Source organism: Netta rufina (genome assembly GCF_964035555.1).
Source record: "Netta rufina genome assembly, chromosome: 14".
Lineage (NCBI taxonomy): Eukaryota > Metazoa > Chordata > Aves > Anseriformes > Anatidae > Netta > Netta rufina.
In genome coordinates, this window is record NC_140137.1 from 15862291 (window position 1) to 15923238 (window position 60948).

Below are 60948 nucleotides of genomic sequence, written 5' to 3' on the forward strand. Positions count from 1 at the left end.
GACGTTGGTCGGGAGGCTAGCTAAGCCCTAAGATACCACCACGTGGTGTACAGGGTTGTAAGAGTGTCAGCTTGTCATTTTCAGTCTTATTTCTTAATGTGGTGTCGTAAATTATAAATGTACACAAACACCTACGGAGCATTTCATTCATAAGCTGCCAGGCTGCGGTGTGCATGTTGAAATGCTGTTTTGGGGGGTTGTTTGTGTTTTCTAGGATAACTTCATTAACTGGTGCTAGACGTTTCTCAAATCCACACAGAGCACACGAGAAGCACGCATCTCGTAGTGATCCTGCTCATAAAAAGCACTTGGGCTTTTTTTCATTCCATAAAAGACCTTTTGTGCAACAAAGCCTTTTGTTCTTTATGGCATAGCTATTAGCTGTTACTAGGTCATGTCAGGAAGGTCATTATTTACAAATTGGTGTGCTGTGGGACTTGGCAACGCATGCTACAGCATCACAGAGGCTAGCAGAAATATTTGAGGAAAATGTGCGAGAGGGCTGTATGAACGGGGATGGCTACAGTAAAATCCCTCTCTTGGAGTTCCTCTTGTGCTTTTTCTCTTCTGGGATACAGCAATGTTAACAGCTGTACAGCTTGTGTATTAAAGCCAGTATCTTCCAAAGTGGAACCACAAATGACAGCAGTATTATGATTAAAGGGCAGTCGGTCCTGATGGTTAGCCCGACATAAAATACAAATCTGGCTGCGGTTAGGAGAATGTGCCCATCTAATAAGCAGCTTAACTTGGTGTATTACTGTGAAATAGAAAGAAGCATGAAATATGTGATGTGAATAGTAGGCTGGATTTCCTTGTCACTTCATATTTATGTTCCTGGAGCTGCCCTGGCTTCACCAGGGTTGCTTCTGAATAACACCCAACTGAATGAGAGGTGGATTTCTACTTCTCAACACTTTAATTTTTTTAATTTGAATACATCAGTGTAGTTGAAATTCTGTTGTAGCCTTAGATTTGGAGTTTTCGTATCAGATAAAATGCACTCAGTAAAAAGTATTTGGTCCAAAAATTATGTATTTTTTCCCTGATCCTGATTTTTTTTTTTGCCCGCTCAGGGAAAAAAATTCCTAATATTTTTCCCAACTGCTACAACTTCATGTACAACTCCATTAAAGAAAATAGGACTCAATCCTTTCTGGTTAATGGGAGTTGGATTGGACCATTGAAGTCCAATTTCAGGAGGGATATTAGCAGATACTAAGGCTTGATCCTCAGCATTTTGCTGTCAATAAATGAGCAATCACTATCTACACAGCAACGGGTCTCGTACAGGGCTGAGTTTCTAAGAGATTGAGAGTACTTGGCTCGAGTATTGCTTTAAGTTTTTTGAAATCAGTTAAAGTGAGATAAATCCAGTGACTTGTTCATGTCCATTGGAGTTGCCGAAACTCTTTTTTCCCAGTGAGAACAGATCCTGGTCCTCTGTGCCTGGCGGGGTGAAATCAGCAGCTTTTCCCCAGGGACTATAAATAGCCTGATGAGTGTTTGTGCTCTAAAGGAGGTGTTCAAACAGCCACTCAAATCCTACTTCCAAACTACTTTAAATCACTTCCTAATGGCTTCTGTTACAGGTAGACAGGCTTTCCTTTTTGTAGAGTTATGCGCCTGAATTTATTTCAAGGTGGTCGCGTCCCTCTCTGCTACCCTCCTGGCATAACTCTTCCCCTTTACGAGCCATGTCCAAATATCCCAGTGGCACCTTACAAAAAGAACAGCCTCGTGTGTAAGGCGTGAGGCCGTTTGGGTAAGCAGCACAAGAAATCAGAGGTTTTGTCCTGAACACGTTCTCTTTGGATGCTTTGACAAGGCCCGTTTAAAACTCTTCTGGCAAGTGATGTTCGCGAGCATGTGCGGAGAGGAATGCGGAGCGCTCGAAATGGTCGGGACTGGGAAGACGCACGACAACTGCTTTGTGTAAGATGATCGGTGTTCCCAGGAACAAATGGGGCATTGAGATGACAAATGGAGCGGTGGAGCTGCAGCTGGGCTGCGAGGGCTGTGGCGGTGCTGCGGAGCGGCTGGATGGCAGCTTCTGCAGTGCTAAGAATAATAAAAATGGATTTGCTCTCAGCGCATGGAAGGACTTTGTCTGTTGATCGATACAAACTATTTCATGTTAGGTTTGAGTTTTCTTATAAATTAATTCTGTTATTCCCATTGATTTAATTAATCAGGTTCCAGGGTCTTGATTTGCACAATTTTCTAGCACTGATTTCATAACTGGAAGTTTTTTAGGCAAATAAATGGCCTCTGTGCTTACTTGCTGGGTGGGGTGTCTGGTGATAATTAGTACATTTATCAAGGCGTCCTTCCCTGCTAGAGACAGGCTGTTATCCACTTCTGGTAGTCGGAAACAGAGGGACAGGGAGATTGTGGGACTCATCTAAGGGCCGCTTTGTGATGTAGCAGGCAACAGGGGTTCAAAGCTGGCTCCTGAAAACCTTCCTGGTCCCCCGAGTCTTGGACTGCTCTTCCTTAGGGCGATCTGGTGCCCCTTCAAGCTTCCTCTGTAGCTTGAAGACAATTCTTAGTCCTCTGGAAAAGATTGAGAAACTCAGTAAGTATTTGAATGAAGAGCACAGTTTGGAAGCTGGTGTTGGTTCCCCTCAAGGTGTGGTTTGTGTGCAGCCTGGGGACCCGGGGAGCTTGCACTGATCTCATTTGGAAAGAGCATCAGGGCTGAAAGCAGGAGCAGCCAGGGGCCTCCTGGAGGGATGGGGAGGGGATCTAAAAGCTGTAAGAAAGCAGTGAATACTGCTGTTTCGGATTGAATCTTGCTCTTAAGCTGCCTCCCAAGGGAAAGGTGTTTGGGAGAGCATCACTTGGGGCTTTCAAATGGCCTTGACCAATTTCACCAAGATGATTTATTGCTGAAAAGGGGAATGAGTTTGCCCAATTTCTGTCCCAATTACTTCAGATAATTCCTGGCTTCTACAGTGAAACCATGAAAGCTAATGCTGCACCTGTCTTGTCATGGGTCCAAGGCATGGGTCAGCCTGAAGTTCCCCGTATTTGTGACAGCAGGGAGTGAGGCTGACGTGCCCTTTTACCAATGGGCCAGCTCTAGAAAAGCCAAGAACCATCAGCTTTTACCTTGGCTTACCTCCCTGCTGTGAAAAAGCAGTATTGGATTCACAAAGACTTTATGCAGGTCTTTCTTGTAAGTGCTTAAAATATTGAAAAGTTTGTTCCTGGCAGAGTAGCAGGGGGCTGAATCCAGTACCAGCAGTGGAAGAGATCTTTTTTGCAAAGACCTGTGCTAACGGGAAATACCTGTAGAAATGCAAACAGGCTTTTGTCTGAAATGCTAAAAAGTAGAATAGCAGAAAACACTGAAGGAAAGAAGAAGAAAAGTAACTTGGTGAAGAGTCACCTTGGCATAGCCTTCAAAGGTTGTTGCTGTCAGTGAGCAAGGTGCAAGTGCAAGGACTTGAGGTTGTGGCATCCGACCTGCTTGGGCTGGGAGCGCTGTGGGGATCTCCTGCCGCTGGCTTGGTGGGGAGTGGTGCTGGTTTCTTGGCTTCCCACCTCGTGTGCTAATAACCACGGCGCTCTGATTAGGTTTGGTTTCTTTCACTGGAGTCTGAGCATGCGTTGGCCTTCCTCGGTAGTTAAAGGAGGAATTAATGCTGCATTCTACTTAATTGTTCGTCAACAGCTAAAATCATGACAAAACCACTCTACTCCAATTAGTAAAACAGCAATTAAGAAGACTTAATTAGACAGACATCTGAAATCTTACTGCTTCCTTGGCCTGGGAATGCTTTAGCAGATCGGGGTGTGCAGCTGACTCTGCTTAGCCTCAGCCCTGTGCTAATGAGCAGAATCACTCATTTCCTCATTTAGAAATATTTGACCTTAAGATATGAAAGTATCTTGGGGAGGTGATTTCTAAATCATGGAAACCTGTGTTTCCAGACTCCCTTAGTCAATATATAGATTTAATTTATAGGCATCTCTAGCTCATTCATATTGCTGCTAATTACTGTGTGAAGTAACTAGTTTAGCAAGACCAGCTTAAAAGATGAATGGCAGTAAAACCTTTTGAAGATAATTTTTTTATTATGACAAGGCCGGAGAAATTTGTACCCCTCAGTTAATTTGCAAACTCACCAAACCTCCCTTCATTGTTGTTTTTTCCCCTAAAAACAAAGATGCTGTCAGCACAAGTCACCATTTCACCAAAAGGGTCGTTTACCTTTCATAAGAAATAATAAAGAGCTGCATAAATATTCTCTGTAAGCTGCTGCTGGATTGTATTAGTGAAATATGTCAGTGTTTGTGGCATGTGCAGCCCCGCGTTTTATGACACCACTTGAAAAATGCGAGACATTCGTATGAGTTATTTGGAACATGGTGACAGGACTGTGACATAGCTGTGTTATAAGGAGCGTTTTCAGGCATACAGGGGAGAGCAAACACCTTTGTGACCAAGCCTTGCCAGTGCTGGAGGGGCAAACTTCAGCCAGGGTGGTACTGAAAGGTGTCTGCGGGGCTCTGCGGGTTGCTGGATTTACCTTCCAGCATGACCCGTGCCTCTGCTGGGACTGTGTGCTTAGCCATCTGCTTGGTCCCTGCTATGAAGATCTTTTTGTATGGCTTCCAGAGGCTTGGAAGCAGTTTTTTTTTTTGACAGCTTTTGTAGTACTGGGGCTCTACCGTACTTTGCTATGGCTTGAGTGAGCTTCTCAGGTTATCTGCATGTTGCCAAGGTGCTGAGCTCTGTCATAGAAAGGTAGACAAAGAAGAATCTAACAAAAGGTGGCTTTGACCTCTTAAGAAACCTTGGGTTTTCCCCTGGCAATGTTTGCTAGAGCTGGGTGAGGTTACCCCAGCCTGCCTTACCCCTGGAGCTGCCTCCCTGCGCGTCTCCCATCTGAAGTAACAATGGGGATGGCAGGTAGCAAAGAGCAAGGAAGAAGCAGCTTCTGCCTGCATCTCTTTATGATTATATGAAGTCCCTATGACTTCGGTGTATTATCTGCTTAAAATCAATGTACCTGACAAGTTTGTTTTAGCACATTTTGAGATGTATTGCCATCTTGAGTTACAATACAAAAGGATGCACCTGCAAGCCTGCTGGAGAGCTGTCTGGGAGGATTTAGAGTAAATGTCCCAGGGGGCAGCTGCCCAGTTCAATCCTCCCCTTTCACATAGCTCTTTTTCAAAGACAGAACTACAGCGAGGAGTTGCTGTATGCAAATTTGAGGTGCAACCTTTTGTCTCTCCAGCATTTTCTATCTGAATCTCTCAAAAAGTGGCTGCAGCTTCCGAGCTTTGGGCTCTGGCTCTGAACCCCCCAGCTGAGGGCTGGGATATCGACGCATCGCGTGGTGTCTCGAGGTGCAGCCTTCACCAAGCAGCGGGCGACGGCATTGACAAAACCCACAGGCAGATGATTTGTACTGCAGACAGCAGCGCAGAGTGGGGGCTCTTTTGGTTAATGAATATTGAACTTCCCCTGTCTAACAGCAAGTTGAATCCTGCTCTGCAAACAAGCGTCTTTGGGAGAGGCTGGGCTGCAGACTGCTGGTGAATCCATCAATTCCTGTCTTTCTGATGAGTGTTCTTCAAACCAGGCTCTGCTGGTCACCCAACAGTTGGTGCCATCCATTGTGATTATTTCTTTTAGTTTCCCAGTTCTTAATATTCTTCTGAAAGCTGAGGGTCTTTACTCAGTGCTGGATGCTTTTCTGTAGCTGCTCACGTGGCATCTTGTACATGACGATATCCCGCTTTGGAAAGAATTGGTGTCATAAATTTGTGCACGCAGCAGTCCTTAAATTCAGCTGTATTTGTGGCACGAGTTCCAAAGGGCACATATGTCTCAGAAACATTGTGACTGTTGCATGAAATGGTAATTTTAATGCATGGAAGATCAGCTTCTGATTTATTTTTATTAGTGCAGATGAAAATTACTATGATGTTTCAAGTAGAGCGTAAAATAAATATCTCTAATCTCATTCCATGAGGAATGTTAACTTCCAATTTTATATTCCTTCTCTTTCCCAAACCACCATAAAATGCTTGGTATGCGACTTGAGTGTCTATTCTGTTGTGTTTATGTAGGAAGGTTTCTGTCCTTCTTTTTTCATTCTCATCTAGGAAAAGTATTTTCATTTCTGTAGTTATTTATGCAACATGAAAGATGCAGTTCCTTTGATCAGAGGAAAAAGTCTCATTTTTGACCAGAGCACAGAAATGTGCATTTATCCCAGTGGACAAAGGCATGTTAGGAAATGCAGGACACTGCAGGTGACTTCAATTCAAAGACCACTAACGCTGAAAAATCAAAGATTTGCTGGCAGGAAGAATACCCAGACAGCCATGGCTCGCGGGAGGGACTGTTTCTGCTCCTGTCTTCCTTTTACTGCCTTGTGGGTGAAGACCAATATGGTCCTGGAGACTCCATTGACATCCAAGTAAGGTTGACTAAACTGATGTTCTGGGGCACAACCAGGGACTTGAGCCTCCACTTCGTTTCCCCAGCTATTTTGGTGCAGACAAGCCCTCTGTGGACTTCCAGCCCTGTCCTGGCCAAGCAGTTTCATCTGCTGTCCGTGTCCATGCCTTGGGGCAGCTGACAGCACAAAACCAGGCCTGGAAATGGGAAGTGGTGCTGCCGTTTCAGAGGTGCACGTTTTGGGAGATTGAAGTAAGGTGTGTCCCAGCTGCTGTAACACCTATTCTGCTCTCCTGTTGCTGTTTTATCCTACTTGTTCTGCTAATGTGCTAAATTTGCGTTCACTGCCAGCACTGGCCGTACCAAACAGACCGCTGAGGATAGGGTGAGGATTCTTGTGGCTTAGTGGCTCTGCTCTGAGCTAACAAAATAAACGTGGGTAAGTGGAGTTGGGAATAAGTCATGCTGAATGTTTTCACCCCTGGATAGGTTAGCAAAAAGCACAGTTACAACAAAGCCCAGACTCGATATCTGCATGTTGGGAGATTAAAGCATGGTTCTGTGCCATGGCGCTGTCTCTCTCTGCTGTGTAAAGAGAGAACTGTTTTAAGAGCATTGGACAAAGTGATATTTCAGGAAGGTTAGTTGGTAACCGAACTAGTGTTGTAGGGGAAATTGTAAAATTTGGAAAAGCGTCTTAAAGGATTCAAGTATCTCTTAATTAACAGAGACTCGTATGTAGGTATGTGCGGGCATGTGTGTAATTGTCAATGCAAAGCCTCTGAGTTGGAAATCATTGGTACAGAAACACAGTTAAGATTTAGAATGGATTTAGTTCAAACAGCCATAGGGAAAAGTCAGGGTATTAAAGCAGCAAGAAGATGTACTGCAAGGCATTCACTTCTGTGTCAATATATTGATTATACTGAAGATGGAGCGCGTGCATACTTGGGCGTCCTGGTAGGAAAAGAGAATTTGTTTGGGGGAATGGGAAAAATCACAAAATGCAGTAAAAATTAATATTAATGCTTCTTTCTGAAGGTCTCAGGAAGGTTATTGTTAATTTTGCTTTGTGTTCTGGTAAATTGGAGACTCTCCTTCATGTGGGAACAGCCAAGCATGGTCTAAAGGAGAGCAGAGCAGTGTGGGCTAAGATGCCGCAGGTATAAGGCAAGGGAAGTCATGATTTGAAAATATTTGTAATGGCAAGGGGTTTACTTTGCTAAAATGACACTTCTGCTGTGAATAATTTGCCGTAATGAAAGTCAAGCGTTCGGCATCCCAATGAGTTGACACTGGCTGTGTGCAGCAAGAGAGCTCAGAGATGTTCCTGAGCAGATAAGGTTGGTGCTTATTATTCTAGGGAATAACCTGAACAGTATTTCTGTGTTGGTAGCTCACAGAGTCTGCTAAGGACTAATAGTCCTGGGGGCTGGACACCCAGAGTGTGTGATTATGGCTGTGTCTCTCCCAAAAGGCTTTCCCACCTAGGAGCCCACCAGGTGAATCGCTCAGCGAGCACAGTTCCCTCTGGGCTGGGAGCCTTGCACATGTAAAGTGTTTTGGAGGCAGGTTTCTGAAAGAAGGCTGGGGGAGGTGGCTTTGGGGGTGTTACGGGTTGATCTGGGAAGGGTCATCATGAACCTCGGTGGTCTTAGGACTAGTCTCTTCCATCAGTTTGTTAGTGGCACCTCTCTCGGAGGGGTTAGGGTGTCAGGTGATGAAAAGCTGCTGTCTGCTTGCGCCGTCCTGCCTGCCCCCTGCAATGCAGCACAGTGCCCAAATGCTTAAGTAACTCTAGACAAACCAGCACACGCTGGCGTTCACTGATTAAATACAAGTACGCTGTGGTCCCAGGGTGCTGAGGCTGAGATGTGTCTGCGTGGCCTCATGCAGGACCCAGAGCCGGTTCATGACTTGATACTGCAGCTCATGGACGTGCCCCAAGGGTCTTATTCCCAGGAGGCAGCTCAGCCCTGCCTCCTGAGCTTTTGTATAAACCAACAGGCCCAGCTGATGTGTTTTCTCGGGCATTTAGGAGCTTCATCTTTGTACTGATTCCTTTAGGAGATACTGGTATGTTTAAGGGTTGCTTGGTCGCTGCCTGTGTTTCTGGGTGAAGGTATTCCTGGAGGACTTATTTTAGTGTGAACCCCCCAGCAGGCAGTCTTTCATTTCAGAATAATAGTTTTCTTCCACTTCAGCATCATGTACTTTGTAAGGGTACATCTGTAGTTTGTTGTGCAGGAAATGCACTCATTTACCACATCTCATTAATTAACTGGCACCTATTTCAGGAAACTGTTTCCTGTCTTGCAGTATTTAGAACATCATTCATTGTGAAAAGTGGCTCTTTAGTTTTAGAACTGATTTTGATTTTACAAGTGATCCCTTCCGGATCAAGTGATTTTTCTGCTACTTCTTGTTATGAAAAAAGGACTTCAGCTTCAGGAACTGCAGTCTGAGCTGCGAAGAATCGCGTGGCAGCTCTGTGCTTGCTGCCAGGAAGCTGTTACCGTGCTCAGGACAGTACGTCTCTGCTGTTTGATGTAATATTCTACGTGATGAAAAAGTAAAGTAGTCTTTTTTTCTTCCACGTGTAGCCCCCACTGCTTCTGGGAGGCACAGGATTAATCTTCTGGCTGCCAATCCTCAAAGCTTTTGCCCAAACCAGACACCCAGCAGCGCCTGCACTGCGCCAACTGTATCAGCCAAACCCCGCTGCCTTTCCTTGGTGGGCTTTACCGATATAACCACGCAGATGTCTTTTTCCTCTGCTGCCTCATCTTTGCTCCTTGCCTCGCTTCACTTTGTCATTTCCAGGTCACTTCCCTTGCCTTTGTCAGCATGTTTAGCGCCGCTCCGCGTAGGCGCTGCCCTCAGGAGCACCGTCATGCATGCTAAACGCGCAGCTGGGACCCGGGATGGAGCAGCCCGTCCACTTGGGAGCATGCTGTAGCCGTAGGGGAGGACAAATGAACCTCGGAGTTCCTGGAGGTGGGCTCTCTGCAGCCACACAGAGACCTCCTGCTGTCCTCCTGGAGTCGGGGTGCTCGTGTGGCCCTCGCACAGGTGGGCTCAGCCCCTCCGCGTCCCCTGCTGCTCCAACTTGGTCTTGGCGGTGTCGGTGCCGGCCTATTTTCGTAACGTAATTATTCACACTGAGCGTAATCAGTGAGCCACAGAGCAATCTACCAGTGGTTCCAATCAGTGGAATTACTCAGATGGAGCCGAGTGAGTTTCTTTTTCAGAAAATGATCTTGTCATTCACAGAAATGAGTTCAAGGAAGCCCCGTTCTGTATGCAGCATGTGCATAAAGATCCTCCTAGTACCGAGTCCCTGCGTTACCCCCAGTGGGAACGGGCCACGTACCTCTGACACCTAACAGTGCCTGTGCCCTAGGTAGGAGAGTAGGTGCCTCTTTCTTGTGTTCTTCCTTCCAAATCACAGCAATACGTGGAGCATTTCAGGAAGGAAGGAGGGATTTGCTATGAAAAGTGGCACTCTTCTGTGCTTGGTGGGACTCGGGCCAAGCTTACAGCTGTACAGAGCGGAGGCCAAATGGGCGCCCTTGCTTTGCGTCTGCCTCGGCACAGCTGTGCGAAAGCATCACGCAGGCTGCCAGCCACGTGCTGGGATTTTTTTGTGCACGTCCCTGCATGCACTGGTTATGTGTTATTCTGCAAACCTGCCTCTGTCTGTTGGCTAGCCCGAAATACACAAGTTTGTGCCCTCCCCCACGTATGCTGGATGCCACTTGCTCACCAAGAGTGGGGCTTGAAGGTTGCACCCTAACTGAGCGGATGCCAGAAGGGACAGTCTCTTTCCCCTTTTGCAGTTGTGCATCTTTTCCCTCTCCCTTGCCTTAGGTTTGCAGGTTGTGTGGCCACTGGGAGCTGGCTGACTGGGCTTGTCCTCTGGGCAACATTCAATTTTGATACGGGGCAAAGGAGTCCTCAGAGGGTTTTTTCTCCTCTTGCTGTGCTAATTTTCTGCTAGATCAGCAGACTGAGCAGACTCACCCCTCTTGTCTTCCAGTTGCTGTCTAAATTGCAAGGGAAGCAACAGGCAGCGTGGGAGAGCAGGATCTCTCCTTCACGCTGCGCATGGTCGCACCGGATTATGTTTAACATCAAGCTGCTGTCTTACCTGCTTACCTTGGATGGGTCTGCAAATGGTAACAGCTGAGCATTTATGTGTTTGGTTTGGTTGGGTTTGGAGTTTTAAAATGTAGCTGCAAATAGCTGCTTGGCTTTCAAAAGCTGAAATTCTGTGTGCATGAAGTCATTAATTTTTTGTCAGACTTGTGCTGATCAGGGTAAGTGAGAATCAGATGATGGGATCCAAATATTTCCATGCGTTCGGAGACCTCATTTCCCCAGCCTTAGATTATGTCCAAATGTTGCTGGTGATCCTTCCCCAAATGCCTGGCCCCAAGGGGGTAGCTCCCTGCCTATCCTTGGGCGATCAGCTCAAGTTCCAGGGTTTAACTCCTGTCCCTGGGCATCCTGGGCTGCCATGCAGACGGAAGGGAAGCTGAAGCTGAAAGTATATTGGATTGCCAAAGCCCTCTGCATTTTGTGTGTCTGAAATCCAGCTGGGGAGGAGGATTTGTTCTACTTCATCTCACTGTTATTTCAAGATTTTGTTTTTTAGGGTTGAAGGGTTTTTCTTGCTTTATTTTTAATCCTCACAATAGCTGATAATACAATATAGAAAGCCTAGGCTAGGAAAGACTAGAAAGAAAGCAGAAAGAAAACTGAGTTCAGAAGAACTAAGAGGATATTTGAAAACTGTTCAGTTGGGTCCAGGTCTTCAATTTGGTTCAAATCCCTGTTTGGGAGTCCAAAATACATATGAGGAAGCCAAGGTGCACAAACAAGTGATGTCTCTGAGACGTGACTGTGTCTTGGAGCGTGTCTCCGAGATTGCCTTTGTCTCGGTAAGAATAAGCGCGGTAACAGCGTGGTATTTGTTGGCAAAACACAACTTCCTCATGGCAGCCTCTCTGCAGACTGCAGGCACTACATCAGCAAAACACAGAATCACGTGAGCAACCCCATCTCTGTTGGATGGGACAGCTATATGTTTACCTAATTTTGAGCACACGAGCAGCCTTACTGGCTGGTGCATGTTGAAGCACACATTTAAATGATTTACTGACCCCGGGCCAACACGCAGATGTGAATATTCAAATGAAAACGCAGGCATCCAACCCAGGCTGTGAAGTTGAAATACTTCTTTTTCAAAGCAGTCTTGGGGATTTCAACAAACATTTTCCATTAAGATTAATGGGAGATACATGTCTTAATTCCTGCAGACTGCTTTGAAAACATCAATCAAGTGTTATGGTATGAAGCCTTAAATGCTTGGTGGCTTCGCGCTGCAGTCTGCGTTCTCAGCTCTGCGGGCCTTATGACATCTCCTGGTCACTGCTGTGCATCAGGACAGCAATTGCCCTTATTGCACTGTGTTGCCAGTCCCTGCAATTTTATCTTGTTTCTTGATACTTAGTTTTATCCTAAAATCACGGTTCCTAGTCCTGGATCACAGCAGTACAGCCAGTTCCCATTATTATTTCTGTTTACTGCTTGTTATGGGGGAGATGGATGTTTATAACGTTTGCATTCATGAAAGAAGGACTTGAAACACTCGACAGCATTAACCGTAAGTGCTCGGAATCGCAGAGGGAATATGAAATTCATAGACTTTGTGTGTGTGCTTTTAAATCCCGAGGTTTTAAGAACAGCCTCCTGATCAGCGGGGAGCCCGTTTGGGGTGCTGTGGAGCACCCGGTGCCATCAGCCCGGCACACGCAGCCTTCCAGCCTCCTGCACGTGCATGAACTCTACGTGGGTGCTGGGACACTGGGGCGGTCCTGCTGTCTTTTAGCATGTACCACAGTTAAACTACTCTACACTACTTATAAGTATTACCTCCTTGCTTTTCTTGATGCTGTACCGTCTCTTTAGTGGTGCTGCAGGGATCCCAGAGAGGTAGCAAGCGTAATTTCCATGTGCTATCTGTAGAAATGCTGTTTTTCGGAGGCGAAAACCTTGTTTTCCTTCAACTCTGCCTTTTGTGCATAGGCATCGGTGCTTGAGGCAGAGCGTTTCATTAAAGATTTATGTAAAGCAGGGGCTGGTCTCTGAGGCAGGAGGATGAAGTTGTGCTCCAGAATGCTAATGGGGAGCTGGAGCAGTTTGTGCTGCGCACAATGCGGCACCGCTTGGCACGGCGCGAGGACTCAGCCAGAGGAGGGGAACTTGCGCCATCCTTACCTCTGGCACCCCGCAACTTTGAGGTTTGTTCACGTTTCAGGTTATGTGAGGAAACGGGAACAACCTGCAGGCAGGCTGTGCCAAGCACCCGGAATTTGTGCAAGCTTGGGGATGCTGAGGGAGCTTGGATTTGGTGCTGGGTGGCTGTCAGCAGCCCAGCGTGGTGTGTGCCACTCTGCTGAGCTAACGCTGCTGGGAGCAAGCCACAGCCATGTGATTTTGTTCTCTCTGCCCTACCGTTCCTCTTCCAGCCAGCATGAGCAGGACGTGGAGGTCAAGCTCAGCTTGTTTCCTTCACCAAGATCCCTCTGATGCCCTGAGGCCGCTGCAGAAGTTGTGGAGAGCGTGCCTTCTTTCTGTCCCTGGCTCTCCGGTGCTTTCCTGGTAGGATGTGTGAGGATCCAGAGTCCCTCCGTCACGGAGGCACTTGTGAAACCCCGCAAGTGCCTCCAAGAGCATAAGTGTGAGAAGTTTCACAGCAAAACCAGCAGCACTACAGCTGCAGGGACCACCAGAAATCGGACCTGCGGACGCGTGCTGGGGTTCCTACAGAGCTGTGAGCGGGGACTGGCCCGGCCCCATCCCCAGCAGCTTGTGCAGAGCCCGAAGAGCCTCCGTGTGACAGCACCAAGTAGAAATGTAGCAGCATATGGAGCTTCCCCTGGGCTTCGCAGCTGCACACAGGCACCCACACGTACTTTTTAAAGATAGCATTGTTTACTGCTCGTGACAGTTGTGGCTCCTGTTCTTTGCTTTGCAGGCAAAGTTTCTTCATGGAAAGAGGCGCCCAGAGCTCCCAGGGACTTGCCATCCGTCAGACATGCATTTGTGTGCTGCTGAGCTGTTTATTTGAATGTAAAGGCATGGCAGGAAATGGGTTTTGTGTTCATGGAACTGTAATTAGGTGTGTTTAGTAAACTAACTAGTAAAAGCAATTCTGGAACACAAAACAAGGCAAGATTTGAATACCTATTACCCAAAAGCTTTGGTGGTTGCTTCATACCTTGGAGTAAAGACCTCCTTCCTACAGGAGGGGCTGTAGGTGCTGTGTTATCCTCTCCCTGGCTCTGGCTGCTGGAAGCGACCCCCTGCAGGCCCGGTGTAGGAGGCTTTGGTGAACGTGGTCTTGAATTTTCTGCTGCACGAGGATCCTGCAAGTCACAGGATAAAAGGCAGGAACAAGCTTGCCTACGCAGGCAGTACAGCTCCAGCTAATCTCCAGGAGATAGGATCTGTGCTTTGCTTTGAAGTCATTCATGGAGAGCCATGATAATGCGGAAATCTCCTGGCCCGTCTCCCTCTGCCCAGCAGCTCCAGCTGGGATCAGAGGCCGGAGTGGCACATGGAGTGTGTGCGAGAGGGAAATGGTGCTGTGAGACTGTGAGCGTGTGGAGGGAGGAGGGTGGCAAATGGCCTTGAGGAGGGCTGAACGAGGTAGGGTTTGATTTGCAAGCTGGAGCATCATAACAGCAGGAGTGGGGAATGGCTTTCTGAGTTGGAAAACCCAAAGGTGGGTGTGCGTTGCGAGTGCTTCTTGCAGTGTGAGCTGCCAGCTTGCATCAGCTGCACAAAAGGTGTGGGATCCCAGGATTGAATTGGCTTCACTAATGTCTCTGTGTACCTGAACTAATGGAGCAGACCGTGACCATCTTGTCTGCGGCTTCTTTTAAGCTAAGGCTGTTCGAGCTGGCAAGTCCAGCAGCTGCAGCTGATGTTCCAGTCCTCTTAACATCAGTCATCTGTGCGGAGGATGCCAACAACACGTGTGTATTTTAACAAGCACACACCTGGAGAAACACCCTCAGCTGATTCCTGCTGTGTCTGCCAGAGGCATGTAATGTCAAGCTGATGACTTTTGCAAGAGAAAGTTGTGAACAACTTTGAATTATTCTGGCGTAAGTCAACTTGGTTGCTATAAGAAACCAAGTAAAGCTGTAAGAAAAGATTAGCCAATGTTATTATCCTAAGCGAGGAATATTTCCCTACTTCTCCTAAACTGTGGAGTATGGATTGAAAAAATCCAAATCTCTTTCTGCCTTTTGAGGTGGTCTTTGTGTTTGGCAGGACAGCCAAGTGTCACTCAGCTTTTCTGCTGCCTCTTCAGCTGTGACTGCAGGCAGCCACCAGCTTTTGGTCACTTTGAGCAACTCTGCAACAAGCCCTGGAAATGGCTCTGCTGATGCTACAGACAGCGTCGGGTCCAGAAATAACAGGTTGGCAGTGATAAGTTGTTGTTTCCCGGCAGCTTTGGAGGACAGAGTATACTTGAAATAAATCTATCAGGTAGGGTTTCAAATTGGCCAGGGCTGTAAGCAACAGTTTATTGAGCTTATTTATGATGTTGCACCCAGGAAATGAAATGGAGAAATGTCAAGTGCTTTCAACACAAGCCAGCACGATTTAAGGCCCCCTCCCCCTCGCTTGGTAGCTCTTTTTGGATTCGTGCCTAAGGCTTATTATTGTAATAAAACACATTCACGTTCTAGGTGGTAAATGGAATTTACCCAATAATTAAAACTACAAATAAAATAAATTCATTCATCATTCTCATTCCCAGCGTAGTTTACGTTCTCAGCACTATATATGGTACAAAAATGTGCATCTTGGGCATTTTAGCTGTTCATGGCGTAATGACCAAATCCATCTGTGAGAGCCTTGGGAATCCAAGCTGAAGGAAAACCACACAAAAGCTAGATGTGAGCAGTTCCCTTACACGCTGTTTCCATAGTCTCTTCTTCTTTATTTGGACTTTGGTCTGGTCCAAAGCCCGTCTTCAGCCTGCTGGTGGTTACTGTTGTACAAAGAACAGCCTAAAGTTCCTCAGTGGGGTAACCATCTGTCTGCCCTCCCACACAGACACCTGAAGATGAGTTAATGTTGAAAACAAATCATTTAAAATAATCTGAAGGCCTCAAAAGTGTCTTTCTACAGTCTTTAAAGTTTCCAGTGTGTTTTTTTTTCATGTGTTAGTAGGATGGATAAATTCTTAGGGGGTCAAGTTTGCTCATTACGTTAAAATGACGGCATTTGCTTTGATGGAGTTGTTTCATATTTGTGCAAAGGGTATCCTGAACGCCTCTGTTATAATATAATACATGCACTGAACCTGGCATGTTGAACGTGGGTCGCTTAGAGACACAAATGAGCAGTAGTTGGGTTCATCCCGAGGGCCAGCAGCCCTTCTGGGGGTAGAGGCAAGTGATGGGAGATGCACAGCCTGTGCAGAGCCCATCTCTGTGCTCCTGCTGAATAACGCCCCGAGAAGCAGTCCCTAAGGAAGTGCAAGCAGCACTACTGAGCACAGCAGTTTCCTTTTCAGAGGAGCACTCCCTAATATTAGGATGAACTTGCATGAAATAGAAAAATTAAAGACAACTCTGAAATAAATCCTGAAATGCAGCTAGAGGGATCTTGGATTAAGAACCTCTTGCGTGCCGCTTTATGAACAAACAACTTCATCCATGATAGATTGCGTGCCCCGAGCGTACATAACAAGGCAATTAAGAGAAAGCACAGTCAATGGAATAATATTGTATTATCTTTTTGTTTCACATAAGTACTGTATCTCCTTTCCACTGCCACTTTGCTGTAAATTGCACCTTGTCATTAATAGGATTATTGATAACTCTGCCAAGCAGAGCTTCTGCGGAATTTACTGTTTGCTAAAATGCCTCTCTCATCATTAAAAAGTGTTGCTAATACGCTTTAAATGTAAATCTTGTACAGCCTTAATGCTCTAGGTTACAGCCAGCAGCAGGCAGAGCTCTGCAGACTGCTAAAGCTGGGAAACGGGGACACGTGCCTGCTTGGGGCTGCAGCATCTCAAGCTGTCTGATTTTTTTCAAGTCTGTAAACTCTTACAAGTGAATTTGCTCTTCAATTTGGGGTAAATTGAGGGGTGAATTCCCCTCTGGATAAATTGGCCTCTGGAAGAATGTGGGTCCAGATCCAGCCGAAGTGTGCAAGGAATGCAATGATGCTTCCATCCAGGGATCGCTTTGTCTGTTAGCTTGGTTCCTTTACAGTTTCCATTTTGTGGTTGATGAACGCCTGTCCCGCAGCCTGCCTTAGCAGTGGCTCTCCTAGGATGAGCTGAAGCACACGGTGATTGCACTGATTCTTCCTTATTCACAGAAGTGGCCCAGTGGTGGTGACAGTAACACCTCTAACCGCAAAGCAATGCTGAGGAAGGTGCACATCGACTTTGCTCTTCTTGTCTTTGGATACTGCCTCTTCTGGTACCTGTTGCTAAGTGTTGCACAGCTCACTCATATCCCTGAAGACAGAAAGAGAGTGTGAAATTAACACAATTCTTGCAAGAAATTAGAAAATGTACAAGCATTTGGGACTAGAGGTACGTAGAGTGGTCTTGGCTTTCTGCAAATGGTGCCAGAGGAACGCTGCTTGGCTTCTCCCTGCCTCTCCTTCCAGCTGTTCCTGGGCAATTGTGAGCCCAGCCCAAGTGGTGTGTGTGGTCAGCATGTCCTCCCTCCCTCCCCTTGAGCTGCATGGGAATTCTGGTGCTGCTATACAATAAAATTAAAAGATAGCTCTTATGTGGTGAAAATACATGTAAGCAACCAGAAGCTGTTTGGTTGCCAGCAAGGCAGTGTGGCTAGCATGTCACACGCTGTCCCTCAGGCTGGACACAGGAGGGACAACTGCAGGGTACAGGCTTGTTTTGGGCTAAAAGTGACTGACTTGTGGCTGAAGCTTTCTCCAAAGTTTTCTCTGAAGTTAGGGTTCAGTTTCAGCCAGCTGCTTCCCAGCCTTTCATAGTCCTCCTCTGGGCCATGTGTTATCTGGGTACCTGCAGCACGGCTGTGTGGAGTGGAGAGCTAGCAGTGCTGGGTCTTCTCTGCCCTTTGACAGCTTCTCAAATCCTCCCTGTGCATCCCTTTGCATCGAGATCCTGGAGGTGCCACGTGGGATCCCAGGGGAATGACAGCAGAGGTGAGTTCCCTCATCGCTCCTATTTCTGTGGCAGAACCACGTCTCAGCGTTACCCTGGGCTGCTTTGCTGCTGCCAGGCAGAGTTTGAACGTTCATGGGCTGAAGGCTGCAGAGCAGTCTGGAGGAATGAAAATAGATGTTTCCTCCTTCTCTGCTGAGACCCAGAGATCATCCATCACTGTTTTTTCAATCCTGCGTCCAGCTGGAATCTAGGTTGTTGCCGAGTGTATCCGACTCGGTTAGGTGATCGCCGCCGTTCCCTGGGTGCCCAACCTCTGTGTAATGTTCTCGAGGGCTCGGTCCAGCTCAGACTTAAATAACACAAAGGGATTTAATCATATCTGCGAGACATGATTTATTTCTGTTTGATGGAGCCGTGTGGTATCAGTCTGGAGTTGTAGCAAGGCGTGAGCAGACATGCCTCGGTACCGTCCTGACGTTTCAGCACGGCAGCTGAATTCAGGCCACCTGAGGATGTGCAGAGCAATGCTGTGGGATTTGCATTAGCGATGCGGTGATGTTCAGATGTCTTTGAAGTCCGGGGCCCTCGTGGAGTTAGAGCAGCAACCACTACGCGTTCTTGCAGCCCTCTCTCTTCTCATGTAAAGCAGCGATTTGAGACGGCCTGCCCAGTCATTTAGATGGTCGGTCTCTCTAAGCAGCAGTTTGTCAGGCTGTAATTTTAAAATTACATTGTGCTTTGCTAGGACTTGGCAGAACTTCCTCTAGGCCCAAACTTTTAAAATAGGAGCCCAAAAAGGCTCGTTCCTGATGCAATTAAGAACAAAAACAACAGGAAGAAGGAAGACTGATTTGAAATGAACTGTTTTTTTTCCAAGTGTTTTTAAGAGAATGCCGTCTGAAATTCTTGCTTTTGAAGCCCTATTCCCACGCTGAGTCATACCCCAGGTTCGTACGGAGGAGCCAGGCTGGTGTTTTAGAGGTCGATATTTGTTGACTGCTTTAGAGACTTAAAGGCATTGCCAGCGCTCAGCGGCAGCGGCTCGCGGAGGAGGGTTACAGGCATGCCTTGAGATAAATCAACTCAAAAGGTAGGCACTGCCTCTTTCGTGCTTTAATTTTCCTCCCCCTGGTTTCTCAGTGCTGTTGTGATTGCAGCCCTCTGGGTTGGGGTTACCATCTTGTGCTGGGTGACAAGGACAAATATTTTTGCCTTTGGAGAGACTGAAGGAGACTGAAGGCTTCTCTATTGTGCACCGCTGCTGTCTGGGGAGTACGTAACTTCATGTCACCTGTGACAAATACAGCATTAGAAATAAGCCTGCTATGGGTTAAGAGCCTCTATCTTGAGGTTATGTGGCTGTTATGCTACTAAATGTCATTTTAACTTACAGAGTCTGTCTCCGGCCTTATTTCTAAATGCTTCAGTTCGTGAGCGCACGGTTTTGTTACTGCTCCTCACGGAGAGCATAACTCAGCGTGAGTAAAGACGCCCATCTGAAATCATAATGTACAACTGCATCAAGCCCCATTAGTTAAGGGTTGGCTTGGTTACAAATGACAGGAAAATGCACACTCCATTACTGCATCTGTCTCTTCTCTGTGTGTGTTTAATTTTCTGAACAAAGGGTGGGGAATTAAGAGACACCTCTTTGATACATTCGCTGCCGTTTTGAGCCAGTACAAATGCGGTAGGGCAATTGTATTTTAATCAGCTCCGTGAGTCATCACAAAAAACGCCAGCTCAGGTTTGATTGTCGAGCTCGTCTTGTTGCTGATGCGCGAGACATGAAGGAGAAAGAACACAACGTGGTGTTTAGCTGCAAGACGGAGCTCGAGATGCTGACAATTTGAAAAAGCTCGGTTTTGACTTGCGTTGCCAAACGCATTTTCTGTCGGAAGAACAAGTTTGCCCCACAATGATGTCATTTTCAGAGAGTCACTTTACAGATAGTGCCCAGAGCTCAGCAGAAGGCTTGGTCTGAATACAAAGACCTCTTCAAGATGCTTCTAAGTCTCCTGGCTGGAAGAAAGCCAATACTAATGCGATAGCAAAATGCATGTAGATAGCAAAACTACTCATCCGATAAAATTCATGCCTGAACTTACTTGCAAATCAAAAGTATCATTGGACTGCCTAAAGAAGGTGAAAATTATCGAAGATTTGCAGATGCAAGAGGAAGAAAAAAATACATGGTACTCTAGAGGGGATGGAGAAGTGGTGCTGGAACAAAACCTTTCCTTGTGGGAGGATGCTTTGGAAATGGCGAGGTCCCGGCGGCTTTTGTAAGCGTGGGCACTGAATAACAACCGACTGAGTTCCAGAATAACCTTCCGACTCCAGCTTCTCCTGGCTCGTGTGTGTCAGTGGAGTGGAATGAAAAGCCATCGAAACATAAAAAGGGATGTTCTAAAAGTGGAGGATTTGGGAATTTCTGAATTGAGTTCCCACTGGGAAATGAGTAAGACAGTAAAACGGACCGCAGTCCTGTAACGTGATGGTGAATTGGCACCAAGTGCAAGAGGAAATTTTTTTCTCCCAAGGTAATTATGTGGCAGCCATCTAAATATTCAGTATGTTAATAAAAATTATAAACAAGAAAGCAATTATATATTTGTGCATGACAGGCACGTACTTAAAAATGCCCTGACAATAAAGAAGAATATTGGTCATTTGCACAGTAAAAGAGCCGTAATGGGATAAATAAGTTAATTTCCCACACATTTCTTGACTTGGCCAACATGGAAGATTTCACTGAAATGATCACAAAACAGATTGAGATAATCTTGGCCAATATCCTGCTTTTTGACAAAACAGATTCTAATAATAAAATCCTGTGTTTGAGTGCTTAGCCCAATGAAAGGCTTTCAGTAATCCTTCCTTTTCATACTGCTTAATAGCGTGTAGCGACATTGCCAGGCAGTCCAGAGCAGGAGGAGAAGGAGAGTTTTGTGCTGGGCTTGGCAGGGAGGTCAGGGCATGGATCTGGCCGGAGCGTGGTGGCACTTGTGCGGACCAGCTGGAGGGATTATTCAGTGCGCAGACGGGAAGCGAAGTTGAGTCGTGGGGATCTTCAGTTGCCTTTATTTCCAAGAAAATACTTGAGCAAAATGCTTAACACAGCATGGGAGGAAATCAGACATCAGGTGTGGGTGAACTCCTTGTTTTTCTCTAAAGGGCTCCCAGCTGAGGTATGGGGAGAAACCCCCCAGCTCGTCGCTCCGAGTCCCAGGCGTGGCTGCTGAGAGCAATAGAAATGTCATAAGAAGCAATTTCACTGTTCAGGCTGCCCAGAACAGACATATTGATGTTATTTAGCCTTCAGTTGCCAAGCTGAACGTTAGGTTTGTGTTTTCACATGCAAAGAAGCTATCGGCTTTACAGATAGCCATATTTCCATAAGCTGCATTTGGCTGTCACACCTCTCCTGTAGTCTCTTGATATGCAAACAAGTCTCGGGTTATATGTGCTCCTGGCCTATAAACTGATATCCCTGGTGAGTTCTGATTATCCTTCCATTAACTTTTACTCTCGCCTGTCTCCCCTGGGAAGGTAACAAGGAGTCTCTCCTTCATTGTGGGTTTCCAGCTGGTTACCTCCCCGGTTCCCTCCTAAATGGTTTCCGTATGCCACCAAGGAAATACGGACTGAAATTTCAGCACTGTCTAGAAGTACAGCAGGGACTGCTGGAATGGAGCTTTTAAAAAAATTTGAAATGCTTGGAAGGCATCCTAGATCTTCATGCCACCCCAGTGAACAGAGTAACCGTGCACTAAGTCCAAAGTGTAATGCTGCAGTGTACCAGGGGAAGGGCATCTCTGTTTGCAGAGGGCATTTCGGCTCCTCACTTGTACTGCCAGTAACTTCACTGGTGGTTCATGTGGCTGGCATTCACGTATTTTCCGATCTAATTACTATTGCCTACAAACCAGCATTCGAACTGCATTGCATCAAATGCAGCACTTCATTAAATCCCTCTTTTCCACATTTTCTTTTCTTTATGGAGTTCAGATAGCTCCTTAATCTACTCGCATTCACTGCGCCCCTTGTGGGAGCAGCAGAGGACTTCCCAGCAAAGCACTGGGCACTGAAATTTTCCTCTGTCCTGTGTCCATCCTTCTTTAACTCCTCCAAGAGCAAATGTTTGTGTGAGTGTGACTGGTGCTGTTTTCCCAAGGGCTTGGTTCCTGCAGTGGGTTTTGCACTGGGAACAGAGAAGATCCATCCATGCATGTTTTAGATGCATTGCTGATGTCTTGACCATGAATCTCTGTTATTATTTAAATTCCAAGTAGTACTAAAATAGCCTTTAAGACCTAGCTGTCTCCTATCACGTATGCCTATTTGTTTTATGTCCACTTAACCACGTGCTGTATGTTTCTTCCAGTTACTGCCTTAAACTGATCTTAAACCTGTGTTTGCTCATTCCTGTCAATATTCTTTGTTTGAAAGAGGCTGCTGGCTCAGCTTCTTCAGAATTATTCAAATTGAAATGATTATTTAGCTGAATAAACATTTCAAGACAAGCGGCGTGTTTCTGGGTTTGCTATTAGCACTTCTAGAAAACTTAAAAATACCAGAGACGGCATTTTTAAAGGCACGATCTGACCTTGTTGCCATAAACGTTTCCATGAGCAGTTGGGTGTATTTGGGGAGCAGGGCTGGCTCCTCTTATCCATGTTAAGCAGCAACAGCATACTTTCTGAATAGTCACACTAATCTGAAGGTTTTACCGTGTTTTGAGGCTGATGAACAGAAATAAAATGGCTCGAACTTGGTTCCGGCTATGTGGCAGTGCCCGACCTCATTTCAGCTTGTGATTCATTCAATTTCCCATGCAGGTGTGGGAAGTCAAAGGTTTTTTTTTCAATTGCATGTCTAAATCTATGTGCTCAAGAGATTACAGGTGACATTAGACTCTTCCTTTTGCAAATCCTACATATATTTGCATATCTGTACATGCATAATTTCACCAGAAATTCCCCTACAGTGTTTAAAGCCCTGTTGTGTGTGTCTCTGTCTGTGCAGGCCTGGAGTCTTAGAAGATTAAGTAAGGGTGAGACATTTAGCCAAAGGGTAACAACTCTGGTGTTCATTCAAATTTTGTATCAGGTAGTTTGTCATATTATTAAAATAGCACAATTTCGTAACAATTGTGGTTGCTGCTTTGAAAAACATGCTATTGCTCAAGGAACGAGCAAAATGAGCGAATGAATGTAGCTTTTTATGCTGGGCCCTATCCAGAGACAAATCTTGGGACCTTCACTGTGCCCCTGTATGGCATAGCTTCAGGTGTTATGGGGGATACACGTGCACAGCATACAGGCCGCCTGTGAGCTAAACAAGCTGCTGCTCTGCAGTTTTGGAGAGCGAGGGGAAGAAAAAAAAAGTGGTTTTGTGGCTTCTTATGTCACTGGAATAATGAGTTTAAAAGCTCTGTGCTTTTGGTGGGTCACGTGTCTGCTGCTCGACGTGATTTGCACCATCGTTAGAGAACTTCCGAAAAGTATGGCATGAATGTAGATTATGTGGGAAATAGCTCGGTGGCGTGCTCACACAGCCCGAGTCAGCACAGTCTCCCACTGTTAGCTGAACGCGGCCTTTATGGAAATTGGCTTTGTAACCCACATTTCAACTGCTGCGGAGTTATGAGGTCAGTCAATGCAGTTCGGAATTCAGCTCGTTTTGTGTGTGTCTTGGACTATGTTCACCCCTGGGTTTTATACTACCAAAATCAGTGGAATGATGCCAAGAAAAAAAAAAAATCATCCCCTTATAAGTCAGTTCCTCCGCTACACGTGCATTTCACCGAGCTCCCCAGCATAGCTCTACAAAGCTTGCTGCTCGCTGGTTCCCGAAGGTTGTAATTTGTATATTGGCATTGAGAAAAACGATGGCAGATTTTGGACAGACCTTAAATCCCGTGCTCCAGGGTAAGAAGTAGCCTCTGCCTACTGGGGAGCAGAGGGAGGCAAAGCTGGTGCTTTGATGGGAAGCGGAGAACTGATGCCCACGTTCCCTTTTAATGACAGATTTTTAGCAGCGATCACAGAAGTGTCTCGCGGAGCTGATTTCTGCTAATGAGCAATTAGTCAGCTCGGCGCCTGACTCCCCCTGCCCGTGCCCACTGGAGGAGAGGTGCTCAGGGCTGAGCACGGTGCTTCCCTGCAATATGGGAGCCTGGCACCCTCACCGGTGGGCAGGAGGTGCTCAGGCTACAGCCGAAATACTTTCTGAAGCTGAGGGACTCATTTCCCAGCTGCAGACTTACTGTGTTATCCTAAAGATCAGCAGTGTCTTTTTTTTTTTTTTTCCTCGAGTACTTAACCCAGCCAGAGAAAATCTGTCAGTAAAAAATCTCCTTGGCTGCCCAGATGAAGGCTGAATTTGCGTGGGCTGAGCGTCTTCCAGCAGGAACGTGTTTAGATCAGGGGACAGCTACGGACTATGATGCTGCTTGGGTGCCCGGCTCCTTGGGTCATGCCATGGTAGCGGGTGGTGGGACTGGCGGTGGGTGCAGATGGCGCTCCAGAAGGGATATCCAAAGGCTCACAAGCTCGTTTCTTTTAGGGAGACACGTCCATATGCCATCCATACAGCACAAGAACCAGCTCGTCAGCCTGGAGTCCTCCAGGGCTGCTAGGATGAAATAACCAAAATATATAGGTAGAGACTGGTGCTGGCCATAACCCCTGTGCTCTGCGTCTGTTCCCTGGTGGTGGGTGAATTCCTGCGTGTGAGCATCTTTGGGGGTTTCCGTGCCTCCCCAGCTCATGGCTGAGGGGTTATTTGGGAGAACAAGTGATGCTGGGAACCTGAGTGTCCATTCCCATCAGTGACAGGCTCAGCTCTGACCTCTCAGTTTTCTCATCCTGGATCCTGTGGGAAGCTTTTGAAGGCAAGTTGAGGATGGGGCACGTGAGCACCTTCAGTCGGGTTCTTGGTTGTCCATCTGCCTGGCTGGGTCCTGCACAACGAGCACAGAGGTGCGTGCTGTGGGGGATGCCTCGTGGTGGAACATACATCTTCTAGGGGGTGCTGGCAAACTGTGGCATTGGGAACAAGTCCCCGAGGCATTGGTGCTAACCAGGTAACTGAGCACTGCTCAAATACAGCGTAATTAACAGCAGTGATAAATTGATGTTGGTGACTGGCAGAGCTTACATTGGTCTTCGGAACACATTGATCTTTCTGTGAGAAGGATTAGACCCTCTTCCATTAAATGTTTCAGCAAATTTGGAGGAAAAAATCAAATGAAATGTCCTACCCAAACTAGAGCAGTGACAGGCGAGGCACTGGAATTGCTGTATTTACATATGGGGGTGGGGGTGTGCATATATAAAAATGTGTGCGTGTCTCTGTGTGTGCATATATTTGTGTGTGTGTGCGTGTGCAGTGCCCAAAATACATCATTATGCATTCATATATGCATGTGAAGTCTGTCTGAGGGTGTATGTGTACATATAAAGCATGATTTATAGGTTTTTAAACCTCCCTGACAGGCTCCAGGAGACCGATTTCTAAATGTATGCTAAGATTTTTGACTCCAAGACAGGTAGCAGGAGGTGCTAATAAATGAAAGAACCGCGAGTGAAATGTTGTGACACGCACCTCTCTGAACAACCTGCGGAGCGCTGGCAGGATCATCAAACCGAGCTGAGAGTAATCAGCAGGGACTGATAAAGCTGCTCTTGTAATTATTTGTTTGATATACAGCTTTCCTTCTTCCTCCTGCATAAATAGCAGGAGCGCTTTGCTTAGTGTGGGAGGGTTTTTATTCCTGTCAGGGCCTGTTCTCACCAAGATGTCAGGCGAGGAGGACTTCAGTCTGCATTTTTGTTTTATTTACGGGCTTTCTATTGTAGTTCTGACAGCACGCGGTGCAGACAGCATCCATTTAGATGGGGAGAGGCGTCCTCGCTCATGCAAAGATGCCCGTGTTGCAGGGGCCAGACTCTGCCACGCTGCCTTTAAGCCTCTGCGATTCCTCCAGGTTTGGTTTGGGAGGAGCAGCTCCTGAGAGGAGGCAGCAGCTGAGGTCTGCAGGCAACGTCACACCTGGGCTGAGGTATTAAATACAATTCCCAGAGCGGCTTTCTCATTTCTGAGTGTGATTTTGGTGATGCCGCAGCCCGGACTGCCCTACAAAAGCACCCGACCCTTCAGACTGGCAGCTATTAGTTACCCTTAAAAAACCTTCCTCTCCTCACCGCTTCTGTCTAAGCGAGAAAACCAAGTGCTGACCGATTTCCAGGCAGTCACAGTGGTGGCCCATCAGCAGTGACTGAAATGAGCCAAAGGCTCCTGTTGCTGTCGGTGGTTTCTGGGAACGCTGCCGGCATGGTTTTGTTCCGGGATTTCCCTCGCTGTCCACGCCTGGCTGAGCTCGGACTTCGCTCTGGGCAATTTCACAATCCTGCCTTTAACAAAACCTATAGTAACTCGTTCCCACTCTAAGCACTCTCATTTTCTGTACTCCATTTCTGTTCTAGTTATCCTTTCCCTAAAGGACAAAAAAAAATCGTGTGCCTCGGAATAATCTTCACATTGTCCAAGGGTTTCACCGGGAACTGGGGAGGCAGGGGGAGGCGTGAGGGGAGCAGCGGCAGGTTAGAGCAGAAAATGGATTTCCTTGCCTAAAGCGAGAGAAACCCAGACTGCTGCCTTTAGCATACATTTAAATGCTGTCAAGGGCATCTGCAGTACGCTGAGGGGAGTTCTCCTATACTAAAAGTCTGATAGGGATGGGGCACGGATACACCACGGGCCCTGCACCACAGAGGTAGCACCGGGACCGCGGCTGCGCCGTGCCGGCAGCCCGAGGTAGCAGGGGCTGCCTTCAGTTTTGTGCCAGGGTTGGTGCCAGCTCGCTCTTACTCAGGAGAAATACTTCAGGCCTGAACCAATTTAATGAAAAGAGAAATTGTTCTGAGACTGAGGAAAAAAAAAGCTTTGCATTGGGGCCGTTTTCCGGGGGGTTGTTGCCGAGCGATGGCAGCGCGTGCTGGCAGTGCTTTCTGATCCCAGGCGACGATGGCGTTTTGAGATAAATAGCGGGCTCGCTGCTCCGCTTGTTATTGAAGGGCTTTTATTATTGCTGATGTTACATGAAAAAGAAAGTTATTAAAAAAATGTGGCACTAACAAATTGAAGCCCCCAGGGAACTGTTGCCTGAATGAGATTTTGATTGGAGTTCAATTTAATTGGCCATAAATCTCCTCATTTCTGATTTACATTCTACTTCAGCCCAGTCTACCAAATTCATGATAATCAGGATTTCATTTTTCACTATCGAGCAAAATACTCGGACAGGAGCATAAACAGAAATACTCCGTCAGCAAGGTGACCTTGCTCTCGCTTGCCCTGTGCTAGTAATTGATTTAATGTCTCCTCCTTACCTACAAACTGGGCCTCGTTCAGAGCCACGTCCGTCACATTTGGAGGTAATTGGTTAGCGTAGTGGTTTTTCCACCGTAGGATTTTGACTGCAAGATATTTCTCATAAAACCTCGAGTACAAAAGGAGCTGTGATCGCTCTCACTGACACGATGGCAGAGAATGGGCAGGTAGGTGTGGGCACGCGCTCCTCTTGGCTGCCTTTGGACACAGTTATGTGCATATCTTGGAGAATAAAAGCTCTTGTTCTAGCTCGGAGTAAATACATGAGATGCAGAGCCTGGTAATTTCTGTGGGTTTTGAGCTAAATTGTTTCCCTGTTGCCCTGCAGTGTCCCTAGGGGAATGGAGTTAGGCTGCGAGCTCTGCCTGTGCTGGGCCTTTTGGGTTTTGGAGGGCTGCCGCAGAAAGGAGCTGGCCTGCTGCCTGTGCCTGCCCTGAGCAGCGTGGCTCCATGTCCAAGTGCCAGCAGGGACAGGGCAGAGACCTGAGGGCTGGTCTGTGTGGTCACATCGCTCCTGGGGCAACGTTGGTGCTGGTTTGGAGGTGCCGGGCCCTGGTCCTGGGCCAAATCTTGGGATGCTCTTGGATAGAGCACTTTCCATGGGGAAGGTGGAAACGCATCGAGAATTGTTCAGTGTGCAAGTTGGTGGCTGCTTTATACAACAGAGGACATTTTGGTTTGGGTTTTCCCCTTAAATCTGGATTAGGGGGGGTTGTGCTTTCCTCCTGACCTGCAGCACCCAGAGGAGGCTCTGCACGGGAGGTGAACTCTAAGGAGCTGACCGGGGGTAGAGATGAGTAAGAGGTGAGACCCAGATGGGATCAAAGGCAATAGAATTGTCACCTAATTCCGATTAGATACCCAGAAACCAAAGCCCAGAATTTCACTTGCTGCTCTTGCAGTCTCATTCGTGTGGATCTCAGCAAAGTGCCCCAGCCGGTGCAAGGAGTGGATAGGAAAGGGGAGAGAGCCGGCCCGCGTCCAAAGGTGACCATTGCTATTGAGCTGGGAGAATATTGCAGCTAAGTGTTCTTTCCCCACCTGGTTCCATCTCCTTTCCATCTCCTGGTTCTTTTCCCGTCTGATTCTTTCGTGTTTGTAAGTTGCGCGGCTTCGTTATATTGCTCATTTAACCATTTCCAGCAGTATTGGGATTGACAGGTTGAGCTTTCTGCAATCTTACAACTTCACGGACTGTAAATTGAATGTTTTATGAACTGTTGAAAAGGTGAAAAGAAAGTTACATCTGCTACCAGCTTCCTAATTGCATCAGCATCAAATGCATTATGAGTTTGTTAATGCCAGGTACTCCTGCTGGAAAAATATTTACAACCATGGCCTTGACAAGTGGAAGCAATTACTTTGTGGTGGTTTTTCTTTTGTTCTCTGAAACATCAGAGTTCTCCCTCTCCTCTTTCCTCTGCTTTGCTCCCTACAAAAGAATAGAAAAAAAAAATCTGAATTTTAATTCACCGTGATTATCTTCCAAAGTTTGGTGGTGTTTGTTTTTTTTGACTGCAAAGATGAATAGTTGGAAAATTACTGAAATTAATGTAAAGGAAAATGAGCATGTGTTACTGAAGTCTCTGCTGAGCCCAGCGGTGTGTAGGACTTGGATGACAGCAGCAGTTAGGTAGTGAGGCAGATGAGGCCCTTGCACAGAAGCTGTATCTCCCTCACCTCCTGGTGCATCCAGCAGAAGGGTTCCTGAAGCTCTGTGTTACAGTAATCCTACCCAAACCCAGTCAGACAAAGACTTGTTTTCCTACAGAGCTCACCTAGGAAAGATTCATTTTAAAATGAGTCTGGATTTCTGGATTTTTCTGCTGGTGAAGAACCTTGCTTTTGTTAGGAACACTGAGCTTTGGCTCCCACGGATCCTAATAGGCATGCTGACGGTGCTCCCTGCCCTGGTTTGGCAATAAGCTGTGGTATCATCATTGTTTAGAGGTAGATATGTGGGCACCTGTAGGAGACAGTTAGTCTCTGCTTGGCTGGACACAGCAGGGGATGTGTTCCCGTGGTGCTGGAGTCCCACAGTATTTGTGACACCACAGTTAAGCTGATTGCCATCGAGGAGGCATTGGGAGCACTAAACTTGAGACATAAATGCTGGCGTTTACACCTGACAATTAGCACCACATGAAAGCTGGCATAATGAGCCTACAAGAGCATCTCTGGTCTAATTTTAAAGCTGGGTGTCTGTCGTTCTCAGCCATCATTGATAAAGTGTCTTCATGCCACACAGTGCATCTACAGACAGACAGCTCCTTGTGGCTCTGGGCTCTGCCTTCAGGCTGCCTGTGAAATTGTCATCGGGGACGACTCTCGAAGCAGAGCAAATCCTTCAGCAAAGCTCTTCCAGTGAGTGTCACATGGAGATACCAGCAATGGTTGGATAATAGGTTTGATTACTAAAGCTGGCCAGGAATTCTCCCGGAAGATTTTTTTTTTTTTCTTTTTTTTTCTCTTTTTTTCCAAAAAAAATCAATGTGAACCATCTTCATTTCCTTGAACTCTCTGGCTTTTGGTGAAAGCTTGCTTGATAGAGACTTCTGCAGGACTGAGATGAGGTGCAAGACCTCTGCCACCTTTGTTCAGATGGGAATAAGAACCACTCCACCTTGCTCTAGGTCAGGGATGTTTGTTCAAGTCTGTGCCTTGCCAGATTATGCATGACCTCGGGTCTCCTATACCTTGGTGAGTGCCTGCCTGTGCTCACTGAGCACTGCCTCACGTGTCCTGTGTCCTTGCAAGGAGGACCTCACTGTCATGGCCAGGAAAGAGAACGGATCTGAAGCCTCCCTGACGGCACAGGCGGACACCCCAGCCTCCACACCTTCCCTTCCCATCCTCTCTGGCTCCTGTAATTCTGGTGGGAGATCTTCAAAAGCTTCTGCCTTTCATCCCTGAAGTGGGAAGGGTTTTATTTATTTTGGTAATCTGAAAGTTAAGTGGGTGGGAAGATAAGGCTGCAGCCCCACTGTTTGTCACATGGGCCCAGCTCTTGTTTCCCCTTGAGAGGAGCAGAGCAGATGGAAGGCAGAGATGAAATGAAGATCAAAAGTAAACAGTATGATTAAGTTTTTGATAAAAGGATAAAACACTTATCACATCAAAGCTGCTGAAAAACACATTAAACGTTTCCCGAACATTTTGTGTCCACGCAAGCATTAACTGCACTTGCTACAGGGACGTTTGTGATGCCAGGCAGTGGAGTTGGAGAATGCTGCTGGGGTATTTACCTTGCAGTGGAGTTGGAGAACACTGCTCAGGTATTTACCTTTGTGGCCCTGCTGTGGTCACCAGCTGGCAGGAGGCAGGCAGAGCTGGCAGCCTCTCAGCTGTCTGCTAGCTCACCAGACCTCTCTTGCTGCAGTCTGCATTGAGCCTGGAGAAGCACGAGTGGGAGAGGAGGCAGGCTTCCCTGCTGGGTCCCTGTTAAATGCATGGTTGGGCAGCCCTTTCTCCAAGTCATGCCCTGCTCATTTTTCCAGGTGGGTGCTGCTTTTCCAGAGGTTTTCAGACACTTTTACCTGTAGATCGGTGCGGAGTTTGTGGGTGGCTTCTCTCCCAAGCACTCGTGATTGGCTCCTTGTTTTGGCTCAATGAATCAAGTCCTTAAATATTTTGTGTAAACAGTGTAATTTGTAGTGAGAAGTGTCTGTGGGCTACCTGCTTTCATCAGTGTGTTGAAATAATGTGGAGTCTGGGGCTGCCTCTGGGCTGTTATTTCTAGGTAAAGTAGGAAAAGGTTTTTATACCCAACATGGACGTTGTTTTACAAATATCTTATGATCTGGATTTTTTACTTGTTATGGTTTATACTAAAAAGGAAGGTTTCACTCCCTCATGTGATATTCCCTCTGTACTTAAAATATAGCCAAGAAATGGGGAAATACTGCACTGGTTTGAGAGAGACGTATCAGAATCACAGAGAAGTTGATCTGAAGAGACCTGTTTTGTAGTCTCTGGTCCAAGCTCCTCCAATCCTCTGAGCAGGATTAACTGCAAACTTTGCTCTGGGTGCTTGGAGCCTCATCTGTCTGAGTTCTGAAAATCTCTCGGGATGGAGACTGAACATCCTCCTGCCCAGGTCCCTGTTCCAGTTGCACACTGCACTCGGGAGGATTTTCTCTTAGTTCAGCAGGAGTTTCCCTCCTGCAGCCTGTGGTTGGTGCCTTTCAGCTTGCTGTACTCCCCTGAGAGGGGCTGGCTCTGCCTACACTGGCTCTGCTTTGGGAAAGACCGCTTTGGAAGCTGCATGAACAGAAAAAGGAGCAAGGTGTGGCCAGCAGGAAAGTCACTGTCTTAAACTCCTGTCTGCAGAATGCCAGCATTAGTTCTTACCAAAATGAGGAGTTCAGGGGGATTTGGTCTCTGGAGAGTTGGTCTTCGTCCTGCTCTGAGGGTAACAGTGTCAGACAACAGTAAGCCAAAAGCCATGAAGCTAAACCTTCAGGTTTACAACAAAGGCAAGTCATATATGCCAGAAGTGTCACTGCCTCAGCAATGTTTGTGCAGCTGGTTTTATTCAGTTAAAAAAAGAAAAGATAACTTAAAAAAAAGTATTACTATGCATTTCAGCAAGATTTCTCTTGTAATGAGATGCAAAAGTTCAGGCAATATCCTGTTTAGATATGTTTCTATTTGATAATAAAAAGTGGCGCTGACAGTGAGGGATTGCACTGCATAAATCATTACTTTGGGTTTTGTTTTACACCGAGGCCGGGATGTGCCCTGTAAGTTCGCAGCTGGTTTAACTTTCTCTTTTTGTCGTCTAGACAGCTATATGTCCGTAAGATTTATTTCTTGATCTATATGGACATGTAATCTTTCTTGGGATTATTGCCATAGAAACAAGATGTAACACGGAGCGTGGTGGAAGTAACAAATGGGATTTGGCAGTCTCCCCCATTTACTACACGGCGCCTGAGCTGTGTACAAAAAGCAGCAATTACTTGCTCTCAAAGCCTTATTAACAGGCACATCTGCACGATCATTAAAACTGGATACTTCAACTTTCCTTCTGCCTGGGATGACATTGAGACGTTACGGTCCTCACACTAAAATCCCCACCACCTCGTTTGGGGTGCACTTGAGGCAGGGATTTGTTCCCCAGCCCTGCTCCCGGCCTCCCAGACGATGCCGTAACCCCGATACTGGCTCTGGGGGAACGATCCCTCCTTTGAAGGGGGAAGCCACCCCGGTTTTGCTCGTACAGCCTGATCTCCTGCTGTGCTGGGGCTCAGCTCCCGGCATCTCCTGGGGCATCGCAGCCGGCCTGGCTTACAGGCGCTGCCTTCCCCTCCTCGCTGCCCAGCATCGCTCCGAGCTGGCAGCTCACAGCAGCCTGAGCCCAGGGGAGTAGCTGGGTTGTGCCAGGCTGAGAGGTGCTTCTGCGTGCAGGGCTCTTTGGAGGAGTAACTACGAGGTGCCGTGTGTGGGACTGAAGCTGAGCCGGCTGCCAGGGGTGCAGCGCGCCCTGTGAGCGTGAGGGAGAAACATGAGCTCAGGTCTGTAAGCCAAAGCCACGGGGCAGCTCTGGAAGTTGTGTGAGATGGTAAAGAGGCAGAAAACGAGATGGAGCAGGGTGAAGGAAACGGCAGAGAAAGATGCCAGAAAATAAGGTGTATCTGGTGAGTGCCTGAGGCCGAGCAGCAGCAGGCAGGACGAGCTGTCACAGCAGGCAGTGTCAGCCCGTGGCCCTGTGCCTCCCTGCGTGGGAGGTGGATGCTGGCCCTGCAGGCCGCAGGGTGCAGATCCTGCTCTTCCAGCAGGCAGAGGTTATGCTTAGGAGGGAGAGCTGCAGTCCTGGGAGATGTTTTGTAGCTGCTCAGGGGAGCAGAGGTTGGCTCAAGGACTCCTCCCTTTTGTCATCTCTTTCCCATCCTCCCTCTTGTCGAGTTAAATCAAATTTCGAAGCCAATCGTCAGGTCACAGGGGGTTTGTGTGTTCAAAGAACCTTGGTCTGGATGATGCATTTGCTGACCTGGGAGTAAGTGCACGCTGTCCTTGTCCCAGCCCCTGTCCTGCAGCCCAGCCTCTAGTCGAGAGCAGCGCTTTGAGGGGGCATTTCGGAGACAGCTGGAGATGCTTTAAAGCCCTCAGGGCAAAATCTGTCCTCTCCCTGCACCAACTCAGAAACAAAAAACTACTTTGCTGAACAGAAGCAATGTTTAAAGCTGCTTGTAAGCCACAAAATTGAGGTAGAGCCCAGAATGCAACCCGGACAGCCCAGAGAATTGACATACAGGGAGCTTGAAACTGGGCTACGTGCTCTGAGTTTGCCTGGCCTCCTTTTCAAAGGTGCTGAGGACTCTGCAGCTCTAGTGAAGCTGATGACTGCTCAGGATCTTTCTGAAGCATATACTTAGTACCTAAGTATAGATCTGGGGCTGACTAGCTTCAGGCTCCAAAAACAGTGCAGGTGTCTGCCTTCTTCCTCTTCCTTGTTCCTCTCTTCTTTGCCCTTTAATCCCTTTATCAACTCCCACATTCTCTGTTTCTCCAACTCTTTCTATTTTTCCATCCTCCTGCAATTGATTTCTGCTCCTGCTGCTATGACTTGCTCACTCTGATGGCTCTCCTGTCCCATGGGAGCCACGGAGCATTTCACAAGGCTCTTCCTGAGCCAAACCCAGGCTGGCACCCCCTTTTCTCTCCCTCTCATCCTAAATCCAAAGGGGTAAATCAGAACATTTTCGTGTGTATTTCCCATTGCAGGTGTGATCTGCTAATGACAACTCTAAAAGATGATATAACAAAGAGTGAATGTGAACAGGAAGCTCTCATTACTATCTTCTGGTTTTCAAACCAACCTGAAGACAGCTGTGTCTGTGAACCTGAAGGGTCTTTGCCTGATGTGAGCTTTTCTCTGTTGCAGGAAGGCATGCCCCAAACGCTGACTTCTACCAGTATGTTTACCCCATGTAGCTTCAGCCCTCATCTACATACTGCAAAAGAAGATGAACAAGGAGGACTGATCTTCCAGGATGGAAACCTTACCTCAGCATCTCTGGATGCTCTAATCCAGCATCTCATACCTACCACTGATTACTACCCTGAAGTAAGCCATTCACAGTACAATAAACAGTTTATTTTGGATGAATTGGGACTGCGCTTTATGCAAAAGTGCAAATGTCTTCAATTTTGAATTAAGAGGGCTTATGTAAAGGCGGGGTATGTAAATGAATTGCTTTAAATGCTGTTTTGCTGTTCTGCATTTGTTTCCATGAAAAAGTAGATCCCAAAGTTGATGCTGCCTGTAAGTGAGAGAACAGGGCAGGGGGAGAAGCTGTGGCGATGATGAATTAGAGATTTATCAGTAGGAGCACTGCAAAAATAGCAGCGCATCCCAGAGAGATTTAGATGAAGACTGAAGCAAAAAACTTCAAATCTGAACTGGCATTAAATTAGCCGAATTTCAGGAGCTGCTGAAGTCATCCAGGTTTCACTGCAGGTACAAAACAGTCCCTCAGTGACAACAGAAAAGCTGCTTCTGGTGGCTTCTTAATTTACCTGGGGTTATGATCACAGCGACTTTGCAGTCACTGGACAGCAGGATCCGGACCCTAATCCTCTCTCCATCAGTGAATATTCAATGTTTCTCCATCAGCAGTGTGAGGATTTAAACTGTGAGCAGGTTTATGGTCCTGAAAGCCATTGGCTTCACTGGATTTTGCACATACTCAGTGGAATTCAGCACAGAATTTTACTGGGAGACTTTCAAGTGCTAACATGTCTCTGCGGAAGGGCTTGTGTTTCAAAGCACTGGAGCAGCATTGACTTCTGGGCAGTTTAGAGAACTCCTAAAGTTATCAATGCAGAGCAGACAGCATGTTTTAAATTACCCGCAGCTCCGTTTCTGATCAGCTAAAAATAAGTAATAAAGAAGCATGTTAATTAAAAAAGAACAGAAAGGCAATAAGAATAGGTAATGGCCTGATTAGTCTGTGAGATTTTCATTAAGGAATGTGTGATAGGAAATACTGCACCCGCTGCTCAGGAGCATGGCTAGGTCTGGGGGAAAGAAGATAATCCAGGCACCAGGGTGGGTTGGGAAGCAAATGACTGAGGATTCATGCATATACTTTAATTTCACTGCAGAAATGCTTTAAATAATCCAAGGATTTATCCAACAGGCCTGCTCCCCTCAGATGTGAGGCTGCATGTGGTGTAGTTTAGCTGATAGAAACATATTTTGGGGAGTTGGGAGAATAAATGAAATGTTCCCTGAAGGAGGCAGAGTGAGACCTTCAGGGTAGTAACAAAATGTGATTCTTGTGGGGGTTTCTGAGCTCACAGCCCTGTACGGCACTGGGATGCCTGAGTTTACACGATCAGCTTCCAGTGGTCTCTGTGCATTCCTGGTGGTGCTGTCTCCAATACCTGGGCCAGCTCCTGTAGAGAAACCTACACACAGTCTTCGTTGCACCTTTGCACAGCGTTTGGGCAAGCAAAGTTTGGACATGGATGCTGTGGAGGTAGGAGCTACCGCTGCCTCTTGTGCCCACTGCAACCAGTTCTGTTTGTAGGGGCCAGGAATCGATGGCTTTTAGACACACAGCTCTGTTCTGTCTGTGCCAGTGGGAATAAAACCGTGGAGTTCAGGGCTTTTATGACTAATATTACCCACTGAGTGGCTGGCTTACAGCAGGTGTGCTTGACTTTCTCCCACAGAAAGCCTACATCTTTACATTCCTGCTGAGTTCCAGACTCTTCATCGAACCCCATGAGCTTTTGTCCCGAGTTTGTCACAAGTGCATTGAGCAGCAGCGGCTGGATGACCCCGTGCTGGACAAGGTTAGTTCATCGTTACATCAGAAAAATGTGAGGCATTTTCAACAGACAGAGTTCTGGGGCTCTGGTTTGTGGCTTTGCCTCCCTTTGGATAGAATGAAACTTTTTCCTAAGTGTGACGGTTGTTGTTGAGATCCTGACACTGAGGCATCTTAGTACCATGTCCCAGAGCAGTGCTCCGGCCACTAATCACTTCAGATCTTCTTCTAATTTCCCCTTCCCACTGTCTCAGTCTTCCCGGGTGACTTTCCTTCCTAACTTCTTTAAGGCTTTGAAGCCTGCAGGATGCCAGGAGGTAGGACGTAAACCTCACACACTGTCAAGTGCAGGTGTCGGCACACTGCTCCCTCTCCCGTTTTTACTTAATGCGTCTGACCTTTTTATTTCTTGCTTCTGGTACAGTATGTAACAGTTCCCTTTGGCCTTACCTGTCACCGTGAACGCCACGTACCAGCGTGCAGCTACCCACTAACCTCCTGCTGCTGGCACTGACAGATTGTCTGCACAGCCGTGCTGCAGAGCGGCGCTGTCTGGCACACCAGGAGCGAGCTGAAGCAGTACTGAGGCTGTGACAAGCTGACAGAATGAGCAAATCCAAGCTGTTAGTGCGTCACTGCTCCTCCTGTTTTGCCCTAGCAACTCTGCAGACCAGTACAGTGTTTAACAACATGCTTGCATCCTCTGGCAGTCCCACAGGCACTGTGATACAGCTGGATCCCACTGGATCACATTGAGAGTCTCAGTGCATGATGGAAGACCTCTCCGGTACGCTACCTGGAGCAGGAGATGCATCTTGAGTGCAGTGGAGAGGAGAAGAACACGCACCAGTTGCAATTTTCCAAAAAAAGAACCCAGAATTCTGGCATGATTTTCAGGATCAGCTTTCTCAGCTTTGAAGCACGATGTTTTTGGCATCAGTGTTCAATCACCAACATCTGAGTGTGCGTGCTTCTTTTGGCCTGTGCAAACCTGAGCAACTGGTTGCATGAGGAGCAGGAGCTATGCCTTTGCTGCACGGTACAATCAGCCAGACTGCATAGAAGTCTAGCATTTAGGTTGCACATACAGTGTAAGTTAGAAATACCTGTGTGAGGTGCAGCATCCAAAACAGTTTTTCTGAGGTATGATGGATTCTGTTCTCTGATGCTATGCCAGATGCAAATTTAGGAGGATTAAAAATGTGAGCATTCCAAAGTTTTGCTGCTTATTAAACCTTGCAAGAAATGAGAAACATGATCTTATTATGATCTCAAATCTGCCTAAAGTGAATCTGCATTTTGGACGTTCCTGTAGTAATGCACAGTTGGTGGGACAGCTGATTTTGTGTTACTGAGAGCTGTTACTGGGGCTGACTTTGAAACTGCACATCAGTGACCTCCCATCCCCTGAGCCATGTCCTCTGACTTGCACCACGTCCTCTCCTTCCACTCGTAATAGCAGTTTATACAGCTGGAGCAAATGTCTCCCCAGACCTTTGTAGTTTCCAATAAAGCTTTCCCTTTAGCAGCCACCTGCTGGTCTTTGAGCATGAACTTAATGCTAGCTGACAGCAGTTATTTTTAGAGATGTGGTTCATTGAAACCTGTTGTTGGTGGAAAGCTGAAATACGCGTTTCAACCACCTTGGTTGAAAAGCAGGGAGCTCTAGAGTATAATTTTTCCTGATTACAGGGTACACTTTAGCTACAGTACGTAAGATGCAAAAGAAGGCTGTTTGTTTGGGTCTGTGTTTTCTGTAAATAAAAATGCAGTTTGTTGTTTAACGCAATTTCCTTTTCCCATGTTCTTGGATAATGGAGGATGAAAGCTTTGGAAGCAGCTGCACTGGCAGTCTGTTGGGATAATACTAAGGCACCAATTGTGCTGTTCCCCACATTTCCCTCCTTGTTCTGTATCATCCCGACTGTTCTGCTGCTGCATCCTCAGATAAATCTACACCAAAAGCAAAGTGGGCACCAGCTGTGTGTTCTGTGAGTGGGTGTCCTTATCCTATCATGACCTTGAGCTCATGTGAGAAGAGCACAACGTTGTCAGTAGTCCAGGTAAAGTTACTAAGGGCTGGTGTTTTGTCCGTCTGTTCTTCCTCATGTTACGTATGCCCCTGGTCAGTAAGCAGTTTTTTCATCCTCACAGAAAGGAAAGAAGTAAAAGACTCACCACTTTGTTGGGCAAGAGATACATGATAATCAATTTTGTTGGGAAAGGATGAAAGCATAGGAGGGTTGTAAGTTCAAAGGAGAAGAACACATGGTTCAAATCAGCCAAAAGGCCAGTTGTTTTCAAAAAAGGTACAAAGGTTGCACCCACAAAATGTCCAGCCAACTACAAAGTGGCCAATTGCATGTGCAGAATACTTAAATCTGCATGTAAACCAGGTTGTTGCGCATGGATTTAAGTACTGGTATATTTGCATGCCAAAATGTGTCATTTGTGCAACATGCCATTAGTTTGCATGTGTGCAGATTTTGCAGGTGCAACTCTTTAAGTGTCTTCTTTGAAAATCTGGCCCCACATTCAGTAAGATATGTATTTGCTGGGACTTTAAAGAGTAAACCCATTTCAATCCCTGTGCATCATTCTGGTTTCCATTTCAGGCACGAATCAGAAAATTCGGACCCAAAATCTTACAGTTGCTGACAGAGTGGACAGAAACATTCCCGTATGACTTTCAGGAAGAGCGGATGATCGGCCATCTGAAAGACATGATTCACAGGATAGCCCCATGTGATGAGGTGAGGACGGCTGACTTGTGACACTGTGTGGAAGAGTTCAGTTCATTTTCCCACATGGTTCTTCCTTTTCCTCCTGATGTTTGCCACTTTTCTAGGAACTCTGCCTTGGAACTCTCACGGTTTTGTTCTCCTCTAGTGGTTAAAACCTGTAGTAGCTTCCCTGAAAGCCACATCTCTTGGTGTAGGTACTCCTGTGGTAGTAACACAGGGAACCATCAGAGTAATCAATGGGGCTCATCTACTGCATATTCCTCTTTTACAGACGGGAGATCTGATAGATAGCATAGACTGAAAGTGGTGCTTAGAATTCAAATAGCAACAGAGGTGTGATCTCCCAAATTATAGCCTAGCAGAGGAGTGAAGTATCATGACCATCCTGCCCAAGCAATGACTTAGGGAGCACTTCAGGACGTTTAATTTAGTGATTGTGGAGTGGAACAAGCAGCTCATCATCAATTGACAGTATGGAACTAAAAAAAGATGATCAGGATGATCAGTTGCTTAAAGGTGCCTGACAAAGGCTTCCTATCTCTAAGAAAATGAGTGGTTGTGAAAGTGGAACCATTTTTCATTCCTAACCTTACATGTCTTCAGTCTGGTAACTGTCTTGAAACAATCTTTGCATTTTCTCATCTTTTTCATTAGTGAATCTAACAAGGGTTCAATTTGCACACTCCTGTCCTGCGTGAAGGAGTTCACAGGCCCTGTGCTTGAGCTGGTTGATATGGTACAGCTGGCACCCGGACGGAAGGCAGACAGTCACAGAACGGCAGACAATGCCACTGGGATCCCCATCAAAGTCCATATATCTGTGGGCCAAAACGTAGCTCCTGTTGAATCCTGTCTGTTTTGCTGATACAGTGAGATTGCAAGGGACAGTTCCTACCTTTAACAAAAAAAAAAATAAAAATGGTTATGGGCATATAGCTTCTCTGGGCGTATAAAAGTGGCAGAAGACAGCAGTTTGTTGCCCTCTGGGCAGAAAATCAGCCTATATAGTTACGTGGTCTTGGTGTTCAATTCCATGAGCTGCATGTGGCAGAGCAGGACACAGTCAACAGCACATCTGTGAGGCCTGCTTCCAAATTCAGGTGGGTGAACTCCATAAATTAATTCAGAAACATTAAAAGTACCACAAAGTCCATGAAAATAACAAGGATAAAAGTAAATAGCGCATAGAGAGTTTCTAATTACTTCTAGGTTAACCATGGGATGTGGAAGGACTCGGTCCCCCTGGCAGCACCAGGGTCAGGCCACAGATGTGTGCAACTCAGTGTAACAAGAGGAACGATGCCCATTAGGGCAAGAGAGGGAGGGTGGAGAGAAAAAGAGAAAGAATTAGTGGAGTTGCAGCAAAACGGAAATGAAATTGAGCCCTCCTACCCACATGAAACACAAGAGAAATGGAAACAGCTGCACTTGGGCTGGGCTGGCATCACAGCTGGCACTTTTGGGTGGCTCTCAGCTGGCACGGCTTGGCTGGACCAGCCTGCGGGAGAGACAGGGTGGGAAGGGGAAGCTGCGTGACACTTCTCTGGAGTTGAAGGAAACAAAAAGGGCTCCCAGAAGGGACCCAAATCCATTGACCTAAGCAGTCAAAATTCTTCTTCAAGGGAAACAAGCAATGAGCTTGCTCCTGCCAACCGCCAAGAAAGGCACCAGCACCTGAACTGTACAGACCTACCGAAATCATGTCTACATGTACTGAAAAGAAGGAACCAGCCAACGGGGCAGACAGCAGGGTTTTAACAGGTGTGGAGAAAACCGTTTTAAAAGGCAGCTGCTTTGTGCTAAGTACCTGCCCCGGTAAAGAGAAGTAAATGGTACAAATCAACCTTCTGCATACAAAGCAGTAATTTATTTGCCTAACCTGGGCAGACGCTGCGCACCTTTGCTTTGGAGCATGCACAGATGAGCAATGACATTCTTGGGTGCTCTGGGGGGCCTCAGACTGGATTAGGTTTAAATCATTGTTTTTCAAATACTACTAGGAACTATAATTGCAAGTAATTATGCCTGAGCGAAATCAATAATTAATTTAAGGAACAGCTCGTATCCTGCAGATGCAAATTTCTTTTTTTTTAAGGAGCAGCACGGAAGAGTGGTGGTGCCCATTAGTTGTTTGGAAAAAAAAGTTGTTCCCATTGCGGATGAGAGAAATTAAAGATTGAAAGATTTGTGAGGTCATCTAGTCCATGTAGGTTAATGCAGGATTTTCCCCCGCAGTGTATGCTTCTGTCCTTTGTGTCGTCCAGAGGCTCCATGATGTGCTTAGGAAGGTGTCCATGCTGAGAAGCATTTCTTACTAAGTGCTGTGATTTGCATTTAGAGTTGGAAATTTTAATTAAAATTTGAGCTCCTAAGCCACCTGCTGAGGCCTGCCGTCTTCAGAGTAACTTTCCCAGTAAAGAATGAAACATTTTCTTTAAATATTAAACAGTAGCAGGCTTCTTTTGACTGTTAATGTGGCAATGAAGTGAAATAGGTTGACAGAGTCCCGCACGCGGCTCCTGTTCAAGGGGGGTCACTTGGTGGCAAGGTAATTATCAGCACGTTGAAGGTAATGAACAATGTTGTTTTCACCTACCGAACATAGTTTAAAGGAGGCAGGAAATACTTTTAAAAGGGCAAAAGCAGTTTTTGATTTTATTTATTTATTTCTCCCCTAATACAGGAAAAGGTTTCTGGGTGAGTCTCTCAAGAGCTCTCTTCTATGAATAATCTTTTTTATGTCCACTAACTCTTATTTCATTATGTTATCTGGTTGGCTTACCCAAATCTTTGTCTATTGTTGCCTATATCAATTTTTTTGTGTTATGTTCCCTATGACGCTAGATGAAACTAGATCTCTTGATGGTGTGTTGAAAGACTTGCTAAATATTCATGTCTTTCAAAGAATTCTGCTGCTTTTTGGCTTTTCATCCAAACAGTGAAGACTGATACTGCACAGACATGGCTGAGCAAAGATTTCTCATCCAAACTCCTTTTGGAAAGCAAAGTTGGTTTTCAGCTTTTTTTTTTTTTTTTTAGCCGAATGCTTTATACTCTCTAGAAAAGTTTGGTTTCAGAGATTAATTTCCATATTTTCAAAACATGTTCACAAAATGTCAAAATACATCACTACTTGATTTTCTACTAAAAATAGTATTCTATTCATAGACCTTGGTAGGCTATTCTGAGTTTGGCAAACATACCTGGATGTAAGCTGCAGAAATGTTTTGATGGCATTCAGTAGTTCAGGCCCAGAATGGTCTTTGCAAATCAGAGTGACCATCTGCTTGAGCCAGGACTTACATGAAGAAGACCAGAAGTCTCTTTTCCGTGGAGCTGGTATATATCAGGAACAGATAAAAAGTGAAAGATGTTTTTTATTTTCTAAAAACTATTTCAATTATTTATTTTACATCTTCCTCACTCGATTTTCACTCCTCCTCTGTGATTTGCTTCTGAATGAAACCTGTGTTGATGTTCTTGAAGATGAGTCCCTCCTGCCTTCTAGGTACTTGCTTCGTTTTGGACTTAGCAGCTCTGGTTTGCAAAATAACCTGACTACAAACTGCTTCTCTGGCTGTGCTCCAGTCTGGTTCAAAAGAACATCTTCCTTGCATGAAATGAGAGGTACCTCAGCAATGTGAAACCTCCTGCCAGAACTGTGTACACATTACAAAGCATTGCACAGAAGTTGAAGCACTTGGGATGTTCTGAGGGCTTCCAGCCTGAGACCTTAACGGGAACAGGGCAGAAGTAAGCATGTTATGGGGACACTGCTTCCAGTGGGCAGGTGGGATCCTATGTCAGCAAGGAGAATACTGCCTCCAGTTTCTGCTACTTTGGATACCTAACACGTGAGCTCTAGTCAGTGCCGAAAACTGAAGACTACCTGCAGTCTACAGAAGCCTGGAGAAGACAAAGGCTGTTTCTGATCCATGGGATTCAGGACTACTTCCCAAGCATGCACTTGGGCTGCGTGCAGCCTGGCCGTGGCACAGGTGTGTGTTGGCCTCCACGGGAAGGCACACGTGGGCCAAGTCCCTGTTGTGACAATAAAAACTGCACGGAGGGTGCCAAGGTGTACATCTGCTGCACAGTACAGATGTAACACGAGCGGGCTGTGTGCCAGCTCTGGTTTCACGCTGGCATTTTACAAACTGATGTTACTGGCAACTTGACATCACTGAAATCTGCTGGGATGAAGGGAGAGGAGGTATTCCACACGTGAGCAGCCAGAGAATCTCTCTACTGTGCAGCTTTGTGCTGGGGGAGCAGCTGATAACAGGCCAGCCTGAAAACTACTGCCCCAAGTGACTGTGTCCTCAGAAAGTCAGCAAGCACCCATCGCACCACTGCCTGGTGCTTCTTCTCTGGCTGGGAAAGCAAATGAGGCTTTCTTGCAGAGGAACACCTCAGTACGATACATCATCTGCTCCATGTGAAGCTTTAGTCCAAGGACTTTTACAATTAATCCTCATCTTCAGAGCCCATCTACCAGTTCTCTCAGCTTTATAATGTCTGCGTATGTCAGTCATGAAGAATTGAAGGTATTTCTTTGTGCCCATCCTCCATGGCCAGCAGCTCCACTCTTTTTTTTTTGTAAAGAGCTGCTCCAGCTCTGAGAGCAACCTGCACAACTTGGTAATGATCATCCCGCTGAGCACGTGGCCGTGCCTGGAATACGATATGAGCTTCCTTCAGTAGCAATTAACATTTTGGATATTAAATACTCAAAGCTATGCGGTGCTCAGACCACTTCAGCTGGGTAGCAAGTAACAGCGTGCTTCTGCTGCTCTCAGCTCAAAAGGCTGGAGAGAATAGATTTAAAAACATTTCTTAGTCCCAGTAAGTTAGAGTTGACCAGGAACTATTAACACGTAGAGTTTTCAGCCAACACGTCGCTGACATAAAGGATGGGTACCAAATGCTGCTGTGCTCCAGAAAGCTGGAATAACTCCTGTTGCAGCATTACATCTTCTCTGATCCCAGCAGCACTGGTGTTGGCAGCAATGTGTGAGTGTTGGTGCCAGCCCAGCCCACCAGCCCTGCTTGCCTCTTCTCTAGGCTGCAGTCTGTTGCTGCGGCCCGGAGCACAGAGCTGTAATGAAGCCAACCGATTATTCGGGTAACCTGTTGCTGGCTTAGGAGGATTTTGCAGAAGGCAAAATTCAGCTTAAAAACACACCTTGGTCAAATGCTGAGAGTGGTTTACGTTCCTTTCTCTCCCTGTCTCTCCAGGCCTACTGGAAAAAGATGAATCAGCTTTTGCAGACCCTGAATCAGAAGCTTGCAACCCTCAGCCACGGGCAAGAAGGGATTGTCAAGATCAGTGCTGCTGTCTCTGATAAGCTGGTTGCCTTTAAAAGTAAACCACCATCAATTCAGAGAGAGATCCTGAGCGTCTGCAGTGACCCTTACACTCTGGCTCAGCAGCTGACACATGTGGAACTGGTACGTAGGAATGGTTTCCAACTTCTGCAGGCAGAGATATTATTTTAAGCCATCAGCTGCTAAGTATTCCAGACACAACCAAAAAATGTCTGCACTGCTGCAGCACATCCTGTGCTGTATCATCACTGCAGCAGAAGGCAGGGTTTGATAGGTTAAGAGATGCTTGGGAAGCAAGATGTATATCAGAGTGTTCCTGTGCATCTTGGGGCACGTCACTTTACCTTTTCAGCTTGCTTATTCATTAAACGCAGGTCTTAGTCCCAGGGAGGTCAAGAGGTACTCAAGAGGTACCCTTCTGCAAGATACTCACTCTGAGCCCTAAAACCTGAAGGTGCTATTGAAATGGCTGATCATAAGCCATTTTATTAATTTGGAAGAAATGTTAACAATTCAAATCCATTCCTACAGATACATAAAGTATCTGAGTTGCCTGATATCTTTTTTTCATTCTTCCCTTTGTTACTTTGTGCACAGACATCCAAGGGTGTGCAAATACCAAAAATGCTCCCCACTTCCACACAAAGTCCTGCTGTTTCCTCCTCAGACTGCAGTTCACTTTCCAACAGACTTTTGATGGTAAATGCACCAATTGCAGCACCAAGATCTTGGCCAGAGTGCTGTGCTGCACACCTTTCTCCCAGGTTCAGGTCCTCCCTGGGTGCTCACGGAAAAGCGTAAAACATTATTGCTGCCCTCTGCAGATCTTCAGATGTTTTAATAATTCCCTGATTGATTTTAATGGTTTTTGAGTGTCCTAAGATTAGGTTGTATGAATTCCAAAATATCTCCACTAAAATACTTTGTGACCTGTGACCTACTGAAAATGTGTTTCTTTTTTTTTGCTTTTTTGCTGTGGCTTCTCAGTAATGAGACGTGTTTATTCTCATCTTCCTCTTTCTGCTGAAACAACTCTAATTGTTCTTATGAATTTTAATGTCTCGTGCTAGTTGGCTGTCTACCAGTTCAGCAACATCATTCAAAACTTACAGATAATGGGAATGTTTTACCAAGAGAAACGGAAGACTGGGATGCTTTCTTATTTCTTCCTGTCTCTCTCATTTTCCCCTCTAATAGGAAAGGCTAAGTCACATTGGACCCGAGGAGTTTGTGCAGGCATTTGTACATAAAGACCCTCTGGATGGCACTAAGGTATGACTTGTCCACACACAAAGTATTTCCTGCAATAACTGTTTGTTCTGGGTGAACTGATGTGAGCTGAACCAATCCATAAAAGCAGGGCCTGGGACGTATATCAGCCAGGGCCAGGCCAGCTGGCAGAGCTGACTGCAAGGATGGGACCTGGTGGTAGATCTCTTGCTGGCAGGTCGTTGTCATTCCTTCCTTGTGAGAATATGTCCCAGCCAGAGACTGGCCTCCTGGCTGAAATTCTGACCCCTGGCTTCTCCTCCTAACCTGCTTTGGCCAGGGCAGAGGGCCTGTAGCTGTGCACAACCAGGGGGTGTCTGCTGCTGGTGTTAGAGGCGTAAAGACTCTGGACATGAGGTAATGCACACGGCGTGTGCCCAGACACCACAGCAGTGAGTCAGTGCGTCATGAATCAACAGCCTCTGCTCTCTGCACACAATAGCTTGGAACCCAAAGCTCTGCAGGGAACGGAGTGCATGGACCCTTAGTTTCCTCCTAAGTTATTGGAAGCCAGTCAGAGTCTTTCCGCTGATTCCAGTGGGGTTTGAAGCAGCGTTTCAGTGAGTGCCTCAACATGGGAAGAGACTTTCTGGCTGGAGAGTGGGAGTCTGAGATTTCACGTGCTGCCAGGAAAGAAAGAGGGTGGAAAATTCTTCCCCAGAACCAGACCCATGCACGGGCTCCCACTGAGGTCATACATCAGTGGCAGAATTTATCACTAGAAACAGGGAGACTGCTGTTTGTAGTGTTTCCCAAAGAGCACCAGCATAGCTTGTACTTGTGAAGGCAGGGAGGCACGGACAGACAAAAAGTGCAGCCTTGGGCTCTGTCCTTCTCTCACTGGGGTTATGGAGATTCAGGGAGAGGAGAGAAAAATGAAAGGGATCATACGGGGGCACTGAATCTGAGTGAAGTTTGGGAGAATGGGATGGAGGCAGCAGTAATTGAAGTCAAATTCTGTCAAGCCATAGAGCAGAAGGGATGCTAAGAAGAAGAAGGAAATGTTCAGCAATAAGGAGGTGTGTGCACAATGGCTGTAGCTGTATCTAGAATTTCTAATGTGGTGGCAGCACAGAGTAATACCAAGATGGGAAGAGAGGCATAAGAAAACATCAACTAAGGTGGACAGGAAGAATTAGAATGGGAGGCAGAGAGCCCAAAAGTAGCAGTGGGATGGGAAATCCAAGCAAAACATCTCAATAGACTCTGACAAGAGATTTTTCTAAACAAATTTGACAGTTACGCATGTTCTTCAAATGCAAAACTGAACGCTGGGGTGCTGCCCAGTGCCAGTCCTGTGACTTCACCGTAGTGCACATTAAGGGAGAAAAGAAGAGCTCAAAGCAGGGATGCATCACTGCGTTGCCTTCTTGCATGAAGGCTTCAAAAGGTTTCATTTGTGAATGTTTATCAAGCACGTTGAGAGCTGCAGATGGAGGATGCTAGGGAGGTGCTAAATATTGTTGCCATTTATAAATCTTAACCTTTAAAAAGCTGTCTCCTTCAGCTTCAAATGTATGCATTTTACACAAGTTTTGTGGCATTAGCTATCGTTCTTGTGACCTGGCACGGGACAGCAGTGTTGTGATGGAAATATCACATTCAGAACAAAAACTAGGTTTCGTATACTTTTTTTTTTTTCCTCTGTAACAGGGAACAAGAAATACCACAGAGTGCAATAAAAGCAACTGCTGTGGATAGGCTGGGGCTGCTTTGGGTTTTCTTTTTGTTTGATATTCACGTGCTGCTTGCCCATGTTTACTTGTGAGATGCTTTTAATATATATATATATATATTTATTTTATGTATAGTCTACTCATAAAGGGGGTAGGAATTTCAGGCTTGTTAAGATTTGCCCCCAGTATGGTACTGTGATTTCTGCTTCCAAAAATGCCTGCATACAGAATTGCAGGTAAATATTGTCCTTCTTTGAATTGCCTTGATTCAAAGAATCGTAATGTAATGTAAATCACATCGAGGCCTATTTCTTAAGGGGTTTTAGGTGCTTGTTTAACTTACATAACGTGGGTAGTCCCACTGACGTTCGTGGAGCTGTGGTTATGCGTTGTGATTTTCTTCTTGGTGGCATGTATTTATGGCAGCTCTGGGAAATGATCATCTGTGGCAAACAAAAATCCAGTATTCTCTGATACCCTCTAGTGGATGCTGACGAATGTTCAGGTAAATGATGTGAACTCTAGAGAGCAGTGTGTCCTCGATGGACAGTCTCAGAATTGAGGGCTGGGAAAAGGAGTTCTTAAAATTCTTACAACCCCAAGCAGCATCTTCAGGCTGGGTGAGCTACCCTGTCACCCTGCTGAAGTCAAATTATCTGCTGATATCAAAGTAGCTGCAGGAGTTCAGTCAAGTATCTGCTCCCACAGCCCCTTATTAGCTGCGGGAATTGATATAAAACTTCCTAAAAGTGCTTCTTGTCATGGCTCACACTGAAGAAGTGTGTCTTGCATGTACGTGACCTGTTCCAGAGCAGCCAGCAAGACAGAGCTGGGGCACTGCACAGCCTATTACCCTGAATACTCGAGAGAATAAGAGAAATATTTTTCCCATAAAGAAGTAACTAGCGGTGTTTTTTCTTTTGCTCACTGCTTGTTCACTTCCCTGAATTATGGGGAACTTTATTCCCCTCTAGAAAAGAGCCGTGGGTGATGGTGTTCACTGAAGTGAGGGAAGTGCTGGAATCAAAGGCACAAACTGGGTGGCTGTGGAAAATGGTGCTCGTTTTACCTTCTCTTCATGGTGTTGCTGCCTGCTGGCTGGTAATAGCAAGCAAGGGTCAGCGCAGGCTGCGTTGGTGAGCAGGCAGAACAGGGATGCTTTCCAGGCACTGCTCTGAACTGTGTGGAGTGACACAGGGGGTGAGACCCCGTGCTTCCACACAGCACCCACCCACCCGCTGCCTTTCTCCAAGGAGCCCTTAACGCTGTCTTCTCGGTGCCTGAGTGATCAGGTCGAGTGATTGCTCTGTGTAGGATGTAGCTTAGCAATCGGGCAGGTATCTGAAATGCAATTACAAGTCTTCCTGTGCTTTTTGCTCCCCAGCCTTGTTTCAGTGAACAGAAGAAGACCAGTAACCTTGAGGCCTACGTGAAATGGTTCAACAGACTCTGCTATCTTGTAGCAACGGAAATCTGCATGGTAAGGGGAATAGATGTGGCGTGCTTTACTGCTGCTCGAGGTACCGCTTTAAGGTGGCACATTAATAAGGAAACCTGGGGATTTATTTCTTATGACCTAGCTAAGCGTCTGACAGTAAGTTTTAGCAGTGCTGCATTCACAGAAACAACCTGATAAATGACAAGCATATTGCAAAACAGAGCTGGCAGCACACTGGGGATATGCTTTCTATTGATGTAGTAGGAGCACAGTGTGGAATAATGAACCCTGCAGGGAAAAAGAGAGGAAAAAATGCCTTGAATTATCCTCTGAGATTTCTGCTGGAAAAGATTCTAGTGGAGCAGTATTTGTTAGCTGTCATCCTGAAGCTCTGTTGTGCATGTGAATTCCCATCGCGTGGTGCTTTGTCCTGCTGCCCATTGCAGTAGCTGTGACTGGTGTGGTTTTATTTTTCACTTGGTAGTGGTTTTAGTTTGTTTAGATTGACCCCATCAAAATGAAATTAATGTTTTCCCCTTTGAAGGGGGGAATAGTAACAGGATAAACAGCCTCCTTAGCTTGTGATTTGACAGTGTTGTCGTCTGAAGATCTTCTTTGAAAGGTGGGGTGATTCCAGCCCAGTTGCAATGTGGATTAAAATGCAAGGTTCCATTAGGCCTGTCCATCTTGCTGAAAGGCCCAGAACAGGGGAAAGAGATTAATGCAGGGAAACAAAGCCTTCCTGGGAGAAAGGTGCTGTGTCAGATGGGTGTGAAATCCTGCCATAGGAAAGTCAACGGTGATGTGCCCGCTGACTTCAGGGAGGCCAGCAGGGAGCAGGCACTGCTTGGGCTGTTTGGGCTGCCTGCTCCATCACTAAGACACTGATGCAAGCCTGGGTACTGCCATGAAGTCCTTCTGGGTCATCACAATGTAAACTTTGATTTTGGACCCTGCCAGTCATTGGCATCCACTGGGTTGCTGGAATAGAATTGAGGCCAGTGGCTGATAGCAGCGGGTCGATTAAGTAGCATGGACCCTGCTATGTGTGGGATGATTACCTGAGATGCCCTCCAATTCTGCATGTGCTTATTACAAATATTTATTCTAATTTGCAGCCTGCAAAAAAGAAACAGCGAGCACAAGTCATTGAATTCTTCATTGATGTTGCCCGAGAGTGCTTTAACATAGGGAATTTTAATTCACTGATGGCAATCATTTGTAAGTACAGCTCCTAACCAGATGTCACCACGGGCTGTAACAAATAAAGGGGAAGCCTGACTCTCATCCATGGCTTTTCTTTTACGCTTTCTCCCTCACAGCTGGAATGAACATGAGTCCAGTTTCCAGGTTAAAGAAGACTTGGTCAAAAGTGAAAACAGCCAAATTCTTCATTCTTGAGGTAAATGAATAAATAAAGGCATACTGCTTGAATTGTATTTTGGATTTTTTGTTGTTTGTGAATTTTCCCATTCCAATAAACAGTAGTTAGAGTCTTTACTGTTTTTTAGGAGTTAGGCTTCCAATAAACAGTAATTAGAGGGCATGTTTTTTAACCACCTATTCGAACAGTTTATGCAGGGTGGTTGGCTCTTGTATGGAGAATACTAGGATTTGGCATATATAAAATTTGCAGTCCTTAGTCTTCAAATAAAAGCTCGGAAAGTTATAAATAGAAAAAATCTTAGTTACAGTCATGATCTGTGCCTGCAGAGCTCTCATTGTATCTGTGGTTCACGGGTTTTGTGTGCATGTGGATTTTTGAAGATGTAGGCTAGGCTCTGTTTACGATTTGGTACAACTAAAGGCAAAGCTGCCTTCAGAGGATGCAGGTTGTGTTCTAACCAATGTGTTGTCTTTTGTGTATCTAGCACCAGATGGACCCTACTGGTAACTTCTATAACTACAGAACTGCACTGCGGGGGGCTGCTCACAGATCCCTCACTGCACACAGCAACAGGGAAAAGGTAGGTGTGACCACATCCCATTCACCTCCAAACGGTTGGTGTGCATTGCTGCTGAGAGCGTGACTGAAACACTTGATGCAAGTGCTCTCCTCACTTCTGTGGGGCACCAGTGCAAAGCTTGCACACTGCTAAGCTCAACCAAAAATGTAAGTCAGCAGCTGGGGCTTTTGTGGACTTGCTCTCAGGGAGCTGGGAAGGGCAGGACATGCAGTAGGGAGGATTTCGTTGCAAGCATCTCTGTATCTCTTAAAAATTCATATTGTGTAGAATGATAAATCAGGTGGAATGGGTATTCCAGATTAAAATGACTTCTGTTTTGGTATGGAGCATGAGCTTGGCAGGCCCAGGTGGAGCTGCACTTTGTTGCAACTGTGCCAGCCAGCTTCTCTGTGCAGACAAGCCCTTACTGTAAGTGTATGATTAGAGAACAAAGCACAGCACTCAGAGATGATAAGCTAGTTCTCCATTTATATTACAGAAAGATGACCTACTGCAAGTCATGCCAAAAAAAAGTCTGGTCTGAAGCCATTGTAGGAAATTTGGGGTGAAATTCTCTATTTGTGAGTTTTCGTTTCATTTGGTTGTTGATGCCATCTTGCTGAGCAAGAATTGAGCCATCAGTGTTAGCGGTAGATATATAGCTTTCTGAGACATCACTAATACTGCAAAAGATCAGATTGATGAGATGTTAGTGCATAATCCTGCTGGTTTGGGCCTCAGTGTGCATCTTGTTCATTTTCTTCTTTCTCCATTCAGTTCTCTTATTTATTTTTATGAAGGAGTGGTTGTGTTTAACATTGCAATTGCACACAGTAATAAATGGGTAATCTCTGCACAAAGCGTGGCTAAGGTGGATACTGCATGAACAAGCATAAGGCAGAATTGAATATTCTTTCACTAGAGGAGCCAGGCTAGATGCTGATCTCACGTCCCTGCAAATTTGATGTAAATCTGCTGAAGCTAATGGAATCTTGCAGCATTTACAGTGAAATGAGATCAGCAGCTGGTCGCAGGCTGACTCAGCTGCAAAGGGAGTATGCTGAGTTGTTCTGAAAAGCACTTCTGTATGCAAGGAGGAGACAATGGCTGTGGATATTTGTGAGCAGCAGAAAATTCTTTTAACTCTCCCAGAACACAGCAAGGACCCATCAGTCAGATCTCTTTGGAGTTTCGTTCTTCTGCAACCATGATATATATTCAAGCCAGCTGCTTTATTGTTTGATTTAATTTCCTGTGGAAGTTCGCAGTCTCTGCCATATCTCTCCCCCTAGGAAGTTAGGATGGAGGACAGAGAGATTATTAAATTGAAAGGAAGCTATTTTACATAAGAAGAAGCCTATATTCTATTTCTCTTGTGTACATAACATTAGTTCAAATGATCAAGCACATGACTTGGTAGTTGCTCATGCTGGGTATTGTACAGTGCCAGACAGAGAAGGTCGTGTCATTCATGCTGTAGGAATTAAGGAATTGTGTTGCCTGTTGTAAACCGGATTATTAGTTACTCATTTTAATGACTTTGAGTAAAATTGAAAGAACACAATTCCTCTCCTGATCAAAGATGTTACCTTCTTTTGTAGTAAGCTTGTAGCAAAGTGCTCTCATTGAAGAAAACGTTTTTTCTCTAATTGAGCTGTGCTTATAACAGTTTGAGGTCGCAGTCCCCTTTGCCCCTCTCCTCAGCAGTTGGGCACCACAGAAACACGCATGGAGTCTTTGGGCCTCAGTCCACCTGCTTGAGAAATACATCATCCACTCTGTCGTGATCCTCAGGGTGCTGGCATGAGCCTGCAGCACAGGCTGTAGGAGAAGATCACAGGATACCCATGGAGGATCCCCTGAGCTCAGTCCGGACTGTTTTAATCCAGCCCTTTCCTTAGGGTGTAAATGGTGTAGTTAAAAACTCCCTGTACTTGTTCAGAAGCAGGTTTGTAAAAAGGCACGGGAAGGCAGCTCTCAAAGCCAGGAGATGTGATACAGAGGCAGAAGGAAACCTGCCAGAGTGCAGGGTGAGAAGAGCACCGCTAACGAAGGAGGGCTGGTGCCTCATGCAGCATTCAGAGCACTGTGCTCGTCAGGACGTAAGCCTGGTTTTAGCTGTGCAGTCAGATGACCTGTTCCATCTCCAAAATACGGCAGTCCACTGGGAAACCCAGTGCTCAGTGCTAATGCTGGGTTTCTGATCGGCTTTGAAATGCTGGGAGCGTGTACAGCACCGTGCCGTGCGTCGCTGCCACGCGATGCTGCGGAGCAAGAACACGTCTGATCTCATTAGCTTGCTTCTTCCTGCAGGAGGCAACTGCCCTTCGGCGTGTGGGTGGGTTGGATGCGCTGGGGGGAATCAAAAGGGAGTGAAATTGGAGTTTCTGGCACTAACCCAGATATTATGCTAGCAAAGTGCCTGGATTGAAGCCAACGTTAAAGTGTAACTCTATCCACTTCTGTTGTTTTTGCTACAGAAACTCGGAAGGCAAAACAAGCAGGGTGGCATATTTTTATTGGGGAAATAAATGGTGACCAAAAGATACAAATCCTCTGGAGATGAGTGGAGAACTGGTATCCTAGGGAATGTCTTTGCTGCGTTTTGGATGCAGATGAGAACAAACTGCCCACGCTCTGAGCTGGCTGGTGGCTCTGTAACTGTATTAGCATGGCACTGAGCCCACGTTAATATACCTTCCTTCTCAGCAAGGCTTTTAGTTTATGTTCAGTACCGTTAATGATGGTGACCTAGCTCCCAGGCAGCGTGAAGCAGGCAGAACAAGCTTGTATCTGTCTGAAAACAAGTATGTAGGCAGAGGCTGGCAGTAATTCCTAGCTGGAGATCAGTGCCTGGCTCCAGCTCTGTGTGTGTCTTTTGACTTTATACAACCACTGCCATCCTGGACAGTGAGTATCATAGTTTTTGGTAGAAAACAAACCTTAGGCCGAATTGTGTTCCTTACCTCAGGCTGCTTCAGACAATGATGCTGTGATGTACCAAGAGATAATAAACTGGGTTTTTAGTATTTTCTTAGTCATGGTAGTCTGCTCAGTGCACTTTGTTTTCAGTTCACACTCACTTCAGCGTTCTTTCTCCTGATGACTGAAGGTGCCTCAATACCCTCCTGCCCTTTTGCTTGCCTGTCACTCTGCTGCTTTATAGGTGCACAAAACACTGAAAAGTTAATACTTTTTTTCTCCTCTCTCCTGGCTGAGTTCTCGTTTCATGCAGAGAAAATACTGAAGTGGAAAGATAATAGTTATGCCATTTCTTTTCACAGATTGTGATCCCCTTCTTCAGCCTATTGATCAAAGACATTTATTTTTTGAATGAAGGATGTGCTAATCGCCTTCCAAATGGACACGTCAACTTTGAAGTAAGATCTGAAAACTGTTTTTATCTATCCCATTCTGAGAGCACTATGTAAGACCATTCGCCTGCAATTTCAGTGCAGACCAACAAAGTCTGAGTGTGCCAAAAGGGACAATCTCAAATGACTGCTTGAAGGTTAAACCAAGCTCAGAATGTTTTCTAAAAGCAATAATGTATATATTTTATACAAACATGACAAACAGATTATTCTGACTTGCTTCATGTGGGTTGGCTGCTAGAAATGCCGTGTCAGCAGCATACATGATTATACACATGACTTGGAGGGGAAGAGGACTTTTTCAGCAAACAAGGAAAGCTGTATTTGCCTTACATGCATGCTTTGACAAATCAGTATAAAACACTTTTTACTAAATTGTATCTGCCTTCTTAGCCCTTTCTCACTTCGATAAAGAGACTTGGCAGAGTAAGGCAAACTAATTGTGGTCGTTACAGAAAGATTAGAATACAGGCAGAATTACATATAGAGTACAGAGTCACTGTGTTCAAGAGGTAAATATCGTGTTATTGATGTAAGGATTTGAACGTGTTATCTCCTGCCTGTAAGTCTTACCCTGAAGAATTTCTATCAACAGAAGTAGGATATTCCCCCGCAGCCCCAGCACTAGGTACTAATATATCCTGTGCCAGAGAGGGTGGTTTTATGGTGGTGCAATGTGTTGCTAGTGGCTGTGTGCAGGCACTCGGGTTTTTACGTTGTGCTGTGCCTTGCAATTGCTGTGATCATGTAATCTTGTGGAGGGGGGGAAGAGATGAAATGCTTTTGAAAGAACTGACCCGTGTCAATGAGAAAATGGTTCTCCAGCCCTCAGATTCTTTGTAAATCATTTCTTCAGCACCTCTTTGATCAGTTGCATTAAATTTCTCTTTCAGCCATTCCCATTGTGAGATAGTGAGTAATGCATAAGATAAAGCCTGGCATCCCCTTAAATTATATCAGAATATTTTTGACATGTACATTTACTGTTGGAAGGCCTAAAGAGTTGTGAGGGATCAGAGTCATTCCACTTCATGTGATGTGTATAATTCTGTTCCCTCCCATTCCATCAAAGTTTATGCCCTCTGTTCTTAAGTATGTGTAACCCCAACTTTGTTCCTGGATACATTTTTTTATCTTCACAGAAATTTCTGGAACTGGCTAAGCAAGTAGGAGAATTTATAACATGGAAACAAGTGGAATGTCCCTTTGAACAAGATGCTAACATAATCCACTACCTGCATACTGCTCCCATTTTTACTGAAGATGGTAAGACAGTACAATCTCTAATCACTGAAAATACGTCCCTTCATCACTACTAATTAACAACCTGATTCATGCTTTGGAGATCTCTCTTACTGACCGGTTCTTTCCTAGCTTTTCTGTCACACAGCTTGTGTATTATCCCCAAACTATCAACATGATTTTGCAGATGAAACCATCTACCTCGTAAAGCTGCTGCCTGATTGCTTTTCTCTAGTCCATAGCTTCTCTATGAGGCGCTGTCTAGGAAGTTGCCGTGCTGGCCCTATTTTTGTAATCAAGAAAATGGCCACAAACCCATGTCATGGACTGCTGTGAATGTCAGCTGTCCCTTAGCCAAACTCATTCTGTGATTGATGGAGCCAGGACTAATCTCTTCTGCAAACCAACGCTGTCATTTCTTTAGCGAACACAGCTTGGGGCTGTGGTAGTCCCACTGACCTCCTTCACTACAGCAAAGAAATATATTATCTACGAAAAAGAATTTTTAAGAAAAATCCTTTCTAGTAATTAATTTAAGCTGTAGCTATGAAAAGGCTGGTCTGAAATTATGTCTTTGGTTGTCTTTTTAGTCCTATCTGTCTTTTCTTTGCTTCTTTCAATTTGGTGTCGAGCACAATGGGCTGTGCCATTTCATATTGAGTCATGTCAGTTGCTTCTTGTACATTGTCACGCACGGAAGTCATCTATAGCTGTGTTCCCATAAGCCATACTGGCACTGGGTTTATTTTTTCTCGATTCTGTAGGCAGTTTTCTGTACTGATCCAGGTTAATCAGACCAGACAGCTTTTATTTCATAGTTAAAAATGTCAAAATAGTCCCTCAAAAATCCTGCCTAAATGCTAAGAAAAATTACTACCAAAATTGAATAATTAATGCAGTAAAAGGAGGCATTTGTTCTGTATTTGGGCTCTGAAGGGACACAAAGTGAAAGTCAAGGATATCTCAGAAGTGGTGTTTAAAAGTACAGTTTTGGGGCTGGTAGACTGAAAAAGAGTGACCTCAAGCCACTAATTGCTTGCAGATTTTCTCTCCCACATCCTCTACCATATTCCTACACTTCAGGAGATGCCCTTTGCAGAAGCCACAGCAGGCCTCCCCTGTTAGCCAGGATGAAGTGCTGGGTGGAAAGATTCACCCTGAGTAAAAAATGGGAGAATGTATCAGATAGATGCAACCCTGGTGCGTGATGTACAGCTGGACTGTGCTTGTCACGGTGTGGAGGAATAGTGAGCCAACCCTTGAGTATTAAAATGTGCTTGAATTATAACACAGGTTTGAATACTGAGGCGGTTCCTGCATTAAGGAGTGAAGCATCGCTAAAGAGTGAAATGAGGACATGCATGTGAACACACATCATAGCCTACTTTAAAAAAAAAAAGTGTGAAGACAGTGAGACATCAATGCACCACCAAAAAAAAAAAAAAAAAAAAAAGAGACCTGTTTATTTTCGTCTACTGTGTTGCTTCTCTGGTTTCTGTAACTCATTCTTATCTTGAGGCTGTTTTGTATCCAGTTAAGATACCGTGTTCTCTTAAGCTTTAAAAAGATAGAGGAAGATTAAGTTGTGTTAAGTAATGGGAAAAGCCTTAATTTTAAAAGTGTGCTTGCTTCACTCTCAATTCTCTTTTTAAATGTTTATATAACACTTTGGTAGCAGCACTGTGATGAAGTAAATAGGCCCAGATCTCTTTATTCAAAACTGGAGACCATTTAACTCTTTAGTGTTGTTATAAGAATGTCATGCTAACATATTTTAACCCTGGCCTCCTTTACGGTTCCATCAAAATTAACTTAACAGATTTCCAAAGGTAAAAATGTGAGCTAAACGCCAGTGTCATATTGATTTCCAGATACATGATAGACCATGAAGCGAGGGAGTTCCTGTTGCAGTTGAAATAACATATTTTTACCTTTTACAGGTTTGTATCTGGCTTCCTATGAAAGTGAAAGTCCAGAAAACCAGACTGAAAAAGACAGATGGAAATCCTTAAGGTAACCACTCACTGTATCAGCTCAGTTCTGAAGTACCTCCAAAATGCTGCATTGATAGTCAAAGCCTGTAAAGTGCTGGCGTTTAAAGCGTGACCTCCGTTGGAGGTCTTTTCCATTTATGACTAATTTACAGAGCTGGGTCTGTGCTGATAAAAACTAAACTTAATCTCGTATTATCCCCCATTTAAAGGATATCTTCCACTCGTGTGTTTATACAGTGCTGTACCTGTAATCTTCCTACAGTTTACATCTCTTATTTGTAAGAGATTTATAAGTGATGGTAAATGGTTTGATGTAAATGAGAATCTGAAGAGAGTGATGTAAAACAACCAAAAAAAATATCACATTTATATTTACTACTTTTTCATTGTTCTTATGTTTTAAATTTGCAGATCCACTATTTTAGGAAAGACTTGAAGATTAAGAGATTATTGCAGTAGGTCAAAGAAAAGAAATCCGCAAACATTTTGCACTACTGATTCCAAAGATGCCTGTTTGGGATGTAGACAATTTACTTTGTTTGAGTTTTTTTTGTTGTTGTTGTTTTGTTTTTGGTTTTGTTTTTTTTTTTTGACTGCCTAACATGCTGGATGAACTGGATTCATCCACTGAAATCAACAGAACTGTGCACATGGACGCTTTTCTAACTATGAGAGAGATAAAGGAAGGACAGACCATTTGTGGCTGTGCCCAAACTGCGTCAGGATCACTGTAACCTTTGCCTCTGAAGGAAAACGGAAGAAAATCAGGAGCATGGAAAACCATGGTACTGCAAAAGAGAATGGAAATGTAAAAATAAAAATAGACATGACTATTTCAGAAGCAGGTGCTTCAGATAGCAGCTCTTTAAACCCTCTGAGGATTATAAAATTAAACTGACACAGCAGCAATCTGGTTCATTGCTGAATGAAGAAAGAAGAACTTAATCTTACATTAGCAGTCCCTCAGCCTTGTTGAACAAAGCACTGACTGCAACAGGTATAAGCTTCCAGTGGATGAAAATGACATCACTCACTCATACGTACACATGTATGTCACATACAGATCACATCGGCATGGGAGAGTCGGACACATCCTATGAATTTTTACAGAGAATGATCTGAAGTATGGCTATTGCTTAGTTACTCTTCCCACCACTGTTGTTTTTCTTACTGTGAATCTCAGCAGATCTGCGGAGGGCATACAGTGTAGACGGTGTTCCTTAAATACCACCTCTCCCCCAAGCTGAACTGAAGAAGCAAATTACTCTGGGCTCAATTTACCTCTATTTAATGTACGTAGTGTTCTCCCTAATTTTGTTCATGGTGAGATGCATCCGTTAGAGGGCTTTATCACACTTACAAGAAAAGATACGACATTAGCATTTGATAAAAATCTATCAGGTTTCAATTAATACAGTACTGTTTGTTTTGCAACATGATGCTAAGAGGATGGGAAGGGGGAAGTAATTGCTCAGAAGTGGGAACTATATGGTATGCTTTAAAAAGACAAAGGTTTTCAGACTGGAATGAATGAACTAAAGTACAAAATCTGTCATTCGTTAACAGATAACCATTTTTATCTTACTTGGTTTTTAGGGTCTAAACCATATCCACCACGTCCTTACAGATAATACAGAGACTGTGGCTTCTCTTCTAACTGGTACAATGATCATGGTGCTCATATATTATCAATAAATGATAATGAACTGTATGGATATTAGATTCAAAACTAAGCCCTAACAGTAGAGTACTTGTTTATATGTGAAAGGACTGTTCCACCTGCCCCAAAACAGACCTCAAAAAGTTTTGATGAAACCTAAATGCCGTGTGATATTGAACTTAGTTTTATTAATGATTTGATGCTGGCCTTTCAGATTTTCCAGTCTTTCTCTGTCTACAATGGCAGAACATCACATTTGCTTTGAAATCATTAACTGCTTTATTTCAACTTAGAGCGATTCCAAAATGACTGTAGGGTTTGGAAAAGTGAGGCTAATCATAAAACCTGGCTCTGCATTTAGCCAGAAAGGTAGAACTGTTCCTGCTCACTGCCAAGCCTCACAAAAGTTACCCATGCATGAGTGAGTTGTTGAAATGTGAGGGGTATTGGTGAGCTATTGTTTGAGGGCAACCCAGAAAATTAAGCTGATCTGGGGTACGGTGGCCTGAGACATGTTCTACGTGACATACTAAAGCTTGGTAGTGTTTACAGTGCCGTTCTTGTGTGGGGTGTTGATCTGTGAAAACCTGTGCAGTCTGGACCGTGGCAACCTGGAATCCACTCTTGCAGTTTTGTGAGATGAGCAGTCAAAGTGAGCAGGACAGTTTCATCCAGATTTGTGCACGGAGGGGCTTGAGGCAGAAATCCAATTCTCCTTTTCGTTTATCTATCAGCACATGAGTTCAAGTAGGGGCAACATGTCAGGGGAAAATGTCATGTCAATACTCAAGCTGTGTATGGAAGAACTAAGCGTAAGATTAGTACAGCATCATTCCAGCCAGGGAGCAATGCTTCTGGTGACACTGTTGATATGCTGTTTGTTAATTTTTGTACATGAGCTGACAGCTGTACAGAGAAATGTACGCACACAGCCATTTCTTCAAGCAGAACCATTTCCAGAGTGATGCCACTAAAATCCTGTTTAATTCCAAACAAATCCAGAGCAATAACCACAAATTTACCTGCAACAATGCTAATGCTCGTAAGTGTTTGCTAAATGGGCTTTTTTTTTTTTTTTGTGATGTCTGAATCTTTTTAGTAGGCACAGCGTGACTTCATGATGGAATGGATTTTTTCAGTCATCTGAAACCCACCATAGGTGGATTGGCCCTTCCTTAAAAATTGTTTCTTAAAGTGCAAATGCTCATTCCTTTTCTAATGATCCCATTGAGGCTGGTACAGCTGAAGTATTAACACCCAGGAGATTAATCAAAGTATGATTTTTCTTGATAATATTTTACATTTTGGGGTACCTTCTTGCATTCAGGCAATTTCATAAGAATGAGTTAAAATTTGGTCTCATAAAGTTTATCGATGTTGCAAGCTAAACAAATTCATAGTCCAAAACTTTCAAACCTCAGTGCTTAAAATGGGAGCACAGAAGTCAGATTTAGGGAGGTATTAAGGGCTTAGTGGGGCTTTCAGAAGCACCAGATCATCTTTAAGTCTTTATGTAGTCACACACTTTTTTTCTTAGAGGTGCTAAACATCCTCATCTCTTGGTGAATGTTACTGCTTGATAGAGGTGCATGGTACATTGATCCATAGCACGTGGTCTCCAGAAATGCTGACTGCACCTTGCAGATAACTTGGAGATGAGAGTACACAACACCTTAAAATGAGACAGCAATACTTTCAAAATAGACTTGAGGAATCGTGGCTTGCCTTCACATAGCTCTGTGGCCAAAATCCTATTGATTTAAATTGATTTTCAAGAGTTAAGTTACAGCTTCGGTTGCATTCGTGCCTTATACTTGGCCTGACTAGGGAGTACAGCTCCAGACAGCAGGGTGGTGTGGTCAGAGCTCTGCTTCACCGACAGGCATTACAAAGCCTGAATACAACTGGAAAAAAAAAAAAAAGGATGACAATTTGAGGAACGGATTTCTTTCAGAAGAAAATATTAGCATTATGTGAAACACAAAATGAGAAAAAACACCTCTGATACTTATGTATTCTTGCTAGAAACGTGGAGAGCTCTTACCATGATTTAAAAAAAGAGTGGTATCACTTAATGCCAAACACTAGGCCACTGAAAGGCATGTAGTCATTAGACTAACATCAAGACAAGTTACTGTGGCATTTCAAATAAAAAGCAGTTCAAGCGTAGAGAGACTTTTCTCAGCTTGAAGGTTTTTATGATGTGGTCAGTAGCGATAAGATAATCACCCCCTTAAAATCAAGCCAGGCCCTTACTGATACCCTCGTTACTTTATCATGCTGTGTTGCAATAGTTTATGCACCTTTTTTTAAAGCACATGAGCACTGCTAATCCAGTTCAGAATGGAGTTCAGGTTAATGAAGCTGTAGTTGGAGTTATCAAAAAGAAAATGTGTTAGTAGAAAAGATAGTTATGCAGATCAGTCTAAAAATGTTATGCAGTTAATGGTGTCTGGCCTAACAGTGACTGCTTCATA

General features: G+C 45.3%; 1 protein-coding gene across 1 annotated transcript; it reads left to right on the top strand.

Moving 5' to 3' along the window:
- Nucleotides 1-33912: 33912 nt before the first annotated feature.
- RASGEF1C (RasGEF domain family member 1C) lies at nucleotides 33913-57247 on the top strand (the record flags this gene model as incomplete). Its single annotated transcript, XM_084295114.1, has 13 exons — nucleotides 33913-34089; nucleotides 35703-35825; nucleotides 38416-38553; nucleotides 43783-43995; nucleotides 45070-45144; nucleotides 48202-48297; nucleotides 49374-49476; nucleotides 49578-49657; nucleotides 50127-50222; nucleotides 53486-53581; nucleotides 54718-54841; nucleotides 56758-56830; nucleotides 57223-57247. 13 exons carry the CDS (start codon nucleotides 33913-33915, stop codon nucleotides 57245-57247), a joined length of 1419 nt encoding a protein of 472 aa, XP_084151240.1.
- Between the last annotated feature and the right edge of the window lie 3701 nt (nucleotides 57248-60948).